At 43.3% G+C, this 71,361-nt stretch overlaps 5 protein-coding genes and 1 long non-coding RNA gene across 6 annotated transcripts in view; all 6 read left to right on the top strand.

Annotated features, from left to right (window-relative positions):
• Window positions 1-12,040: 12,040 nt before the first annotated feature.
• On the top strand, window positions 12,041-18,651 carry LOC149978731 (uncharacterized). The gene is made up of 13 exons (XM_090195505.1): window positions 12,041-12,095; window positions 12,373-12,720; window positions 15,013-15,231; window positions 15,346-15,720; window positions 15,828-16,046; window positions 16,272-16,598; window positions 16,759-17,010; window positions 17,219-17,482; window positions 17,759-17,858; window positions 17,953-17,992; window positions 18,115-18,195; window positions 18,391-18,473; window positions 18,574-18,651. Exons 1-12 carry the CDS (start codon window positions 12,041-12,043, stop codon window positions 18,457-18,459), a joined length of 2,349 nt encoding a protein of 782 aa, XP_090051631.1. The 3' UTR covers window positions 18,460-18,473; window positions 18,574-18,651.
• A 14,347-nt stretch (window positions 18,652-32,998) lies between these two features.
• Window positions 32,999-41,466, top strand: LOC118938177 (B-cell receptor CD22). Its single transcript, XM_090195506.1, has 10 exons — window positions 32,999-33,053; window positions 33,331-33,675; window positions 35,694-35,906; window positions 38,159-38,485; window positions 38,811-39,065; window positions 39,676-39,939; window positions 40,149-40,245; window positions 40,338-40,392; window positions 40,507-40,742; window positions 41,311-41,466. The coding sequence occupies exons 1-10, from the start codon at window positions 32,999-33,001 to the stop codon at window positions 41,390-41,392; spliced, it is 1,929 nt and encodes a 642-aa protein (XP_090051632.1). The 3' UTR covers window positions 41,393-41,466.
• Window positions 41,467-46,159: 4,693 nt separating this feature from the next.
• LOC149978730 (uncharacterized) lies at window positions 46,160-50,546 on the top strand. Its single transcript, XM_090195509.1, has 5 exons — window positions 46,160-46,483; window positions 48,970-49,047; window positions 49,286-49,630; window positions 49,794-50,012; window positions 50,140-50,546. The coding sequence occupies exons 2-5, from the start codon at window positions 48,993-48,995 to the stop codon at window positions 50,544-50,546; spliced, it is 1,026 nt and encodes a 341-aa protein (XP_090051635.1). The 5' UTR covers window positions 46,160-46,483; window positions 48,970-48,992.
• A 2,427-nt stretch (window positions 50,547-52,973) lies between these two features.
• LOC149978729 (sialic acid-binding Ig-like lectin 7) lies at window positions 52,974-57,912 on the top strand. Its single transcript, XM_090195513.1, has 8 exons — window positions 52,974-53,345; window positions 53,446-53,666; window positions 53,875-53,896; window positions 54,864-55,127; window positions 55,329-55,419; window positions 55,533-55,584; window positions 55,680-55,915; window positions 56,223-57,912. Coding segments are annotated over exons 1-8 (1,209 nt in total). The 5' UTR covers window positions 52,974-53,023; the 3' UTR covers window positions 56,224-57,912.
• A 696-nt stretch (window positions 57,913-58,608) lies between these two features.
• On the top strand, window positions 58,609-63,023 carry LOC149978728 (uncharacterized). The gene is made up of 4 exons (XR_016485710.1): window positions 58,609-59,248; window positions 59,505-59,851; window positions 60,148-60,216; window positions 60,423-63,023. It is a non-coding gene; the product is annotated as an uncharacterized LOC149978728 (long non-coding RNA).
• Window positions 63,024-67,613: 4,590 nt separating this feature from the next.
• The window catches only part of LOC149978727 (sialoadhesin-like), a 9,100-nt gene continuing 5,352 nt past the window's right edge, over window positions 67,614-71,361 (top strand). The window contains exons 1-4 of the mRNA XM_090194599.1: window positions 67,614-67,821; window positions 67,969-68,187; window positions 68,315-68,659; window positions 68,771-68,992. Coding sequence (XP_090050725.1) covers window positions 67,614-67,821; window positions 67,969-68,187; window positions 68,315-68,659; window positions 68,771-68,992 — 994 coding nt within the window. The remainder of the gene's footprint in view (window positions 67,822-67,968; window positions 68,188-68,314; window positions 68,660-68,770; window positions 68,993-71,361) is intronic.

The raw sequence follows: 71,361 nt of genomic DNA, 5'->3' as shown, positions 1-71,361 counted from the left end.
TGTTCATTATTTAACCCTCTGTCCCCCATGTTTGTTAGTGAGTGATTGTTTGTTGTATTTACGGTCTGTATTGTAGGTATTATTGACTATTTTTAAGTCTTGAGTAAAATGACGTGTATTATTTATCTCTGCTGTCCTGCGCCTGACTCCTCTGCACCAGCTACACCCAGACCTATTACAACATGATGGCAGAGACATTAAGAACAAAAAAAATGTTAAGATCAGCATAAAAAACACAAATTAGCATCCACTGCAGCACCATCTCCTTCTATCACCAGCCTCCTCTGCTGTACATAAGGGCCAACAGTGTAGTGGCTTATACTACTATAGACATCAGTGTTTGTGACTTGGTCAAGTACTAGCCAGTGTTGTGTTTCATTAGTTTATTATGTTGTTATTGACCCAACATTATTCAGGATATTATTATTAGGTACCAGTACTAAACACAACGACCAATGGTGGTTGTGTGTGTGTGTGTGTGTGTGTGTGTGTGTGTGTGTGTGTGTTTGTGTGTGTGCGGTTTTACTATCCTTGGACCAGAAGTCCTCACAAGGACAGAAAAACAAGGAAAAGTTGGACAAGTGGGTACATTTCACAGGTCCACACAAGGAAAAAGGCTATTTTTGTTTGAGGTTTAATTATGAGTTAGACTTAGGTTTAGGGGTTAGGATTAAGATTAGGGTTAGTGGTTAGGAAAAACATTTTGAATGGGAATAGATGTTTTGGTCCCCACCAGCATTTTGTCTGTGTTGTTTATGATTAGTTTACTCCAATTAGAGGAGAGGAGGTAGGGTTAGGGTAAAATAATAAAGATTCAGATTGTTTAATAGTCACATGCACAGGGTTGCAGGTGTAATTGCAGGGTACAGTGAAAATCTTAGGCTTCGAGCTCCAACATGCAGGACTAGTGAAATAAAATGATGAAAAATGGTAATGAAAACAACAGAAATAGAACTAGCACTATATAGATAATAACTCTGGCAGTGATGAATAATGACCATTGGGGTGGAGGCTGTAGAGGGGGTGGGGTGGAATGACCATAGGGGGAGCAGCAGCATGATCATTGAGTGGAAAATATATTTACAAAAAATACATATAAAAACTGAAACGGCCTCTCACTGTCAACTGCGATTATTTTCAGCAAACTTAACATGTGTCAATATTTCTATGATAACAAGATTGAACAACTGAGACATAGACTGACCAAGTTCCACAGATATGTGACGAACAGAAAGGGCATAATGTCACCCTGAACAAACGGGGGGGTCAAAATCAAAAGTAACTCTCAGTATCTGGTGTGGCCACCAGCTGCATTAAGTACTGCAGTGCATCTCCTCCACATGGACTGCACCAGATTGGCCAGATCTTGCTGTGAGATTTTACCTCACTCTACCACCAAGGCACCTGCAAGTTCCCAGACATTTCTGGTGGGAATGGCCCTAGCCCTCACCCGCCGATCCAACAGGTCCCAGACGTGCTCATTGGGATTGAGATCCGGGCTCTTCGCTGGCCATGGCAGAACACTGACATTCCTGTCTTGCAGGAAATCACACAAAGAAAGAGCAGTATGGCTGGTGGCATTGTCATGCTGGAGGGTCATATCAGGACGAGCCTGCAGGAAGGGTACCACATGAGGGAGGAGGATGTCTTCCCTGTAACGCACAGCTTTGAGATTGCCTGCATTGACAACAAGCTCAGTCCAATGATGCTGTGACACACCACCCCAGACCATGACGGACCCTCCACCTCCAAATCGATCCCGCTCCAGAGTACAGGCCTCGGTGTAAAGCTCAGTCCTTTGACGATGAAAGCGAATCCAACCATCACCCTGGTGATACAATTCGTGACTCATCAGTGAAGATATCTTTTTGCCAGTCCTGTCTGGTCCAGCGACGGTGGGTTTGTGCCCATAGGCGACGCTGTTGCCGGTGATGTCTGGTTAGGACCTGCCTTACAACAGGCCTACAAGTCCTCAGTCCAGCCTCTCTCAGCCTACTGTTGTACCGATCCTGTGCAGGTGTTGTTACGCGTGGTCTGCCACTGCGAGGATGATCAGAATTGGAAATGATTCAGACAATTACATTGATTGAAGCCACAATCTATCTGCAATATTGAATCTGAACAACCCCCTTAAAAAAAGTGTGTGTGTGCCACTTGCTGTTTATCCTCACAGCTTGGTGATAGCAGCTATCATTCAACCTGGTGGTCAGTCTTTAGGCTGCTGTACAGCTTGGTAATAGCAGCTATCATTCAACCTGGTGGTCAGTCTTTAGGCTGCTGTACAGCTTGGTGATAGCAGCTATCATTCAACCTGTTGGTCAGTCTTTAGGCTGCTGTACAGCTTGGTGATAGCAGCTATCATTCAACCTGGTGGTCAGTCTTTAGGCTGCTGTACAGCTTGGTGATAACAGCTATCATTCAACCTGGTGGTCAGTCTTTAGGCTGCTGTACAGCTTGGTGATAGCAGCTATCATTCAACCTGGTGGTCAGTCTTTAGGCTGCTGTACAGCTTGGTGATAACAGCTATCATTCAACCTGGTGGTCAGTCTTTAGGCTGCTGTACAGCTTGGTGATAGCAGCTATCATTCAACCTGGTGGTCAGTCTTTAGGCTGCTGTACAGCTTGGTGATAGCAGCTATCATTCAACCTGGTTGTCAGTCTTTAGGCTGCTGTACAGCTTGGTGATAGCAGCTATCATTCAACCTGTTGGTCAGTCTTTAGGCTGCTGTACAGCTTGGTGATAGCAGCTATCATTCAACCTGGTGGTCAGTCTTTAGGCTGCTGTACAGCTTGGTGATAGCAGCTATCATTCAACCTGGTGGTCAGTCTTTAGGCTGCTGTACAGCTTGGTGATAGCAGCTATCATTCAACCTGGTGGTCAGACTTTAGGCTGCTGTACAGCTTGGTGATAGCAGCTATCATTCAACCTGGTGGTCAGTCTTTAGGCTGCTGTACAGCTTGGTGATAGCAGCTAACATTCAACCTGTTGGTCAGTCTTTAGGCTGCTGTACAGCTTGGTGGAAGCAGCTATCATTCAACCTAGTGGTCAGTCTTTAGGCTGCTGTTCAGCTTGGTAATGGCAGCTATCATTCAACCTAGTGGTCAGTCTTTAGGCTGCTGTTCAGCTTGGTGATGGCAGCTATCATTCAACCTGGTGGTCAGTCTTTAGGCTGCTGTATAGCTTGGTGATAACAGCTATCATTCAACCTGGTGGTCAGTCTTTAGGCTGCTGTACAGCTTGGTGATAGCAGCTATCATTCAACCTGGTGGTCAGTCTTTAGGCTGCTGTACAGCTTGTGATAACAGCTATCATTCAACCTGGTGGTCAGTCTTTAGGCTGCTGTACAGCTTGGTGATAGCAGCTATCATTCAACCTGGTGGTCAGTCTTTAGGCTGCTGTACAGCTTGGTGATAGCATCTATCATTCAACCTGGTTGTCAGTCTTTAGGCTGCTGTACAGCTTGGTGATAGCAGCTATCATTCAACCTGTTGGTCAGTCTTTAGGCTGCTGTACAGCTTGGTGATAGCAGCTATCATTCAACCTGGTGGTCAGTCTTTAGGCTGCTGTAAAGCTTGGTGATAGCAGCTATCATTCAACCTGTTGGTCAGTCTTTAGGCTGCTGTACAGCTTGGTGATAGCAGCTATCATTGAACCTGTTGGTCAGTCTTTTGGCTGCTGTACAGCTTGGTGATAGCAGCTATCATTCAACCTGTTGGCCAGTCTTTAGGCTGCTGTACAGCTTGGTGATAGCAGCTATCATTCAACCTGGTGGTCAGTCTTTAGGCTGCTGTACAGCTTGGTGATAGCAGCTATCATTCAACCTGGTGGTCAGTCTTTAGGCTGCTGTACAGCTTGGTGATAGCAGCTATCATTCAACCTGGTGGTCAGTCTTTAGGCTGCTGTACAGCTTGGTGATAGCAGCTATCATTCAACCTGGTGGTCAGACTTTAGGCTGCTGTACAGCTTGGTGATAGCAGCTATCATTCAACCTGGTGGTCAGTCTTTAGGCTGCTGTACAGCTTGGTGATAGCAGCTAACATTCAACCTGTTGGTCAGTCTTTAGGCTGCTGTACAGCTTGGTGAAAGCAGCTATCATTCAACCTAGTGGTCAGTCTTTAGGCTGCTGTTCAGCTTGGTAATGGCAGCTATCATTCAACCTAGTGGTCAGTCTTTAGGCTGCTGTTCAGCTTGGTGATGGCAGCTATCATTCAACCTGGTGGTCAGTCTTTAGGCTGCTGTACAGCTTGGTGATAGCAGCTATCATTCAACCTAGTGGTCAGTCTTTAGGCTGCTGTTCAGCTTGGTGATAGCAGCTTTCATTCAACCTGGTGGTCAGTCTTTAGGCTGCTGTACAGCTTGGTGATAGCAGCTATCATTCAACCTGGTGGTCAGTCTTTAGGCTGCTGTAAAGCTTGGTGATAGCAGCTATCATTCAACCTGGTGGTCAGTCTTTAGGCTGCTGTACAGCTTGGTGATAGCAGCTATCATTGAACCTGTTGGTCAGTCTTTAGGCTGCTGTACAGCTTGGTGATAGCAGCTATCATTCAACCTGGTGGTCAGTCTTTAGGCTGCTGTAAAGCTTGGTGATAGCAGCTATCATTCAACCTGTTGGTCAGTCTTTAGGCTGCTGTACAGCTTGGTGATAGCAGCTATCATTGAACCTGTTGGTCAGTCGTTTGGCTGCTGTACAGCTTGGTGATAGCAGCTATCATTCAACCTGTTGGTCAGTCTTTAGGCTGCTGTACAGCTTGGTGATAGCAGCTATCATTCAACCTGGTGGTCAGTCTTTAGGCTGCTGTACAGCTTGGTGATAGCAGCTATCATTCAACCTGGTGGTCAGTCTTTAGGCTGCTGTACAGCTTGGTGATAGCAGCTATCATTCAACCTGGTGGTCAGTCTTTAGGCTGCTGTACAGCTTGGTGATAGCAGCTATCATTCAACCTGGTGGTCAGACTTTAGGCTGCTGTACAGCTTGGTGATAGCAGCTATCATTCAACCTGGTGGTCAGTCTTTAGGCTGCTGTACAGCTTGGTGATAGCAGCTAACATTCAACCTGTTGGTCAGTCTTTAGGCTGCTGTACAGCTTGGTGAAAGCAGCTATCATTCAACCTAGTGGTCAGTCTTTAGGCTGCTGTTCAGCTTGGTAATGGCAGCTATCATTCAACCTAGTGGTCAGTCTTTAGGCTGCTGTTCAGCTTGGTGATGGCAGCTATCATTCAACCTGGTGGTCAGTCTTTAGGCTGCTGTACAGCTTGGTGATAGCAGCTATCATTCAACCTAGTGGTCAGTCTTTAGGCTGCTGTTCAGCTTGGTGATAGCAGCTATCATTCAACCTGGTGGTCAGTCTTTAGGCTGCTGTACAGCTTGGTGATAGCAGCTATCATTCAACCTGGTGGTCAGTATTTAGGCTGCTGTAAAGCTTGGTGATAGCAGCTATCATTCAACCTGGTGGTCAGTCTTTAGGCTGCTGTACAGCTTGGTGATAGCAGCTATCATTGAACCTGTTGGTCAGTCTTTAGGCTGCTGTACAGCTTGGTGATAGCAGGTATCATTCAACCTGGTGGTCAGTCTTTAGGCTGCTGTACAGCTTGGTGATAACAGCTATCATTCAACCTGGTGGTCAGTCTTTAGGCTGCTGTACAGCTTGGTGATAGCAGCTATCATTCAACCTGGTGGTCAGTCTTTAGGCTGCTGTACAGCTTGGTGATAACAGCTATCATTCAACCTGGTGGTCAGTCTTTAGGCTGCTGTACAGCTTGGTGATAGCAGCTATCATTGAACCTGTTGGTCAGTCTTTAGGCTGCTGTACAGCTTGGTGATAGCAGCTATCATTCAACCTGGTGGTCAGTCTTTAGGCTGCTGTACAGCTTGGTGATAACAGCTATCATTCAACCTGGTGGTCAGTCTTTAGGCTGCTGTACAGCTTGGTGATAGCAGCTATCATTCAACCTGGTGGTCAGTCTTTAGGCTGCTGTACAGCTTGGTGATAACAGCTATCATTCAACCTGGTGGTCAGTCTTTAGGCTGCTGTACAGCTTGGTGATAGCAGCTATCATTCAACCTGGTGGTCAGTCTTTAGGCTGCTGTACAGCTTGGTGATAGCAGCTATCATTCAACCTGGTGGCCAGTCTTTAGGCTGCTGTACAGCTTGGTGATAGCAGCTATCATTCAACCTGTTGGTCAGTCTTTAGGCTGCTGTACAGCTTGGTGATAGCAGCTATCATTCAACCTGGTGGTCAGTCTTTAGGCTGCTGTACAGCTTGGTGATAGCAGCTATCATTCAACCTGGTGGTCAGAATTTAGGCTGCTGTACAGCTTGGTGATAGCAGCTATCATTCAACCTGGTGGTCAGTCTTTAGGCTGCTGTACAGCTTGGTGATAGCAGCTATCATTCAACCTGGTGGTCAGTCTTTAGGCTGCTGTACAGCTTGGTGATAGCAGCTATCATTCAACCTGTTGGTCAGTCTTTAGGCTGCTGTACAGCTTGGTGATAGCAGCTATCATTCAACCTGTTGGTCAGTCTTTTGGCTGCTGTACAGCTTGGTGATAGCAGCTATCATTCAACCTGTTGGTCAGTCTTTAGGCTGCTGTACAGCTTGGTGATAGCAGCTATCATTCAACCTGGTGGTCAGTCTTTAGGCTGCTGTACAGCTTGGTGATAGCAGCTGTCATTCAACCTGTTGGTCAGTCTTTAGGCTGCTGTACAGCTTGGTGATAGCAGCTATCATTCAACCTGGTGGTCAGTCTTTAGGCTGCTGTACAGCTTGGTGATAACAGCTATCATTCAACCTGGTGGTCAGTCTTTAGGCTGCTGTACAGCTTGGTGATAGCAGCTATCATTCAACCTGGTGGTCAGTCTTTAGGCTGCTGTACAGCTTGGTGATAACAGCTATCATTCAACCTGGTGGTCAGTCTTTAGGCTGCTGTACAGCTTGGTGATAGCAGCTATCATTCAACCTGGTGGTCAGTCTTTAGGCTGCTGTACAGCTTGGTGATAGCAGCTATCATTCAACCTGGTGGTCAGTCTTTAGGCTGCTGTACAGCTTGGTGATAGCAGCTATCATTCAACCTGTTGGTCAGTCTTTAGGCTGCTGTACAGCTTGGTGATAGCAGCTATCATTCAACCTGGTGGTCAGTCTTTAGGCTGCTGTACAGCTTGGTGATAGCAGCTATCATTCAACCTGGTGGTCAGAATTTAGGCTGCTGTACAGCTTGGTGATAGCAGCTATCATTCAACCTGGTGGTCAGTCTTTAGGCTGCTGTACAGCTTGGTGATAGCAGCTATCATTCAACCTGGTGGTCAGTCTTTAGGCTGCTGTACAGCTTGGTGATAGCAGCTATCATTCAATCTGTTGGTCAGTCTTTAGGCTGCTGTACAGCTTGGTGATAGCAGCTATCATTCAACCTGTTGGTCAGTCTTTTGGCTGCTGTACAGCTTGGTGATAGCAGCTATCATTCAACCTGTTGGTCAGTCTTTAGGCTGCTGTACAGCTTGGTGATAGCAGCTATCATTCAACCTGGTGGTCAGTCTTTAGGCTGCTGTACAGCTTGGTGATAGCAGCTATCATTCAACCTGTTGGTCAGTCTTTAGGCTGCTGTACAGCTTGGTGATAGCAGCTATCATTCAACCTGGTGGTCAGTCTTTAGGCTGCTGTACAGCTTGGTGATAACAGCTATCATTCAACCTGGTGGTCAGTCTTTAGGCTGCTGTACAGCTTGGTGATAGCAGCTATCATTCAACCTGGTGGTCAGTCTTTAGGCTGCTGTACAGCTTGGTGATAACAGCTATCATTCAACCTGGTGTCAGTCTTTAGGCTGCTGTACAGCTTGGTGATAGCAGCTATCATTCAACCTGGTGGTCAGTCTTTAGGCTGCTGTACAGCTTGGTGATAGCAGCTATCATTCAACCTGGTGGTCAGTCTTTAGGCTGCTGTACAGCTTGGTGATAGCAGCTATCATTCAACCTGTTGGTCAGTCTTTAGGCTGCTGTACAGCTTGGTGATAGCAGCTATCATTCAACCTGGTGGTCAGTCTTTAGGCTGCTGTACAGCTTGGTGATAGCAGCTATCATTCAACCTGGTGGTCAGAATTTAGGCTGCTGTACAGCTTGGTGATAGCAGCTATCATTCAACCTGGTGGTCAGTCTTTAGGCTGCTGTACAGCTTGGTGATAGCAGCTATCATTCAACCTGGTGGTCAGTCTTTAGGCTGCTGTACAGCTTGGTGATAGCAGCTATCATTCAACCTGGTGGTCAGACTTTAGGCTGCTGTACAGCTTGGTGATAGCAGCTATCATTCAACCTGGTGGTCAGTCTTTAGGCTGCTGTACAGCTTGGTGATAGCAGCTATCATTCAACCTGTTGGTCAGTCTTTTGGCTGCTGTACAGCTTGGTGATAGCAGCTATCATTCAACCTGTTGGTCAGTCTTTAGGCTGCTGTACAGCTTGGTGATAGCAGCTATCATTCAACCTGGTGGTCAGTCTTTAGGCTGCTGTACAGCTTGGTGATAGCAGCTGTCATTCAACCTGTTGGTCAGTCTTTAGGCTGCTGTACAGCTTGGTGATAGCAGCTATCATTCAACCTGGTGGTCAGTCTTTAGGCTGCTGTACAGCTTGGTGATAACAGCTATCATTCAACCTGGTGGTCAGTCTTTAGGCTGCTGTACAGCTTGGTGATAGCAGCTATCATTCAACCTGGTGGTCAGTCTTTAGGCTGCTGTACAGCTTGGTGATAACAGCTATCATTCAACCTGGTGGTCAGTCTTTAGGCTGCTGTACAGCTTGGTGATAGCAGCTATCATTCAACCTGGTGGTCAGTCTTTAGGCTGCTGTACAGCTTGGTGATAGCAGCTATCATTCAACCTGGTGGTCAGTCTTTAGGCTGCTGTACAGCTTGGTGATAGCAGCTATCATTCAACCTGTTGGTCAGTCTTTAGGCTGCTGTACAGCTTGGTGATAGCAGCTATCATTCAACCTGGTGGTCAGTCTTTAGGCTGCTGTACAGCTTGGTGATAGCAGCTATCATTCAACCTGGTGGTCAGAATTTAGGCTGCTGTACAGCTTGGTGATAGCAGCTATCATTCAACCTGGTGGTCAGTCTTTAGGCTGCTGTACAGCTTGGTGATAGCAGCTATCATTCAACCTGGTGGTCAGTCTTTAGGCTGCTGTACAGCTTGGTGATAGCAGCTATCATTCAACCTGTTGGTCAGTCTTTAGGCTGCTGTACAGCTTGGTGATAGCAGCTATCATTCAACCTGTTGGTCAGTCTTTTGGCTGCTGTACAGCTTGGTGATAGCAGCTATCATTCAACCTGTTGGTCAGTCTTTAGGCTGCTGTACAGCTTGGTGATAGCAGCTATCATTCAACCTGGTGGTCAGTCTTTAGGCTGCTGTACAGCTTGGTGATAGCAGCTATCATTCAACCTGTTGGTCAGTCTTTAGGCTGCTGTACAGCTTGGTGATAGCAGCTATCATTCAACCTGGTGGTCAGTCTTTAGGCTGCTGTACAGCTTGGTGATAACAGCTATCATTCAACCTGGTGGTCAGTCTTTAGGCTGCTGTACAGCTTGGTGATAGCAGCTATCATTCAACCTGGTGGTCAGTCTTTAGGCTGCTGTACAGCTTGGTGATAACAGCTATCATTCAACCTGGTGTCAGTCTTTAGGCTGCTGTACAGCTTGGTGATAGCAGCTATCATTCAACCTGGTGGTCAGTCTTTAGGCTGCTGTACAGCTTGGTGATAGCAGCTATCATTCAACCTGGTGGTCAGTCTTTAGGCTGCTGTACAGCTTGGTGATAGCAGCTATCATTCAACCTGTTGGTCAGTCTTTAGGCTGCTGTACAGCTTGGTGATAGCAGCTATCATTCAACCTGGTGGTCAGTCTTTAGGCTGCTGTACAGCTTGGTGATAGCAGCTATCATTCAACCTGGTGGTCAGAATTTAGGCTGCTGTACAGCTTGGTGATAGCAGCTATCATTCAACCTGGTGGTCAGTCTTTAGGCTGCTGTACAGCTTGGTGATAGCAGCTATCATTCAACCTGGTGGTCAGTCTTTAGGCTGCTGTACAGCTTGGTGATAGCAGCTATCATTCAACCTGGTGGTCAGACTTTAGGCTGCTGTACAGCTTGGTGATAGCAGCTATCATTCAACCTGGTGGTCAGTCTTTAGGCTGCTGTACAGCTTGGTGATAGCAGCTAACATTCAACCTGTTGGTCAGTCTTTAGGCTGCTGTACAGCTTGGTGATAGCAGCTATCATTCAACCTAGTGGTCAGTCTTTAGGCTGCTGTTCAGCTTGGTGATGGCAGCTATCATTCAACCTAGTGGTCAGTCTTTAGGCTGCTGTTCAGCTTGGTGATGGCAGCTATCATTCAACCTGGTAGTCAGTCTTTAGGCTGCTGTACAGCTTGGTGATAGCAGCTATCATTCAACCTAGTGGTCAGTCTTTAGGCTGCTGTTCAGCTTGGTGATAGCAGCTATCATTCAACCTGGTGGTCAGTCTTTAGGCTGCTGTACAGCTTGGTGATAGCAGCTATCATTCAACCTGGTGGTCAGTCTTTAGGCTGCTGTACAGCTTGGTGATAGCAGCTATCATTCAACCTGGTGGTCAGTCTTTAGGCTGCTGTACAGCTTGGTGATAGCAGCTATCATTGAACCTGTTGGTCAGTCTTTAGGCTGCTGTACAGCTTGGTGATAGCAGCTATCATTCAACCTGGTGGTCAGTCTTTAGGCTGCTGTACAGCTTGGTGATAACAGCTATCATTCAACCTGGTGGTCAGTCTTTAGGCTGCTGTACAGCTTGGTGATAGCAGCTATCATTCAACCTGGTGGTCAGTCTTTAGGCTGCTGTACAGCTTGGTGATAGCAGCTATCATTGAACGTGGTGGTCAGACTTTAGGCTGCTGTACAGCTTGGTGATAACAGCTATCATTCAACCTGGTGGTCAGTCTTTAGGCTGCTGTACAGCTTGGTGATAGCAGCTATCATTCAACCTGGTGGTCAGTCTTTAGGCTGCTGTACAGCTTGGTGATAGCAGCTATCATTGAACCTGTTGGTCAGTCTTTAGGCTGCTGTACAGCTTGGTGATAGCAGCTATCATTCAACCTGGTGGTCAGTCTTTAGGCTGCTGTACAGCTTGGTGATAACAGCTATCATTCAACCTGGTGGTGTCTTTAGGCTGCTGTACAGCTTGGTGATAGCAGCTATCATTCAACCTGGTGGTCAGTCTTTAGGCTGCTGTACAGCTTGGTGATAACAGCTATCATTCAACCTGGTGGTCAGTCTTTAGGCTGCTGTACAGCTTGGTGATAGCAGCTACCATTCAACCTGGTGGTCAGTCTTTATGCTGCTGTACAGCTTGGTGATAGCAGCTATCATTCAACCTGGTGGTCAGTCTTTAGGCTGCTGTACAGCTTGGTGATAGCAGCTATCATTCAACCTGGTGGTCAGTCTTTAGGCTGCTGTACAGCTTGGTGATAGCAGCTATCATTGAACCTGTTGGTCAGTCTTTAGGCTGCTGTTCAGCTTGGTGATAGCAGCTATCATTCAACCTGGTGGTCAGTCTTTAGGCTGCTGTACAGCTTGGCGTACCATAAAGGATGGAACATTTATCCTCCTATATTTGGGTTTCTGAGACGAAAACAGCTTCTGAATAATCAAAATATGTGTTTACAGTAATACAGATCTGTTCAATAAGAGATTGTTGTTGTTGTTGATGATGATGATGATGATGATTACTTTACTGTATCCATTAGGAAATAGATTTTACATCATACAGCATGTCATCTGAAATAGACAGATGTAGACAGACATGCAACACATCACACACATTACATACATAGTGCAATAGACTTACAGACAGACAGTATTCACATAGACTACCATATAGCACAATAAAACACAATATGAGCCTGGTTCATCTTCAGTAATGAGGCCCTGTACCCCATTTACAGTTTAAACTTCAATGTATCAGCTGGAGTTATTCACCAGCTATAGAGTGAGTTGTTGTTTATGTTTCTAAGACTGCAGGGTGGGAGATGCAACAATGTCCTTGAGAACAGCAGGAAGTGTGTTGGTGGTCTTTCTCTGGTCTGTAGCAGGTATGGTCTCATTCTTATCTTTTAGTTGCTCTGTTTATCAATCTACAGACATTTCTAAAATGATAAGAATCATAATGTTATTCTGGTGTGTTCTGTTAGGTGTCTCCACTTCACTTTAAATAGTTATCTTTCACACCTCACTGAGTGATGCTTTTCTACAGTTTCCATTCACACTCAGCAACTACAGCAACAAAGTGTGAACAAACCCTACTTTCAGTGTGAGCCAATTGGCCTTGGCTTAATTCTGATACCATTGTGTTGTGTGACTGTGTTTCAGTGGTACTGGGTCAGGATGGCTGGAGTGTTACATACACCACTCAGAGTATCTGTACCTTGAAGGGGTCAACAGTGGAGATGTCCTGTTCTTACACATATCCCAGTGGTTATACAGTCAGACCAACCTTCTGGTTCACTAAAATATATGCTGAGGAGAATTATGTGAGTCTGAGTGATGACCCAGACTACAAAGGACGTGTGATGTACCGTGAGGATGAAGAGAATGGTCACACCCTGACAATCACAGACCTGAGAGAGAGTGACTCAGCTACGTACAAATTCAGATTTACAGATCAGACTGGAACATGGAGGTATACTGGTGATCCTGGAGTCACTCTGTCTGTTACAGGTACAGTTACATTCAATATACTGGCGATCCTGGAGTCACTCTGTCTTTTACAGGTACAGTTACATTCAATATACTGGCGATCCTGTAGTCACTCTGTCTGTTACAGGTACAGTTACATTCAATATACTGGCGATCCTGGAGTCACTCTGTCTGTTACAGGTACAGTTACATTCAATATACTGGTGATCCTGGTGTCACTCTGTCTGTCTCAGGTACAGTAACATTCTATATACTGGTGATCCTGGAGTCACTCTGTCTGTTACAGGTACAGTAACATTATATATACTGGTGACCCTGGAGTCACTCTGTCTGTTACAGGTACAGTTACATTCTATATACTGGTGACCCTGGAGTCACTCTGTCTGTTACAGGTACAGTTACATTCTATATACTGGTGATCCTGGAGTCACTCTGTCTGTAACAGGTACAGTTACATTCTATATACTGGTGACCCTGGAGTCACTCTGTCTGTTACAGGTACAGTAACATTCTATATACTGGCGATCCTGGAGTCACTCTGTCTGTTACAGGTACAGTAACATTCTATATACTGGTGACCCTGGAGTCACTCTGTCTGTTACAGGTACAGTAACATTCTATATACTGGTGACCCTGGAGTCACTCTGTCTGTTACAGGTACAGTAACATTCTATATACTGGTGACCCTGGAGTCACTCTGTCTGTTACAGGTACAGTTACATTCTATATACTGGTGATCCTGGAGTCACTCTGTCTGTTACAGGTACAGTTACATTCTATATACTGGCGATCCTGGAGTCACTCTGTCTTTTACAGGTACAGTTACATTCTATATACTGGTGATCCTGGAGTCACTCTGTCTGTTACAGGTACAGTAACATTCTATATACTGGTGATCCTGTAGTCACTCTGTCTGTAACAGGTACAGTTACATTCTATATACTGGTGACCCTGGAGTCACTCTGTCTGTTACAGGTACAGTAACATTCTATATACTGGTGATCCTGTAGTCACTCTGTCTGTAACAGGTACAGTAACATTCTATATACTGGTGACCCTGTAGTCACTCTGTCTGTAACAGGTACAGTTACATTCTATATACTGGTGACCCTGGAGTCACTCTGTCTGTAACAGGTACAGTTACATTCTATATACTGGTGACCCTGTAGTCACTCTGTCTGTAACAGGTACAGTTACATTCTATATACTGGTGACCCTGGAGTCACTCTGTCTGTTACAGGTACAGTAACATTCTATATACTGGTGATCCTGGAGTCACTCTGTCTTTTACAGGTACAGTTACATTCTATATACTGGTGACCCTGGAGTCACTCTGTCTGTCTCAGGTACAGTAACATTCTATATACTGGTGATCCTGGAGTCACTCTGTCTATCTCAGGTACAGTAACATTCTATATACTGGTGATCCTGGAGTCACTCTGTCTATCTCAGGTACAGTAACATTCTATATACTGGTGATCCTGGAGTCACTCTGTCTGTAACAGGTACAGTTACATTAAATATACTGGTGATCCTGGAGTCACTCTGTCTGTTACAGGTACAGTTACATTAAATATACTGGTGACCCTGGAGTCACTCTGTCTGTTACAGGTACAGTTACATTCTATATACTGGTGACCCTGGAGTCACTCTGTCTGTAACAGGTACAGTTACATTCTATATACTGGTGACCCTGGAGTCACTCTGTCTGTTACAGGTACAGTTACATTCTATATACTGGTGACCCTGGAGTCACTCTGTCTGTCTCAGGTACAGTAACATTCTATATACTGGTGATCCTGGAGTCACTCTGTCTATCTCAGGTACAGTAACATTCTATATACTGGTGATCCTGGAGTCACTCTGTCTATCACAGGTACAGTTACATTCTATATACTGGCGATCCTGGAGTCACTCTGTCTGTTACAGGTACAGTAACATTCTATATACTGGTGATCCTGGAGTCACTCTGTCTGTTACAGGTACAGTTACATTCAATATACTGGCGATCCTGGAGTCACTCTGTCTGTTACAGGTACAGTTACATTCAATATACTGGCGATCCTGGAGTCACTCTGTCTTTTACAGGTACAGTAACATTCTATATACTGGCGATCCTGGAGTCACTCTGACTGTCACAGGTACAGTTACATTCAATATAGTTAAACTGTTGAATTCCATTTAGTTAAATTCCGTTCAGTTAAATGTCTTGGTTTGTGTTTATGTCTGTATAACATAGGATTTCTTCCATCTTTGTATTAGAGTGATAAGTCAGTGATAAAGTGATTCACAGTGATATTGTTTTTTCTCCAGGTCTTCAGGTGAAGGTGACTGGTGGACATCAGGATAAGACACTGACCTGTAGCACCACCTGTACTCTGACTGACAACCCCACCTACATCTGGTACATGAACGGACAACATCTAGATGAGAGCACCTCCCCCCAGTACAAAGACCCAGTCTCCAGTAACCATGAAGACAGTTATTCCTGTGCTGTAAAAGGCCACGAGAATCTCCACTCTCCTGCAGTGTGTGAGTGTGAATCTAATATGGAATCTCATACAGCATGTATACAGAATTTTATTCATTTCTGAAAATAACTGAACATACTGTATAATGTACTCATGTGATTCCATTATATTTCAGGTGTCCAGGGTCAGGACTGCAACAGAGTGACTTACACCAAGAGGACAATCTGTGCCTTGAAGGGGTCAACAGTGGACATTTCCTGTACTTATGGCAGTGGTTATGATACTGTCACATCATCACTCTGGTTTAGTCCTAAACAGAGTGACAGGTGGAGGGATAAGTCGACACCTGAGGACCTAACCACAGACCCAGGGTATGCAGGTCGTGTGGAGTATGTTGGAGAGAAGGAGAGAGGTCGCTCCACCCTGAGAATCACAGATCTGAGAATCACAGATCTGAGAGAGGAGGACTCTGCTGAGTACAAGTTCATATTCAACACACAGACATCAAGATGGGGATACAGTTTCCCTGGAACAACTCTGACTGTCACAGGTAACACTGAACATATTATCATACTCATAGATGTATATTCACTGTTGGTTTCTTTATATGTTATACTCAATACTTAATGATGTTATTGTCATTGACTCTGTATTCAGACCTGCAGGTGAAGGTGACTCCTGCCAAAAAGGCAGGGAAGAGGACACTGATGTGTATCACCACCTGTACTCTGACTGACAACCCCACCTACATCTGGTACAAGAACGGACACAAAGTAAAGGAGGACACTTCCAGCCTGAACTCAGACTCCTTTAGTGATGCAGACAGTTACTCCTGTGCTGTAAAAGGCCATGAGAATATCTTCTCTCCTGCAGTGTGTGAGTGTGTTTTTGAAAATAAACATCTCATACATGTTTGTTTCAGGTTGTGAGACTTATGCCAATGAATCAATTAATATGGATCATTATTCAAATTATGGTTGTCACGAATGTATACTGTTAAACTTGTTTGATTTTCTACTTTATAAACAACATCAGTGTATATCGGTAGATACTGTAATGAAAGATTTATAAAAGGTGTTATATTGTCTTCTTGTCTTTCAGGTCAGAAGTGTTGGAGTGTGACTTACACCCATCATAGTATCTGTGCCTTGAAGGGGTCAACAGTGGACATATCCTGCTCCTACACATATCCCAGTTATCATGAGATCAAAACAGCTTTCTGGTTTACTAAATGGTCTGATAAGGATGCTGAAGATCTGAGCTCAGCGCCAGGGTATGAGGGTCATATAGAGTACCTTGGGGATAAGAAGAGTGACTGTACCCTGAGAATCACAGACCTGAGATTGAATGACTCTGCTGGGTTCAGGTTCAGATTCATAACATCTGGAGAAAAGTTTTCTAGCTCACCTGTCTCCCTGACTGTCACAGGTAATCTGTCACACATCTCATATCTATTAGTGTAATGACCTTATCAAGGGCAGTCATACAGACACAGTAGTGTTATGTGATGGAAAAATACCAAATGTTACATTTCACATAAGAGGACATATACAGGAGGAGAATAATGATGTGGTTTCCTTTACTCTAGATGTTGTGTTGGAGATGGATCCTACATCTGTGTCAGAGAGGGAGAGAGTCACACTGAGATGTAGAACCAACTGTACACTGGACCCCATCACAGTCTACAGTTGGTATAAGAATGGACAGTCTATACCAAACAGCAACATCTACTCTCCTGTCTATATCCTATTCTCAGTCAGCAGTGAGGATGCAGGCAGATACTCCTGTTCTGTAGGACATGAGGATCTCCCATCTGCTGAAGAGACTCTCACTGTCACATGTAAGTACATTGGGTTTAAACCTTTAGTTAACTATAATAACATTGTAGTGACAGAATTTAGCTCCATATGATACTGGAATTGATCATCTTCAGTAGGAAGGTGAATCTACAAATAATTGTGTGAAAAACTACAATTGTGGAAAATGTATATCACATTTTTAACTGACCTAATTAGTTATATTTTTAAATCCACTGTCTTTTACATCAGATGGACCAAAGGTCACCTCAGTATCAGTCAGTCCCTCTGGTGACATAGTGGAGGGCAGTTCAGTGACTCTGACCTGCAGCAGTGATGCCAACCCACCTGTGGACAAATACACCTGGTACAAGAAGAACGTAACCTCACCAAAAGCATCAGGACAGAGTTACAGCATCACTAACATCAGCTCTGAGGACAGAGGAGAATACTACTGTGAAGCTAGAAACATTAAAGGGACAGAGACTTCCATCCCTGTCCATATTAATGTCATGTGTAAGTATGTCATGTTCTGTCTATTTCTGGTGCTCTGTGAGATGACAGATTTGACAGGTATGAAATATAAACACATGTACACATGGATTGTGTATTGTATATCTGTGGCAGTAGAGTAGGGGCCTGAGGTCACACACTTAAAGTGTTGTGAAATCTATTGTGAGTGTATTGTAATGTTTTAAAATTGTAGAACTGGCTTAATTTTGCTGGACCTAAAGGGGATCCATAATAAATACAAACAGATATATGTTCTAACCTCTTGACACTTAAACCCAGTAAATCCTGCAGCAGTGTTTCCCTGGGTTCCTGTGGTCTGGGTGGGGGCTGTCCTGACTGCTGGAGCTCTGCTCCTCACCATCTACTGCACTCTGAAGAGGTGAGGATTTTTGAGCCAGGGTTAAATATGAAATGTATATTATCCTCCACTAGAGGTCAGAAAAGAGCATAACTCACTCTGTTCCTCTTTACAGGAGATACACAGGAGGAAGTGATGCCACAGCAGACACACAGGTGATTAATCAGTTACACCTCCACCTTCACACCTGGTGACATTAATCTACTGTATCACGACAGTCTCTTTCACACTATTTTTGCTGTTAGCATGTTCTCTCTCTCTCTCTCTCTCTCTACAGAGTGTCCATCCTGACTGTAACAGTGACACTTACACAGGTCTGAAGATGAGGACCATGTCCCCTGACTACGACTCTCTGGCAGTAAGTCTCTTATTATGTGTTTGTGTTTAGAGAAAATGATAGAGGTGTCTCAAAGTGCTCATGCATTTCCCCTCCCTCCCTCCCTCCCTCCCTCCCTCCCTCCCTCCCTCCCTCCCTCCCTCCCTCCCTCCCTCCCTCCCTCCCTCCCTCCCTCCCTCCCTCTCTCCCTCTCTCACTCTCTCTTTCTCTCTACAGAGTGTCCATTCTGACCCTAACAGTAACAAGTGCACATCTCTGAAGAAGAATACCAGGTCACCAGAGTGACATCCAGGCAGTAGGTGTGTGTGTTTGTGTCATTTTATGAAGTGGTTTATAAAGTGCTCATTCAGTGTGTTTGTTCAGAATGTGAGAGACTCACCCAGTGACACATCCCCTCAGAGAGATAGTGAACCACCACAGAGCCTGGACTGAATAGAACCACCACAGAACGTGGACTGAAGAAAAGTACCTCAGAACATCAACTGAAGAGAACCACCACAGATCCTAGACTGAAGAGAATCACCACAGAAGCTGGACTGAAGAGAACCACCACAGAAGCTGGACTGAAGAGCTACGGTTCCAATCCAAAGCCAGGCCTCACTCCTCTATTCTCTTGCAACCATATCTAAGTGGTTTTCCAGACCATGAACTTTAGCTTTTGAGTAAATGCTGGAATATATTTTTTATTTTCTTATTATGATAATTATGTATATTGATGATAAATGGGATGGGTTATGCTTCTGCTTTTTTTCAATGGGATTTTCCCATTTCCATATTTTTTCTTGTGTCCCAATCTGTTTCCTATCTATAGTTTAAGATTATATTCCTGATATTTTTCTAAGTGGATTTTGCCGTATAAAATGTTTTATAACATCAATAGTACTACTTTCCTCAGCAACTAATGTGGATCATATTGATAACAGCTTTCTATTATTTTTTTAGCTTTTGGGCCAAGTTTCTCCTGATGTGTTTAATGATTTACTTTGTATTGCTGTCAGAAAAGTATTAATTATTTTTATGTTTTATATTACATAATCATATATTGTTTTCTTTCATTTAAAAAAATGTAATCAGTACATTACATATATTTAGCATTTGCAGTTGTTTACATGTTATATTAATTATAATTGTATATTAAAATTGTATATTAAAAACATGTGTCTGTGTGTCTCTCTGTCTCCCCGCCATAGTATAGACAGGCTGCACTACCAGACCCCACCACAGGGAGCATAGTATATACAGACTGCACTACCAGACCCCACCACAAGGAGCATAGTATATACAGACTGCACTACCAGACCCCACCACAGGGGGCATAGTATAGACAGACTGCACTACCAGACCCCACCACAAGGAGCATAGTATATACAGACTGCACTACCAGACCCCACCACAAGGAGCATAGCCATTATTAGAGGAGTTTGATTTCTGATTTAACCAAAACACTTCAACAATAAAGAAATACATGATATATCTATATAGCTACAATGTTTCCTGAGGGGATGATCTCCCCTCGTGACTCCAGTGTTGGACCTCTCCTCTCCTCAGGATTCCAGTGATGGACCTCTCCTCCCCTCAGGACTCCAGTGATGGACCTCTCCTCCCCTCAGGACTCCAGTGATGGACCTCTCCTCCCCTCAGGATTCCAGTGATGGACCTCTCCTCCCCTCAGGATTCCAGTCATGGACCTCTCCTCCCCTCAGGATTCCAGTGATGGACCTCTCCTCCCCTCAGGATTACAGTCATGGACCTCTCCTCCCCTCAGGATTCCAGTGTTGTACCTCTCCTCCCCTCAGGACTCCAGTGTTGGACCTCTCCTCCCCTCAGGATTCCAGTGATGGACCTCTCCTCCCCTCAGGACTCCAGTGATGGACCTCTCCTCCCCTCAGGATTCCAGTGATGGACCTCTCCTCCCCTCAGGATTCCAGTCATGGACCTCTCCTCCCCTCAGGATTCCAGTGTTGTACCTCTCCTCCCCTCAGGATTCCAGTGTTGGACCTTTCCTCTCCTCAGGATTCCAGTGTTGGACCTTTCCTCTCCTCAGGATTCCAGTGTTGGACCTTTCCTCCCCTCAGGATTCCAGTGGTGGACCTCTCCTCTCCTCAGGACTCCAGTGGGTGAGTATGTTTATTTCTGGTTATTCCACAGTATACATTTCTACAGTTATAGGTTCTATAGGCCGTCTCAAATAGCACCCTGTTCCTACATTCCTTGTATTTTGACTGTGGTCACCTCCCTCCCTTCCTCTCCTCCTTCTACATTGTGTGCTGTAGGTGAGGGGAGATATAATTAGAATGTAGAACTCTGATACTCTCTATGTTCTGTACTGTAGGTGTGAGGAGATATAATTAGAATGTAGAACTCTGATACTCTCTATGTTCTGTACTGTAGGTGTGGGGAGATATAATTAGAATGTAGAACTCTGATACTCTATGTTCTGTACTGTAGGTGAGGGGAGATATAATTAGAATGTAGAACTCTGATACTCTCCATGTTCTGTACTGTAGTTGAGGGGAGATATAATTAGAATGTAGAACTCTGATACTCTCTATGTTCTGTACTGTAGGTGTGGGGAGATAGAATTAGAATGTAGAACTCTGATACTCTCTATGTTCTGTACTGTAGGTGTGGGGAGATAGAATTAGAATGTAGAACTCTGATACTCTCTATGTTCTGTACTGTAGGTGTGGGGAGATAGAGAGTATCAGAGTTCTACATTCTAATACTATGTTCTCTACTGTAAATGTAAATCTCCCTCGGCCTGAGCTGTGAAACATGGAAATGAAATCATCCTTAGAACTTGAAGGGATCTTTGCCCAGTGAACCTCCTCTATGATGACCATGTTGTAGACACTAAGGGGGATAACATCTGTTGTTATCATGTGTTTTACTGTGTATGTATGGTCATGTGACTGGACATGTGACCCATTGTGATGTCATTGTGAGACTCACTGCCAGCCTGATGCCATAGGGTGCCTAGTAATTGCCCCTACAGGGGATAAATAAATGTTATTTTTTAATTGAATTACAGTTGAATATGGGGCATGTTCCCGGCAGACTATATTGCAGTCCCCTGCCTGCTCTCACAAACATTAGTCCTTATCCTTTTTTACCTAAAGGGGTACTATAATTCAAAATCAAATAGCTAAATGATCCATGGTATGACAACATTAAAACAATTCCATATGTCAACTAGTAGAATAACCCTCCCGTCCCCGTCCACTGACGGCTCAGACTTCTAGATATTCAGAATCCCAGTGTCAGAGGGAGTCCAGCGCCTAAACACACGAATCAAATTGTATTTGAAACATGCGCCGATTACAACAGGTAGACCTTACTGTGAAATGGTTATTAAAGGCTTATTAAGCAACAATGCAGTTTTTTATGTAAGGAATTTTCCTTTTTTTAAATTATAAAAATTGTAAATAAAACTAAAACTAAATCACAATAAAATAACAATAAACAATTTCATGAAATATTATTCAATGTAAAAAAAACAAAAAAAACACGCATCACTCAGACACAATAAGACATAATAAGACACAATAATCCCAGACAGACAGACAGACAGACTTAGTTATATGGATGTCAGGGTTCACTTTGGGTCCGTTGTTCTGAAGATCAGAGAGCTGAAGACATCTCTTTCACACAAGAACACAGTGGATATACAGAGCAGCTTGCCTTGGCCTTGGCATAATGACAGCTCACTGTTGTCTGTTGTTTCTAGCTAGTTAATGTTGATAGCTAAAAGTAGGCTCACTAACTAGTTCACTAGTTAACTATGGGGTCTTGCTGTAATTCAGTGGCAGCACATCATATTGTTCACAATCCAGTCCATTCAGAATAGCTGTGTGATGCAGAGAAATGCTTGTTTATTTAGGAAAAATCTTCATGTAGCTAACAAGCTAGCTGAGCTCACTTGTTCGCTCAATTCAAATGTCAGTTCAACATAAGTCCCAATATCACAGTATTTTTATGTTTGCGCCTGGTTAGTTCTCTATACATTTTACATTTTCAAATGTTATTTTACCTTCTATTTTGTATATTTCCATCAGACTACTAGGGACATATGAAGCCTGGAGTCTGCAGTAATGATGAGATGTCAGTAGGGAGAGCTCTAGTCTAGAACACTGGTACCAAAGATACTCCCCTTTCATCTGTTCTGGAACCTTCAGTACCAGCTGATGAGGAGTGATGGGAATGGGTCACATTTTGCCTCTTGTAAAACATGTAGGTCCACTCCTCATATAAAGAAATGTAACTACAGTATTCTGACTTTAGACCATTTTCTATTTAGATACAGTAACATCCCTTATGTGACATGCTGTTCCTGCATGTTAATGACCTGACTAGGCTACTTTAAAATGTGTCAACCACAGAACTCACACATAGGCTATGTCTGCTTCTACTAACACTTACAGTAGACTACTTCTTGTTTCCACGCAGTGACAGTAAGTTGACTGACTGTTCAAGACCTCTCCTCTCCCCTTCACTTCACTCTGTAAGTACACTTGACGGAATCTTGAAATATGGTTTACTTTTGTCGTTTTTAGCCAATCATCACATGACTTCCTGTATCTTTGTACTTGTTGGTTTATATTGAACTGTGTTTTGGTTGTTACATCAGGGCCTGTATTCATAAAGTGTCTCAGATGGTCCATATAATTATGATCTAAAAGGCTAAACTGATCCCAGATCAGCTCTCCTACTCTGATACACTTTGTGAATACTGACCCTGGACTGTGGTTTCATGTGTTTAGTTTAGATCAGTTTATTCATTTACATGTTTAAAACATGATCAGTAGAGTTTTCCAGTAATATCCAGATCTCCATTCAATGTTCACTGTTTAACAGTTTAACAGTGTACGTTTAACAGGGTCAAGTATAACTGTGTGTGCGTGTGTGTGTGTGTGTGCGTGTGTGTGTGTGTGTGCGTGTGTTTGAGTGAGTGAGTGTAAATTTATTTTTTACATATTAATCAGATTGTTGGATACAGAGTCATGACCAAAATTATTTGCACCCTTGACAAATACAGAGATATATTGTATGCTATAAAAAGATGGGATGTACATTGTACATGTGGTTTCACATAAAGACTTGTGCATGCTGTTTTAAGAGCTCTGAGAGCAATACATTTTGGAAATGGCCTAAAGCGTGACAGTAAGAGTGATTAAGTGGATTCTTCATAAGAGCTTTAGTAGTAGTATAAACCTGAGACACAGTGATGGTGGGTTGTGTTTAGGAGTAGTATTAACATGAGACACAGTGATGGTGGGTTGTGTTTAGGAGTAGTATTAACATGAGACACAGTGATGGTGGGTTGTTTTTAGGAGTAGTATTAACATGAGACACAGTGATGGTGGGTTGTGTTTAGGAGTAGTATTAACATGAGACACAGTGATGGTGGGTTGTGTTTAGGAGTAGTATTAACATGAGACAGTGATGGTGGGTTGTGTTTAGGAGTAGTATTAACATGAGACAGTGATGGTGGGTTGTGTTTAGGAGTAGTATTAACATGAGACACAGTGATGGTGGGTTGTGTTTAGGAGTAGTATAAACCTGAGACACAGTGATGGTGGGTTGTGTTTAGGAGTAGTATTAACATGAGACAGTGATGGTGGTTGTGTTTAGGAGTAGTATTGACATGAGACACAGTGATGGTGGGTTGTGTTTAGGAGTAGTATTAACATGAGACACAGTGATGGTGGGTTGTGTTTAGGAGGAGTATTAACATGAGACACAGTGATGGTGGGTTGTGTTTAGGAGTAGTATTAACATGAGACACAGTGATGGTGGGTTGTGTTTAGGAGTAGTATTAACATGAGACACAGTGATGGTGGGTTGTGTTTAGGAGTAGTATTAACATGAGACACAGTGGTGGTGGGTTGTGTTTAGGAGTAGTATTAACATGAGACACAGTGATGGTGGGTTGTGTTTAGGAGTAGTACTAACATGAGACACAGTGATGGTGGGTTGTGTTTAGGAGTAGTATTAACAGGAGACACAGTGATGGTGGATTGAAATGGGTCCTTTCCAACAATGCAGAGTTAAAGATAAAAATAGAGTGCATTCGGAAAGTATTCAGACCCCTTGACTTTTTCCATATTTTGTTACGTTACAGCCTTATTCTAAAATGGATTAAATTGTTCCCCCTCATCAATCTCCACACAATACTCCATAATAATAAATACAAAAACAGTATGTTATACAATTTTGAAAATGTATTAAAAATGTAAACTGAAATATCACATTTCAAGGTACTTTGTTGAAGTACCTTGTCAGCGATAACAGCCTTGAGTCTTATTGGGTATGATGCTACAAGCTTAGCAAACTTGAATTTGGGGAGTTTCTCCCATTCTTCTCTGCAGATCCTCTCAAGCTCAGTCAGGTTGGATGGGGAGCATCGCTGCACAGCTATTTCAGGTCTCTCCAGAGATGTTCGATCGGGTTTGTAGTATTGTAGTATTGACATGAGACACAGTGATGGTGGGTTGTGTTTAGGAGGAGTATTAACATGAGACACAGTGATGGTGGGTTGTGTTTAGGAGTAGTATTAACATGACACACAGTGATGGTGGGTTGTGTTTAGGAGTAGTCTCAACATGAGACACAGTGATGGTGGATTGAAATGGGTCCTTTCCAACAATGCAGAGTTAAAGATAAAAATACAGAGCATTCGGAAAGTATTCAGACCCCTTGACTTTTTCCATATTTTGTTACGTTACAGCCTTCTTCTAAAATGGATTCAATTGTTTTTCGCCCTCAACAATCTACACACAATTCTCCATAATAATAAATACAAAAACATTTTTTTATAAATTTTTGTAAAAAAAAATTAAACTGAAATATCACATTTCCATAAGTATTAAGACCTTTTACTCAGTACTTTGTTGAAGCACCTTGTCAGCGATAACAGCCTTGAGTCCTCTTGGGTATGATGCTACAAGCTTAGCAAACTTGAATTTGGGGAGTTTCTCCCATTCTTCTCTGCAGATCCTCTCAAGCTCTGTCAGGTTGGATGGGGAGCATCGCTGCACAGCTATTTTCAGGTCTCTCCAGAGATGTTCGATCGGGTTTGTCCTGCCTTTGGCTGGGCCACTGAAGGACATTCAGAGACTTGTCCCGAAGCCACTCCTGCGTTGTCTTGGCTGTGTGCTTAGGGTCGTTGTCCTGTTGGGAGGTCCTGAGCGCTCTGGAGCAGGTTTTCATCAAGGATCTCTCTCTACTTTTCTCATCTTTCCCTCAATCCTGACTAGTCTCCCAGTCCCTGCAGCTGAAAAACATCCCCACACCATTATGCTGCCACCACCATGCTTCATCGTAGGGATGTGCCAGGTAACCTCCAGACGTGACACTTGGCTTTTGAGGCCAAAGAGTTCCATCTTGGTTTCATCAGACCAGAGAATCTCATTTAGGTGCCTTTTGGCGAAGTTCAAGCTGGCTTTCATGTGCCTTTTACTGAGGAGTGGCTTCCATCTGGCCACTCTACAATAAAGGCCTGATTGGTGGAGTGCTGCAGAGATGGTTATCCATCCTGACCAAGGCCCTTCTCCTCCGATTGCTCCGTTCTTCCATTTAAGAATGATGGAGGCCACTGTGTTCTTGGGGACCTTCAATGCTGCAGACATGTTTTGTACCCTTCCCCAAATCTTTGCCTAGACCCAATCCTGTCTCGGAGCTCTACAGACAATTCCTTTGACGTCATGGCTTGTTTTTTTCTCTGACATGCATAGTCAACTGTGGGACCTTATATAGACAGGAATTTACCACAGGTGGACTCCAATCACATTTTAAGGACGATCAATGGAAATATGACACACCTGAGCTCAATTCCGAATCTCATAACAAAGGTTATGAATACTTGTGTAACAAAAAAAACACTTTTTGCTTTGTCTTTATGGTGTATCCTGTGTAGAATGATGAAGGAAATAGTTTATTTATTCCATTTTAGAATAAATCAAATCAAATCAAATTTTATTTGTCACATACACATGGTTAGCAGATGTTAATGCGAGTGTAGCGAAATGCTTGTGCTTCTAGTTCCGACAATGCAGTAATAACCAACAAGTAATCTAACTAACAATTCCAAAACTACTGTCTTGTGCACAGTGTGAGGGGATAAAGAATATGTACATAAGGATATATGAATGAGTGATGGTACAGAGCAGCATAGTCAAGATACAGTAGATGGTATCGAGTACAGTATATACATATGAGATGAGTATGTAAACAAAGTGGCATAGTTAAAGTGGCTAGTGATACATGTATTACATAAGGATACAGTTGATGATATGGAGTACAGTATATACGTATGCATATGAGATGAATAATGTAGGGTAAGTAACATTATATAAGGTAGCATTGTTTAAAGTGGCTAGTGATATATTTACATCATTTCCCATCAATTCCCATTATTAAAGTGGCTGGAGTTGAGTCAGTGTCAGTGTGTTGGCAGCAGCCACTCAATGTTAGTGGTGGCTGTTTAACAGTCTGATGGCCTTGAGATAGAAGCTGTTTTTCAGTCTCTCGGTCCCAGCTTTGATGCACCTGTACTGACCTCGCCTTCTGGATGATAGCGGGGTGAACAGGCAGTGGCTCGGGTGGTTGATGTCCTTGATGATCTTTATGGCCTTCCTGTGACATCGGGTGGTGTAGGTGTCCTGGAGGGCAGGTAGTTTGCCCCCGGTGATGCGTTGTGCAGACCTCACTACCCTCTGGAGAGCCTTACGGTTGAGGGCGGAGCAGTTGCCGTACCAGGCGGTGATACAGCCCGCCAGGATGCTCTCGATTGTGCATCTGTAGAAGTTTGTGAGTGCTTTTGGTGACAAGCCGAATTTCTTCAGCCTCCTGAGGTTGAAGAGGCGCTGCTGCGCCTTCTTCACAATGCTGTCTGTGTGAGTGGACCAATTCAGTTTGTCTGTGATGTGTATGCCGGGGAACTTAAAACTTTCTACCCTCTCCACTACTGTTCCATCGATGTGGATAGGGGGGTGTTCCCTCTGCTGTTTCCTGAAGTCCACAATCATCTCCTTAGTTTTGTTGACGTTGAGTGTGAGGTTATTTTCCTGACACCACACTCCGAGGGCCCTCACCTCCTCCCTGTAGGCCATCTCGTCGTTGTCGGTATTCAAGCCTACCACTGTTGTGTCGTCCGCAAACTTGATGATTGAGTTGGAGGCGTGCGTGGCCACGCAGTCGTGGGTGAACAGGGAGTACAGGAGAGGGCTCAGAACGCACCCTTGTGGGGCCCCAGTGTTGAGGATCAGCGGGGAGGAGATATAAGGCTGTAATGTAACAAAATGTCAAAATAGGTAAAGGGGTCTGAATACTTACACTGTATAAATGTTTTGAGGGAAGGAATAAATACAGAGAGAATAACGAATATCAATAACGAGTAAAAATAACATCTGTTTCATAGTACCGAGTCGATGTGCAGGGGTATGAGGTAATTGAGGTGTTTGTGTACATACATATAAGGGAAAGGGGGATACCTAGTCAGTTGCACAACTGAATGCATTCAACTGAAATGTGTCTTCTACATTTAATTCAAGCCCTCTGAATCAGAGAGGCGCGTGGGGCTGTATTAATGGCCTTAATCGATGCCCTGGAGCAGTTGTTGTTGTGGGTTAACTGCCTTGATCAAGGGCAGAACTGCAGAATTTACTGCTTTTGCCAGTTCAGGAAGTCAAAACAGCAACCTTTACTGGCCCAACGCTCTTAACCGCTAGGCTACCTGCTGCCCCATAGGTAGAGGTAAAGTGACTAGGCATCAGAATAGATAATAGACTAAGTGAGCATAGAAGTAATTTACTGTAGCTCGTCTGGTGGACTTGTGTCACTGGGCAGCTCGCGGCTGTATTTCCCTTTGTAATCCATGATAGTTTGCAAGCCCAGCCACATGCTTCTCGCTTCAGAGCCAGCATAGTAGGATTCAGCCTTAGTCCTGTATTGACGCGTTTCCGGTTTGATTGCTCTTCGGAGGTCGTAGCAGAATTTCTTTAACCATCCGGATTAGTGTCCCGTTGCTTGAAAGCGGAAGCTCTAGCCTTTAGCTCTGTGCAGATGTTTTCTGTAATCCATGGCTTCTGGTTGGTACGTCTGTAGGTCACTGTGGTGACAATGTCGGCGATGCACTTATTAATGAAACGGTGAACGACGTGGTCAGTTCCTCAATGTTATTGGATGAATCCCGGAACTTATTCCAGTCTGTGCTAGTGAACAGTACTGTAGCTGAGCATCCACTTGATCGGGCCACTTCTGTATTCAGCGTGTCTCTGGTACGTCCTGTTTGAGTATTTGCTTGTAGGCAGGAAGCAGGAGGACAAAGGTATGGTCTGATTTGCCAAAGAGAGGGCAAGGGAGGGCCTTTTATTCATGTGTAGAGTATAGGTGAACTAGAGTTTTGTTCCTCCTAGTTGGACAGGTGAGGATCCAAAAGTGTTCTTCGGCTGTCCCCATAGGAGCACCCTTTTTGGTTCTATGTAGAATTATTTTTGGTTCCTGGTAGAACCTTTTTGTGTTCCATGGAATACCCTCTGTGGAAAGGGTTCTACATGGAACCCAAAAGTGTTCTACCTGGAAACAAAAACAGTTCTTCAAAGTGTTCTCCTATGGGGAGAACCAAATAACCCTTTTAGGTTCTAGATAGCACCATTTGTTTTCTAAGAGTGTAGACAAATCAGCAAGATGTAAATCCACGTTCAGCCACGACTCTGAGAAACATATATTACAGTTATTCAGGTCCCGTTGAGAGGATAGCCTCGAGCTCATCCAGTTTGTTGGTCTATTTGTTGGTCTATTTGATCACCGACGTAATCTCGTCAGGATGCCTGCTCGCTTGACTCTCGGCTGCCGGGGATCAGGGTTGCCGGGTATCAGGGTCTGGTTCGGAGTAAGTTGCAGACTCGTTGAAGTTGAAATTTTAGTCCAAATCAAGATTAGTGTTGTGATGTTTAGAAGCTGTAGGCCAAAGGAAATGTGTCACTACTTCCACCGAAGTCGGTCTCTCTCCTTGTTCGGGCGGCGTTCGGTGGTCGACGTCACCAGCCTTCTAGCCATCACCTATACACTTTTCATTTTCCGTTACTTTTGTCCTTGTCTTACACACCTGGTTTCACTCCCTCAATTACTCATTATTTAACCCTCTGTCCCCCATGTTTGTTAGTGAGTGATTGTTTGTTGTATTTACGGTCCGTATTGTGGGCTAGGTATTATTGACTATTTTTAAGTCTTGAGTAAAATGACGTGTATTATTTATCTCTGCTGTCCTGCGCCTGACTCCTCTGCACCAGCTACACCCAGACCTATTACAACATGATGGCAGAGACATTAAGAACAAAAAAAAGATAAGACCAGCATAAAAAACACAAATTAGCATCCACTGCAGCACCATCTCCTTCTATCACCAGCCTCCTCTGCTGTACATAAGGGCCAACATTGTAACAGAATATGATAGTGGCTTATACTACTATAGACATCAGTGTTTGTGACTTGGTCAAGTACCAGCCAGTGTTGTGTTTCATTAGTTTATTATGTTGTTATTGACCCAACATTATTGAGGACATTATTATTAGGTACCAGTACTAAACACAACGACCAACGGTGGTTGTGTGTGTGTGTGTGTGTGTGTGTGTGTGTGTGTGTGTGTGTGTGTGTGTGTGTGTGTGTGTGTGTGTGTGTGTGTGTGTGTGTGTGTGTGCGGTTTTACTATCCTTGGACCAGAAGTCCTCACAAGGACAGAAATAGAAGGAAAAGTTGGACAAGTGGGTACATTTCACAGGTCCACACAAGGAAAAAGGCTATTTTTGTTTGAGGGTTATTTTTCGACTTAGATTTAGGTTTAGGGGTTAGGATTAAGATTAGGGTTAGTGGTTAAGATTAGGGTTAGGGTTAGTGGTTAGGGTTAGGGTTAGGATTAAGATTAGGGTTAGTGGTTAGGGTTAGGGTTAGTGGTTAGGGTTAGGGTTAGTGGTTAGGGTTAGGGTTAGTGGTTAGGGTTAGGATTAAGATTAGGGTTAGTGGTTAGGGTTAGGGTTAGGGTTAGGGTTAGGGTTAGGGTTAGGGTTAGGGTTAGGGTTAGTGGTTAGAGTTAGGGTTAGGGTTAGAGTTAGTGGTTAGGGTTAGGGTTAGTGGTTAGGGTTAGTGGTTAGGGTTAGGATTAGGGTTAGGATTAAGATTAGGTTTAGTGGTTAGGGTTAGGGTTAGTGGTTAGGGTTAGGGTTAGTGGTTAGGGTTAGATTTAGGTTTAGGGGTTAGGATTAAGATTAGGGTTAGTGGTTAGGGTTAGGGTTAGGGTTAGGGTTAGGGTTAGTGGTTAGGGTTAGACTTAGGTTTAGGGGTTAGGATTAAGATTAGGGTTAGTGGTTAGGGTTAGGGTTAGGGTTAGGGTTAGGGTTAGTGGTTAGGGTTAGACTTAGGTTTAGGGGTTAGGATTAAGATTAGGGTTAGTGGTTAGGAAAAACATTTTGAATGGGAATAGCTGTTTTTGTCCAGGAATGAACACAACATTTTGTCTGTGTTGTTTATCATTAGTTTACTCCAATTAGAGGAGGGGGGGTAGGGTTAGGGGAAAATAATAAAGAGTCAGATTGTTTATAGTCACATGCACAGGGTTGCAGGTGCAATTGCAGGGTACAGTGAACATCTTAGGCTTTGAGCTCCAACATGCAGGACTAGTGAAATAAAATTCAGAAAAATGGTAGTGAAAACAACAGAAATAGAACTAGCACTATATAGATAATAACTCTGGCAGTGATGAATAATGACCATTGGGGTGGAGGCAGAGTAAAGACTGTAGAGGGGGTGGGGTGGAATGACCATAGGGGGAGCAGCAGCATGATCATTGAGTGGAAAATATATTTACAAAAAATATATATAAAAACTGAAACGGCCTCTCACTGTCAACTGCGTTTATTTTCAGCAAACTTAACATGTGTAAATATTTCTATGATAACAAGATTGAACAACTGAGACATAGGCTGACCAAGTTCCACAGATATGTGACGAACAGAAAGGGCATAATGTCACCCTGAACAAACGGGGGGGGGGGGGGGGGGGGGGGGGATCAAAATCAAAAGTAACTCTCAGTATCTGGTGTGGCCACCAGCTGCATTAAGTACTGCAGTGCATCTCCTCCACATGGACTGCACCAGATTGGCCAGATCTTGCTGTGAGATTTTACCTCACTCTACCACCAAGGCACCTGCAAGTTCCCAGACATTTCTGGTGGGAATGGCCCTAGCCCTCACCCGCCGATCCAACAGGTCCCAGACGTGCTCATTGGGATTGGAATCCGGGCTCTTCGCTGGCCATGGCAGAACACTGACATTCCTGTCTTGCAGGAAATCACACAAAGAAAGAGCAGTATGGCTGGTGGCATTGTCATGCTGGAGGGTCATGTCAGGACGAGCCTGCAGGAAGGGTACCACATGAGGGAGGAGGATGTCTTCCCTGTAACGCACAGCTTTGAGATTGCCTGCAATGACAACAAGCTCAGTCCAATGACCACACCACCCCAGACCATGACGGACCCTCCACCTCCAAATCGATCCCGCTCCAGAGTACAGGCCTCGGTGTAAAGCTCAGTCCTTTGACGATGAAAGCGAATCCAACCATCACCCCTGGTGATACAAAACCGTGACTCATCAGTGAAGATATCTTTTTGCCAGTCCTGTCTGGTCCAGCGACGGTGGGTTTGTGCCCATAGGCGACGCTGTTGCTGGTGATGTCTGGTTAGGACCTGCCTTACAACAGGCCAACAAGTCCTCAGTCCAGCCTCTCTCAGCCTACTGTTGTACCGATCCTGTGCAGGTGTTGTTACACGTGGTCTGCCACTGCGAGGATGATCTCTGTGGAGATGGGAGAATGTTCCAGATGGACAATTACATTGATTGAAGCCACAATCTATCTGCAATATTGAATCTGAACCACCCCCTTAAAAAAGTGTGTGTGTGTGTCACTTGCTGTTTATCCTCACAGCTTGGTGATAGCAGCTATCATTCAACCTGGTGGTCAGTCTTTACGCTGCTGTTCAGCTTGGTGATAGCAGCTATCATTGAACCTGTTGGTCAGTCTTTAGGCTGCTGTACAGCTTGGTGATAGCAGCTATCATTCAACCTGGTGGTCAGTCTTTAGGCTGCTGTACAGCTTGGTGATAGCAGCTATCATTCAACCTGGTGGTCAGTCTTTAGGCTGCTGTACAGCTTGGTGATAGCAGCTATCATTCAACCTGGTGGTCAGTCTTTAGGCTGCTGTTCAGCTTGGTGATAGCAGCTATCATTCAACCTGGTGGTCAGACTTTAGGCTGCTGTACAGCTTGGTGATAGCAGCTATCATTTAACCTGTTGGTCAGTCTTTAGGCTGCTGTACAGCTTGGCCGGACCGTAAAGGATGGAACATTTATCCTCCTATATTTGGGTTTCTGAGACGAAAACAGCTTCTGAATAATCAAAATATGTGTTTACAGTAATACAGATCTGTTCAATAAGAGATTGTTGTTGTTGATGATGATGATGATGATTACTTTACTGTATCCATTAGGAAATAGATTTTGCATCATACAGCATGTCATCTGAAATAGACAGATGTAGACAGACATGCAACACATCACACACATTACATACATAGTGCAATAGACTTACAAACAGACAGTATTCACATAGACAACCATATAGCACAATACAACACAATATGAGCCTGGTTCATTTTCAGTAATGAGGCCCTGTACCCTATTTACAGTTTAAACTTCTATGTATCAGGTGGAGTTATTCACCAGCTATAGAGTTGCTGTTTATGTTTCTAGGACTGCAGGGTGGGAGATGCAACAATGTCCTTGAGAACAGCAGGAAGTGTGTTGGTGGTCTTTCTCTGGTCTGTAGCAGGTATGGTCTCATTCTTATCTTTTAGTTGCTCTGTATAACAATCTACAGACATTTCTAAAAGGATAAGAATCATAATGTTATTCTGGTGTGTTCTGTTAGGAGTTTCCACTTCACTTTAAATAGTTATCTTTCACACCTCACTGAGTGATGCTTTTCTACAGTTTCCATTCACACTCAGCAACTACAGCAACAAAGTGTGAACAAACCCTACTTTCAGTGTGAGCCAAATGACCTTGGCTTAATTCTGATACCATTGTGTTGTGTGACTGTGTTTCAGTGGTACTGGGTCAGGATGGCTGGAGTGTGACATACACCACTCAGAGTATCTGTACCTTGAAGGGGTCAACAGTGGAGCTGTCCTGCTCTTACACATATCCCAGAGGTCATACAATCACAACAACCTTCTGGTTCAACAAATATGATGCTGTTTGTCCTGTTAGTCTGAGTGATGACCCAGACTACAAAGGACTTGTGACGTACCGTAAGGATAAAGAGAATGGTCACACCCTGACAATCACAGACCTGAGAGAGAGTGACTCAGCTACGTACACATTCAGATTTACAGATCAGACTGGAACATGGAGATATACTGGTGATCCTGGAGTCACTCTGTCTGTCACAGGTACAGTTACATTCTATATACTGGTGATCCTGGAGTCACTCTGTCTGTTACAGGTACAGTAACATTCTATATACTGGTGATCCTGGAGTCACTCTGTCTGTAACAGGTACAGTTACATTCTATATACTGGTAATCCTGGAGTCACTCTGTCTGTCACAGGTACAGTTACATTCTATATACTGGTAATCCTGGAGTCACTCTGTCTGTTACAGGTACAGTAACATTCTATATACTGGTGATCCTGGAGTCACTCTGTCTGTCACAGGTACAGTTACATTCTATATACTGGTGATCCTGGAGTCACTCTGTCTGTTACAGGTACAGTAACATTCTATATAATGGTGATCCTGGAGTCACTCTGTCTGTCACAGGTACAGTTACATTCTATATACTGGTGATCCTGGAGTCACTCTGTCTGTTACAGGTACAGTAACATTCTATATACTGGTGACCCTGGAGTCACTCTGTCTGTTACAGGTACAGTAACATTCTATATACTGGTAATCCTGGAGTCACTCTGTCTGTCACAGGTACAGTTACATTCTATATACTGGTAATCCTGGAGTCACTCTGTCTGTTACAGGTACAGTAACATTCTATATACTGGTAATCCTGGAGTCACTCTGTCTGTCACAGGTACAGTTACATTCTATATACTGGTAATCCTGGAGTCACTCTGTCTGTCACAGGTACAGTTACATTCTATATACTGGTAATCCTGGAGTCACTCTGTCTGTCACAGGTACAGTTACATTCTATATACTGGTAATCCTGGAGTCACTCTGTCTGTTACAGGTACAGTTACATTCTATATACTGGTGATCCTGGAGTCACTCTGTCTGTCACAGGTACAGTTACATTCTATATACTGGTGACCCTGGAGTCACTCTGTCTGTTACAGGTACAGTAACATTCTATATACTGGTGATCCTGGAGTCACTCTGTCTGTTACAGGTACAGTTACATTCTATATACTGGTGATCCTGGAGTCACTCTGTCTGTTACAGGTACAGTTACATTCTATATACTGGTGATCCTGGAGTCACTCTGTCTGTTACAGGTACAGTTACATTCTATATACTGGTGATCCTGGAGTCACTCTGTCTGTTACAGGTACAGTTACATTCTATATACTGGTAATCCTGGAGTCACTCTGTCTGTCACAGGTACAGTTACATTCTATATACTGGTGACCCTGGAGTCACTCTGTCTGTTACAGGTACAGTTACATTCTATATACTGGTGATCCTGGAGTCACTCTGTCTGTCACAGGTACAGTAACATTCTATATACTGGTGACCCTTGAGTCACTCTGTCTGTTACAGGTACAGTAACATTCTATATACTGGTGATCCTGGAGTCACTCTGTCTGTTACAGGTACAGTAACATTCTATATACTGGTGACCCTGGAGTCACTCTGTCTGTTACAGGTACAGTAACATTCTATATACTGGTGATCCTGGAGTCACTCTGTCTGTTACAGGTACAGTAACATTCTATATACTGGTGATCCTGGAGTCACTCTGACTGTTACAGGTACAGTTACATTCTATATACTGGTGATCCTGGAGTCACTCTGTCTGTCACAGGTACAGTAACATTCTATATACTGGTAATCCTGGAGTCACTCTGTCTGTTACAGGTACAGTAACATTCTATATACTGGTGACCCTGGAGTCACTCTGTCTGTTACAGGTACAGTTACATTCTATATACTGGTGATCCTGGAGTCACTCTGTCTGTTAAAGGTACAGTTACATTCTATATACTGGTGATCCTGGAGTCACTCTGTCTGTCACAGGTACAGTTACATTCTATATACTGGTGATCCTGGAGTCACTCTGTCTGTTACAGGTACAGTTACATTCAATATAGTTAAACTGTTGAATTCCATTTAGTTCAGGAAAATTATCTTGGTTTGTGTTTATGTCTGTATAACATAGGATTTCTTCCATCTTTGTATTAGAGTGATAAGTCAGTGATAAAGGGATTTACAGTGATATTGTTTTTTCTCCAGGTCTTCAGCTGAAGGTGACTGGTGGACATCAGGATAAGACACTGACCTGTAGCACCACCTGTACTCTGACTGACAACCCCACCTACATCTGGTACAAGAACGGACACAAAGTAAAGGAGGACACTTCCAGCCTGTACTCAGACTCCTTTAGTGATGCAGACAGTTACTCCTGTGCTGTAAAAGGCCATGAGGATCTCCTCTCTCCTGCAGTGTGTAAGTGTAGACTTTCACATACAACATTTGTTTCAGGTTGTCAGACAATCATTATTTAATTTGCTGTGAATGTGAAGTCCACTTCTGCTTTAGTTCTGTATGCTTTGCCACGCAGTGTTGAATGGGCTTCAAGATATACACTGCTCAAAAAAATAAAGGGAACACTTAAACACAATGTAACTCCAAGTCAATCACACTTCTGTGAAATCAAACTGTCCACTTAGGAAGCAACACTGATTGACAATACATTTCACATGCTGTTGTGCAAATGGAATAGACAACAGGTGGAAATTATAGGCAATTAGCAAGACACCCCCAATAAAGGAGTGGTTCTGCAGGGGGTGACCACAGACCACTTCTCAGTTCCTATGCTTCCTGGCTGATGTTTTGGTCACTTTTGAATGCTGGCGGTGCTTTCACTCTAGTGGTAGCATGAGACGGAGTCTACAACCCACACAAGTGGCTCAGGTAGTGCAGCTCATCCAGGATGGCACATCAATGCAAGCTGTGGCAAGAAGGTTTGCTGTGTCTGTCAGCGTAGTGTCCAGAGCCTGGAGGCGCTACCAGGAGACAGGCCAGTACATCAGGAGACGTGGAGGAGGCCGTAGAAGGGCAACAACCCAGCAGCAGGACCGCTACCTCCGCCTTTGTGCAAGGAGGAGCAGGAGGATCAATGCCAGAGCCCTGCAAAATTACCTCCAGCAGGCCACAAATGTGCATGTGTCTGCTCAAACGGTCAGAAACAGACTCCATGAGGGTGGTATGAGGGCCCGACGTCCACAGGTGGGGGTTGTGCTTACAGTCCAACACCGTGCAGGACGTTTGGCATTTGCCAGAGAACACCAAGATTGGCAAATTTGCCACTGGCGCCCTGTGCTCTTTACAGATGAAAGCAGGTTCACACTGAGCACGTGACAGACGTGACAGAATCTGGAGACACCGTGGAGAATGTTCTGCTTCCTGCAACATCCTCCAGCATGACTGGTTTGGCGGTGGGTCAGTCATGGTGTGGGGTGGCATTTCTTTGGGGGGCCGCACAGCCCTCCATGTGCTCGCCAGAGGTAGCCTGACTGCCATTAGGTACCGAGATGAGATACTCAGACCCCTTGTGAAACCATATGCTGGTGCGGTTGGCCCTGGGTTCCTCCTAATGCAAGACAATGCTAGACCTCATGTGGCTGGAGTGTGTCAGCAGTTCCTGCAAGAGGAAGGCAGTGATGCTATGGACTGGCCCGCCCGTTCCCCAGACCCGAATCTAATTGGGCACATCTCGGACATCATGTCTCGCTCCATCCACCAACGCGACGTTGCACCACAGACTGTCCAGGAGTTGGCAGATGCTTTAGTCCAGGTCTGGGAGGAGATCCCTCAGGAGACCATCCGCCACCTCATCAGGAGAATGCCCAGGTCATACAGGCACATGGAGGCCACACACACTACTGAGCCTCATTTTGACTTGTTTTAAGGACATTACATCAAAGTTGGATCAGCCTGTAGTGTGGTTTTCCACTTTCATTTTGAGTGTGACTCCAAATCCAGACCTCCATGGGTTGATACATTTGATTTCCATTCATAATTTGTGTGATTTTGTTGTCAGATCATTCAACTATGTAAAGAGAAAAGTATTTAATAAGAATATTTCATTCATTCAGATCTAGGATGTGTTATTTTAGTGTTCCCTTTATTTTTTTGAGCAGTGTATAATCAAATTCATGAAAATGCAGTCAATGGATGAATTTACTTCTACCAAATACCTTTCATTATGTTTTTGTGCCTGTACACCATTGCACTTCTTTTTTTGAGCACTGAAGACCCATGAAAAATAACTACTAAAGTTTATAAACTACAAAGCTGATGGTCACTTCCTGGTTACTTTCACAGCATATGATTTAAACATTGTTGATTTATTTTTTTATTTTTTAATATTTGGAGGTGAGGTGCCCTGATTGGTGTCACTCGTTAGTCAGAATGTGTTACAACTGGGGTTTTATTTTGTTTGCCTCTTCTTGGGTAAATGTTGTGGTGCTCATGTCTTTTTGGTTCCAGTTGTTGTTGATAGTCCATTTTCAATGGACTCCCCCATGAGTGTCTTTCAGAGCCCACTGGTCTCATTTTTGTCTTTGTCAGTGACTCTTTTCTTAATTCCCATTTTTGTTTTGTTTAAATTTGAGGTTTTCTTGCTGGGGAACGTAACAGCATAAGTGTATACAGTAGATATTGTAATTAAGGTGTTATATTGTCTTGTATTTCAGGTCAGAAGTGTTGGAGTGTGACTTACACCCATCAGAGTATCTGTGCCTTGAAGGGGTCAACAGTGGACATATCCTGCTCTTACACATATCCCAGTTATCATGAGATCAAACAAGCTTTCTGGTTTACTAAATGGTCTGGTCTGGAGGCTGAAGATCTGAGCTCAGTGCCAGGATATGAGGGTCATATAGAGTACCTTGGGGATAAGAAGAGTGACTGTACCCTGAGAATCACAGACCTGAGATTGAGTGACTCTGCTGGGTTCAGGTTCAGATTCATAACATCTGGAGGAATGTTTTCTGGCTCACCTGTCTCCCTGACTGTCACAGGTAATCTGTCACTCATCTCACATCTATGACACATATCAAGATAGCTGTAATGTGAGTGTTGTTTTGTATGTATGCTAATGAGAATGTTGTGTTTTAATCTGTTTTATTGATTCTATGGAACTCAGGACTTCCTGGAAAACAGTGGAAATTATTACAGAGTTGACTGTCCTGTCTAAATATATAAAACTAATGACCGTAATTACCTTATTTAAGGGCAGTCATGCAGACACTGCAGTGTTATGTAACAGGGAAAAAAAATATATCATATTTCACATAAGAGGACATATATAAGAGGAGAATAATGATTTGGTTCCTTTTACTCTAGATGTTGTGTTGGAGATGGATCCTACATCTGTGTCAGAGGGGGAGAAAGTCACACTGAGATGTAGAACCAACTGTACACTGGACCCCATCACAGCCTACAGTTGGTATAAGAATGGACAGCCTATACCAAACAGCAACACCTACTCTCCTGTCTACATCCTATTCTCAGTCAGCAGTGAGGATACAGGCAGATTCTCCTGTGCTGTAGAAGGCCATGAGGATCTCCCCTCTGCTGAAGAGACTCTCACTGTCACATGTAAGTACATTTGGGATTTGAATGTCCAGTTTGATATACTGACAATGTTGATACTTGAATTTAGAATAGATTATTTCACACATAAATATATCTATCAATACATATTTTAGTGGGTAACATCCTGTCACTCCCTGACCATAGAGAGCCCTCGGTTCTCTATGGTGTTTAGGTCAGAGCGTGACTAGGGGGGTGTTCTAGTCATTTATTTTCTATGTGGCTGGTTTGTGTGGTTCCCAATTAGAGGCAGCTGGTAATTGTTGCCTCTAATTGGGGATCATTTTTAGGAAGCCCTTTCTCCCACCTGCATTGTGGGATATTGTTTTTGAGTGAGTTCATGTTGCACCTCAGTACTGTCGGGCGTTGTTAGTTTCTTGGTTTATTTTAAGTTTCACTAAAAATAAAGATGTAGAACTCCAATCATGCTGTGCCTTGGTCCGTCTCTCCACACGATCGTGACTCATCCATTTCCCTGAATGTGCATTACCACAATGTCATCATTATTTTTAGAGATTCTGTTTCACATTTTCTTTTGCTCTGAATTAATAATTTATAAATTATTTCAACTAAACACAAATGTTGCTATAAATAAATACAATGTATTTTACACCAGATGGTCCAAGGAACACCTCAGTGTCAGTCAGTCCCTCTGGTGAAATAGTGGAGGGCAGTTCAGTGACTCTGACCTGCAGCAGTGATGCCAACCCACCTGTGGACAAATACACCTGGTACAAGAAGAACGTAACCTCACCAAAAGCATCAGGACAGAGTTACAGCATCACTAACATCATCTCTGAGGACAGAGGAGAATATTACTGTGAGGCCCAGAATGGAAGAGGATCTATGAACTCTACAGCTCAGATGATCATTGTAGCAGGTAAAGTTACATCTTCAATACTTCAATACAAAATGATGTTCAATAAGAAATGATGTTTCAAGGTATATTCTTCTAGTTTGCCTCATTACACTTTGGTTTATATATACATAGGCTTCTATATACAAGTATTGCATTAATGTCCTGTATTGCTGTATATTCATTTTCACTTCATAATAACCTGTACTCATATCATCTTTATTATCTTTTAGAGAAACAAACCTCAGTTCTAACTGCAGCTGTAGGAATCATAGTGGTTGTTCTGGGTGTCATACTGGCTTCATGTCTCTCTGGACTCATGTGGTTCAGGTGAGTGAAAATGCATATTTTAAAGATTATTTCACTTTATTATCTTCATTACTTTATTAATGTATTCATTCACTCACTAATTTACAAAACAGGAAGAAGGTCTCCAAAACCACCTCTGACACAAGACACACGGCAGGCAATGGACAGGTGAGTCTGTTGAAACAGATGTAGGATTGTTTTTATTGCTTTGTGGGACATTTCCACTCTTCATGCTGTCTGTCCCCAGGTCTATTTATATTGTCTGTTCTCTCTCTCCATCAGGGAGACTCTAGTCCAGTGTATGACAACATCTCAGGCATGGCCTTCACCCCTACTGCAGCACAGACAGCGGCCACCGTCGACCAAGATGACATTCACTTCGCCAGCGTCCACGTCTCTCACTCCAAAAACCAGGAAGTGCCTCTGTACTCCACCGTCCAACTGCTTCAACCCCAGAAAGAGGATGAGGATGTCCAGTACGCTGCTGTGAATTTCAACCTCCCCAGTGCTGCCACCTGGTGAGCATATTCTGCCATTACAACAACATAGAATCTATACTATGTAGAACATGTGAACACACAGACAGCATCAAGGCCATTCATATGCTGCTGCTTATTGGAGGAGAGGACAATGATGTCATTAAAATAAGCAAAACAGTTGACCCCTAGTGACCCCTCATTGCTCCCTGATAACTCCATCACTATCTGAGGGTTGAAGGAGAAATCTTCATGTCAAGTGACATTTCATTGAACTCTATGGTGAACTATAAGGGCATACTATGGTGTGACAGTGAACACTTTGAAAAGTCGCAGTTTTAATGTCTAAAAGGTTCCAGGGCCATTCTTCAGGCCAAATGGCATTTCCTGAAACTACAAACTCAACAATTTACATCTCAAGACAGTTACTATGACATGTCTACAATGAAGGAGTGATGTGATGATGGTTTTGAGTAACTGTTCTGCTTGCATTCCAAATGGCACCCTATTCCCTATTTAGTTCACTACTGGTCTAAAGTAGTGCATGCAAAAAGGGAGTAGGGTGCCATTTGGGACTCATATTCAGTTTAACGTCTGTTTCTTTCTCCAGGTCCACGGTGGAACAAGCAGCTGAGGAGGATCCCTCTGTTCTCTACAGTACAGTCAACAAACCCAGAACCAAGAAGACCTGAACACAATAAACCCAGAACCAAGAAGACCTGATAAACCCAGAACCAAGAACTGAACACAACAAACCCAGAACCAAGAAGACCTGACAAACCCAGAACCAAGAAGAACTGAACACAACAAACCCAGAACCAAGAAGACCTGATAAACCCAGAACCAAGAACTGAAAACAACAAACCCAGAACCAAGAAGACCTTGTATATCTGGACCCGTATATTATAAATAAGTGGTATAATTAAGCAATAAGGTCAGATGGAAGTATCACATTACGTAAGTATACAGACCCTTTACTCAGTACTTTGTTAAAGCACCATTGGCAGCGAGTCTTTCCAGGGTATCATGCTACCAGCTTCATTTTTTTTTAACAGCAAGTACATTTGGTTGTCTGTTAACCAAATAAATTAAATTAGTTTCTATACACTTTATATATACTTTGCTTGATTAAAAAAAAATTGTTTAAAGTTTTTATGACAGTTATAGCACCATTTTGCCTCAAAATTCAGGACGTAGTTCTGCTTGATGCAATGTTTCTTGTTACTTTTATCAAAACATTACTAATGTGTGAAGAGTAAACAAATCATAAAAGTGCTGCTGTAATTCAGCGTCAACGCACCGTATAGTTCACAATCCACTTTGTCCAGAGCAGCTGTGTGATGCACAAAAATGTCAGTTTATGGAAGTCACTTCACTTGAATGTCAGAGGTAACAGAGTTAACTTCTAGCTGGCTAGCTAGCTTTCGGTATCACTGAACAACATCTGCTTCATGTAGCTAACAAGCCAGCTGAGAGAGCTAGTTCACTGAATTCATATGCCAGTCCAACGTCATCTCTTAATAACACAGTATCTTTACATGGTTGGTTTATTCTGTCTACATTTCTTTACATTTTCAAATGTTATTTGACAATTTATTTGGTGTATTTTCATTTGTATCTTTATGCTGCCATCTTTTGTTTGAATCCTCCCCTGACTCCGCCCACTTCTTCCCGAAGTAGACATGACTCCGCCCACGTCTTCCCCGAAGTAGACCTGACTCCGCCCACTTCTTCCCTGAAGTAGACCTGACCCGCCCACTTCTTCCACGGAGTAGACATGACTCCGCCCACCTCCCCCCAAAGTAGACCTGACTCCGCCCACTTCTTCGCTGAATTAGACCTGACTCCGTCCACTTCTTCCCCGAAGTAGACCTGACTCCACCCACTTCTCACCGAAGTAGACCTGACTCTGCCCACTCCCTCCCGAAGTAGACCTGACTCCGGCAACTTCTCCCCGAAGTAGACCGGACTCCGCCCACTTCTTCCCCGAAGTAGACCTGACTCCGCCCACTTCCCCCGAAGTAGACCTGACTCCGCCCACTTCTCCCTGAAGTAGACCCGACTCCGCCCACTTCCCCCCGAAGTAGACCTGACTCCACCCACTTCTTCCCCAAAGTGGACCTGACTCCGCCCACTTCTTCCCCGGAGTAGACATGACTCCGCCCACCTCCCCCGAAGTAGACCTGACTCCGCCCACTTCCCCCCCGAAGTAGACCGGACTCCGCCCACTTCCCCCCCGAAGTAGACCTGACTCCCCCCCCCCCCCCCCCGAAGTAGACCTGACTCCGCCCACTTCTCCCCCGAAGTAGACCTGACTCCGCCCACTTCTCCCCCGAAGTAGACCTGACTCCGCCCACTTCCCCCCAAAGTAGACCTGACTCCGCCCACTTCTCCCCGAAGTAGACCTGACTCCGCCCACTTCTGACCCGAAGTAGACCTGCCTCTGCCCACTTCCCCCCGAAGTAGACCTGACTCCGCCCACTTCCCCCGGAAGTAGACCTGGCTCCGCCCACTTCCCCCCGAAGTAGACCTGACTCCGCCCACTTCTCCCCCAAAGCAGACCTTGTGAGCATCGTAGATTTGCATGTTCGCTCTCTGATCGGAATGTCTGAATTCACTAGTTGAGTGTCAATCACAACATTGATGAAAATAAATGTTGAGAAAATGTGAATCCCTCGTCCGTTTCCCTGACCCCTGCCAAAGACAGAATGTGTATAGGGCAAAGATTTCAGCTTTGCCTGTTCCACTGATATGGATTCAGCTAACAAATATGGAAACTCCAATGTTCACACCAGTCTCATACTTTTAAATCCATGACGGGAAGAGTGAACTTGCACACTTGGGAAAGGGTTGGGAATCGGGACCTCAGTCTCAGGCACCTTATTACCAGTTTGATATTTTGTTATTGATCCAAGTGGATGAGGACATGATTGGGATATATGAAGAGAGACTGGAGACTGCAGTAATGTTGAGATACCAGTAGGGGGAGCTCTAGTCTAGAACACTGGAACCTTCAGTAGCACTTTGATGGAGATGATGAGGAGTGATGGGTCACATTATGCGAGGAAACACATTCAGAAACCATATAGAACAGTCAACACTTGTTATGGATCTGTATTTAAAGAAAAGACTACATTGAAAATGGACTGCATTTAGGCAAAATCTAAGCCCAACCCTCAAATGAAGAAATGTAAATAGCTATGCTGTCTTTAGCAGTGCATCCAGTACATCCCTTTCTGACATGCTGTTGATGCATGTGATTGTCTTAAATCCCTGACTAGGCTACTTTCACAATGTGTCAGTCACTAAAATCACACTTCTTCTTTCTATACACAGCTACGACGATAAGTTGACTCACTGTCAAAGATCTTTCCCCCTTCACTCTGTAAGTACGATTGACGAGATCATTAAATATATATAGATATATTTTTTTTTTTTGACACTTTGTGAATATGGAACCTGGACTGTTTTAATGTATCAGGTGGAGTTATTCACCAGCTATAGAGTGAGTTGTTGTTTATGTTTCTAAGAATGCAGGGTGGGAGATGCAACAATGTCCTTGAGAACAGCAGGAAGTGTGTTGGGGGTCTTTCTCTGGTCTGTAGCAGGTATGGTCTCATTCATAATGTTTTAGTAATGTTATCTTAATGTTATTCTGTGTGTTCAGTGACATCGTCTGTTAGGGGCTTCTTCTTTTCTGGAATAGTTGTCTTTTACACCTCACTGAGTAACACTTAGGTCCTTTCTGTGGTTTCCATTCACACTCAGCAAGTAGAGTACGGCAACACAGTGTGGACAAATGCTGTTAGTGTGAGGAAATGGGTCTGTAATGTATAATCACTATAATGTGTGATTGTGATTCAGTGTTACTTGGTCAGGATGGCTGGAGTGTGAAGTACATCACTCAGAGTATCTGTACCTTGAAGGGGTCAACAGTGGAGATGTCCTGCTCTTACACATATCCCAGTGGCTATACAATCACAACAACCTTCTGGTTCACTAAAATGATGCTGAGGGGAATCCTGTGACTCTGAGTGATGACCCAGACTACACAGGTCATGTGACGTACTGTAGCAACAAGAAGAATGGCCACACCCTGACAATCAGAGATCTGAGAGAGTGTGACTCAGCTATGTACAAGTTCAGCTTTATAACAGATCAGACCGTAAGGAAATATAGTGGTGATCCTGGAGTCACTCTGTCTGTCACAGGTACAGTTACATTCAATATAGTTAAACTGTTGAATTCCATTTTAGTTCAGTTAAATGTCTTGGTTTGTGTTTACATCTGTATATAATAGGATTTCTTCCATCTGTGTATTAGAGGGAAAACTCAGTAATAAAGGGATTTACAGTGATATAGTTTTTTAGTCCCACTTTATTTGGATAGTCTGGATAGATGCTCTACAGATGGTCATTCTATCAACACACTTCCTGTTGATAAGTTACTGCTTTTATTTTTTACTGTGTCACAATAGTCTCTTTCTACTATTTTCCCTGTACCTTGACACAGCTCTCTCTCCACAGAGTGTCCATCCTGACCCTAACTGGGACACACACACCACTGAAAATGAGGACCAGACACTCTGGCTGTAGGTATGTTATAACACATTCATATAGGTGTTTATTTTGTATACAGTTTTTGTGTTTGTTTGTGTGAGTGGGTAATTGGGTGAGTGAGAGAGATGAACACAGAAAGTAGAAGTGAGCGAGAATGCTATAGAGCAGTGTGTAAAGTGCTCATGCTGTGTTTCCTGTGTCGCTGTCTCTCTCTCAGAGTGTGAGGGACTCGCCCAGTGACACATTGAAGAGAACCACCACAGAACATGGACTGAAGAGCTATGGCTCCAAATCAAAGCTAGTACTTACACCTCTATTCTCTTGCTAATATATTGTTATAATATCTTGAAGGTTCAACCAAATTACAAAATGACACATTGGTTTCCCTTCCCTTTCAGCAGTCTATGAACATGGTGTGACATCAGTCCCTGCTTTGGTTTAGTTTCCCCTGACACTGTTTCCACTTGCTAACGTTTTAGCATTCGTGGCACAAATCCCATTCGTCATGTGACTGATAAGAGGCATTTCTCGCACATCATTTAAAAATCAATCAAAAGTTTAAAAAAAATGTGTTGTGAAGCTCAACAAAGTCACTTACAGATGATTTGAACATGATGTGAGAATGTTAATATGTGAAATCTTAATATCAGTCCTGTGACTTGAATGGGATTTTTGTAAATGTGGGAGTGTTCGACATTGTAGCCAACTTTATAGGCGAGTCGAGATCTACAAATCACCTTGCATGATGAATAACTACTCAATATTATCTATAGATCATTCAGTCAGTCACAATTTACCCATGATACATCAGTTTTGATGTTCTCGAACACTGTCTGTGTGACTGCTGAAGGAAGCCCTCTCTGCATAAGCTTCTTGGTCCCTGACATAGAGTTGGATAGAAGGTACATCTTGACATCTTTGTCATGATGTCTTCTGTGACAGAATGAGCAGCACCATTGAGGGCTATTTCCATATTAAAGTAGTTAATATCTTCAACTTCCATAAGTTTAATAACAGTCTTTATACCAACTGAAATGGTGTATTCAATGGCTTTAGTCATGCTAAAACAGGCTTTGAAGCAAGTACGCCCTCTACTCAACTCTATTGTCCCTGACTGCTTCAAAGTTGTGTCAACCACAGACTTCAAACCTCCAACCTCACACTCAGTGTCTATTTATATAGACTTCCAGTAAGCTAACTTGCAACACATCTCCCCTTCACTCTGTAAGTATGCTTGACTATATCTTAAAATATGTTTATTTTATCATTTGTTTGTTTCCATGAACTTCTGTATCCTGTTATGTGCATGGTGATGCTATTGTAATGTATGTTTTGTTTTTCTGTTATTTACAGTATACTCTGTAGATGTATTTCTGTGTATATTAATCTAATACAGTATTGTACATGGGGTTACACATATAATACTTTAGTATGGTATTTTAAGGACTCTCAAAGCAAGAGATTGTTGTGGAGACTTGTTTGAAAATGACCTAAAGTAAGACTGAGAGTAACAGTGATTAGGTATGCTTCGTAAGAGCTTTAGGAGTAATATTAACATGAGACACAGTGATGGTGGGTTGTGTTTAGGAGTAGTATTAACATGAGACACAGTGATGGTGGGTTGTGTTTAGGAGTAGTATTAACATGAGACACAGTGATGGTGGGTTGTGTTTAGGAGTAGTACTAACATGAGAGACAGTGATGGTGGGTTGTGTTTAGGAGTAGTATTTACATGAGACACAGTAATGATGGGTTGTGTTTAGGAGTAGTATTAACATGAGACACAGTGATGGTGGGTTGTGTTTAGGAGTAGTATTAACATGAGACACAGTGATTGTGGGTTGTGTTTAGGAGTAGTATTAACATGAGACACAGTGATGGTGGGTTGTGTTTAGGAGTAGTATTAACATGAGACACAGTGATGGTGGGTTGTGTTTAGGGGTAGTATTAACATGAGAGACAGTGATGGTGGGTTGTGTTTAGGGGTAGTATTAACATGAGACACAGTGATGGTGGGTTGTGTTTAGGAGTAGTATTAACATGAGACACAGTGATGGTGGGTTGTGTTTAGGATTAGTATAAAGTATTGTGTTTGTTTAAATGGACACACTCAGTATCACTTCCCTCTTCTCCTTTCCTGTCTGTCCTCTCACAGTCCTCCTGAATCATATCAGAAATCTGTATATACACATTAGACTTTACAGAACATGTTCCTCTGTAACTCAGTTGGTAGAACATCCTGCAACGTTATGGGTTTGGTTCCCAGGACCCCTTAGGTGCTCTAGTCTTTAACATGTCTACATCAAAACATCCAAATCGTCAAAGAGACATGGGCAGGGCTCAATATCTTGGAATGACAGGAACATCATTCATTTTATTCCCATTACTTCCCAATTGAATGAGGACATCATGAGGACTGGAGGCTGCAGTAATGTTGAGACGCCAGTAAGTGGAGCTCTAGTCTAGATCACTGAACCTTCAGTACCACTTCGATGCAGCTGATGAGGAGTGATGGTCATGGGTGTTTAAATTGAATGGGTTCTAATTGAATAACATCATGGAACTTTGACCTGTATATACAGAACTCAGAAGGGGAAGGTAGGTCATTAAAATGTTAATGTTATAAATAGTTTAGTCAACACATTGTTTACATGGTTCTGTATGTAGTATAAAAGACCACAGTGAAAATTGACACATTTTTTTAAATATAATAAATATATGCCCAGACTTGTCTTTTACACAATTTCTGTTCTATTACAGTAACAGCCCTTTTCTGGTGTGTTGGTCTGGTTGTCGTGGATGTTAATGTCTTTACTAAACAGGAAGGACAGTTCTGCATCCACTACTTGTGTTCTGACTGCTTTTATAAGGTTTCAACACTTCTTGTTTTCACTCACTACCAGACAGTTGACTCACTGTCAAGTCCTCTCTTCTTCACTTCACTCTGGAACTACTCTTGACAATATCTTGAAATATAGTTTTTGGTTATTTGTTTTTAGTCATAAGTCAAATACTTGAGGGTAATGTATAATTTGTGTGTGTGTGTGTGTGTGTGTGTGTGTGTGTGTGTGTGTGTGTGTGTGTGTGTGTGTGTGTGTGTGTGTGTGTGTGTGTGTGTGTGTGTGTGTGTGTGTGTGTGTGTGTGAGAGGGAGAGAAAGAGAGTAAGAGAGAGTGAGAGAGAGAGTGAAAGTCACTGGCTGTTTAGCCTCACAGCTTGAGGATTGGTGCTGTCATTGAACCTGGTGGTCAGTCTTTAGGCTGCTGTACAGCTTGACGGACCGTAGAGGATGGAACATTTATCCTCCTATATTTGGAGTTCTGAGACGAAAACAGCTTCAGAAAAATCTATGCAGAAATATGTGTTTACAGTTCTACAGATCTGTTCAATAAGTGATTGTTGTTGTTGTTGTTTATAATGAAGATGATGACTACTGTATATATTAGGAATTTATTTTTGCATCATGTCAGTTTAAGTAGACAGACGTAGACAGACATGCAACACATCACACACATTACATACATAGTGCAGTAGACTTACAGACAGACAGTATTCACATAGACAACCATATAGCACAATACAACACAACACAATATGAGCCTGGTTCATTTTCAGTAATGAGACCCTGGACCCCATTTACAGTTTCTACTTCAATGTATCAGGTGGAGTTATTCACCAGCTATAGAGTGAGTTGTTGTTTATGTTTCTAAGACTGCAGGGTGGGAGATGCAACAATGGCCTTGAGAACAGCAGGAAGTGTGTTGGTGGTCTTTCTCTGGTCTGTGACAGGTATGGTCTCATTCATAACTTATATGTTTGTCAATCTACAGACATGTGTATTACATTTGCTTGTGTTCTGTTAGGCATCTCCACTTCACTTTAAATAGTTATGTTTCACACCTCACTGAGTGATGATTATCTGTGGTGTCTAATATGGCAACAAAGTGTGGACAAACCCTACCTTCAGTGTGAGCCAGAATATCTTGTCCTAATTCTGATACCATTGTGATGTCTAACTGTGTTTCAGTGGTACTGGGTCCGGATGGCTGGAGTGTTACATACACCACTCAGAGTATCTGTACCTTGAAGGGGTCAACAGTGGAGCTGACCTGTTCTTATACATATCCCAGAGGTAAAGTCACAACAACCTTCTGGTTCACTAAAATGGAGGCTGGTATAGAACCTGAAGATCTACGTCAGAACCCAGAGTATGCAGGTCGTCTGGAGTATCATGGGATTAAGAAGAAAGACTGTACCCTGAGAATCACAGACCTGAGAGAGAGAGACTCAGCTACGTACAGGTTCAGATTATTAACAGATCAGGAAGGAGGGAAATATTCTGGAAGTCCTGGAGTCACTCTGTCTGTCACAGGTACAGTTACATTCAATATAGTTAAACTGTTGAATTCCATTTAGTTCAGGAAAATTATCTTGGTTTGTATTTATGCCTGTATAACATAGGATTTCTTCCATCTTTGTATTAGAGTGATAAGTCAGTGATAAAGGGATTTACAGTGATATTGTTTTTTCTCCAGGTCTTCAGGTGAAGGTGACTGGTGGACATCAGGATAAGACACTGACCTGTAGCACCACCTGTACTCTGACTGACAACCCCACCTACATCTGGTACAAGAACGGACAACATCGAGATGAGAGCACCTCCCCCCAGTACAAATACTCAGTCTCCAATGACTATGATGCCAGTTATTCCTGTGCTATAAAAGGCCATGAGGACCTCCACTCTCCTGCAGTGTGTGAGTGTTCATTTAATACATTATACTGTGTGTTGGTTTCACTATGAGAACTTGAGAGCTTTGAGCATCTCTAGAAAGAACTGAGAACACAATCCAATTGACCTCTTGTTATGTCACTGTGTTTCAGGTGTTCAGGGTCAGAGCTGCAACAGAGTGACTTACACCAAGAGGAGAATCTGTGTCTTGAAGGGGTCAACAGTGGACATATCCTGTACTTATGTTGGTTATGATTACATCACATCAACATTCTGGTTTAGAAGTGATAAGTCGACCCCTGAAGACCTAACCACAGACCTAGGGTATGCAGGTCGTGTGAAGTACCCTGACAAAGAGACAAGGAGAAACGAAGGTCCCTTCACCCTGAGAATCACAGATCTGAGAGAGGAGGACTCAGCTGAGTATCGCTTCACTTTTAAAACAAACAACTTTGAATGGGGTCATAGTTTCCCAGGAACAACTCTGTCTGTCACAGGTAATACTACCCTGTATGATACAACTGTAAATCATAATGAATTACAGGAGAAAATATATTAACCATCCTGTTAACACAGAGGTGTATGTGGTTTTATACATATTGTTTCAGGTCTGCAGGTGAAGGTGACTCCTGCTGCAGAGGGACAGAAGAAACTGACCTGTCTCACCACCTGTACTCTGACTGACAACCCCACCTACATCTGGTACAAGAACGGACAACATCTAGATGAGAGCACCTCCCCCCAGTACAAATACTCAGTCTCCAATGACTATGAAGACAGTTACTCCTGTGCTGTAAAAGGCCATGAGGATCTCCACTCTCCTGCAGTGTGTGAGTGTTTATTTATTAAGGGACAGATTGAAATTTACTGGGGGACGGGACAGGACTGGTCTTCAAAGTTTAAAATATTTTCACATGACCCTCCCCTTGTACTGTAAAATAAATTGAACACCCTCCCCCTCATAGAATTAACTCAAAATAATGTTTACGACCACAAATAAGAATAACTGTAGCGACCTGCATTTATAAACGTGAATACCGACTTTGCCACTTCAGCCTGCTTTTGTGGCCTGATCGATGCCACGCAGGGCTACGGGCCAGAAGTTTGAGGGTTCCCGACCACCACAGACAAGCTCACCCTGCCTGTTCTATTACACTGCCATCATATACAAAATATATGCAACACATTTTCCACCAACAGGTTTCTGTGCCAATGCAGCACACAACCAATAAACAAAGCATACTGACTTCAGACACTTCAATGTCATGGTTTGTGTTTTCAACACCACAATACATAGACAATGTAAATCTGGACAAACAGAGAATACATCCCTCCCTACCTTGTAGTCTGACCCAGTATTGAAGGCTTGACAATCTCTGAATGTCATTCAACTTTTTGGTGTTTTGTAACAAATGTCTCTTTCTGTTCATCAAATGGCTGCTGCTCAGTTTGGATTGACTGATTGATTTTATTTGTCAGTTAAAAGAATACATATATAAACAATATTATTTTAAGTAAACAGGATTGTTGTTTTAAAGGATTGCACAATAAAGCTGGTGACTTATTTTCATTGTGGTCCCTATGTTTTACATAAATACATTTACAATTATACTGAACAAAAATATAAACGCAACGTGCAACAATTTCAACCATTTTACTGAGTTACAGTTCATATAAGGTAATCAGTCAGATGAAATACTGTATATTCATTAGGTCCTAATCTATGGATTTCACATGACTGGGCAGGGTCACAACCATGGGTGGGCTTTGGAGGGCATAGGCCCACCCACTGGGGAGCCAGGCCCAGCCAATCAGACTGAGGTTTTCCCAACAAAAGGGCTTTATCACAGACAGAATTACTCCCCAGTTTCATCAGCTGTCTGGGTGGCTGTTCTCAGATGATCCCGCAGGTGAAGAAGCCGGATGTGGAAATCCTGGGCTGAATGTAAAAAAACACACAATCCTCCCCAAAACAAAAGCTAAATAGATCCCTAATACATCACTGTAAAACTGTATACAATGTATATCAGTGTTGGTTTCATTTTATAATATGAGAACTGTTAGCATTTCTAGATAGAACTGAGAATACAATCTGTTGACCTCTTGTTATGTCACTGTGTTTCAGGTGTTCAGGGTCAGAGCTGCTACAGAGTGACTTACACCAAGAGGAGAATATGTGTCTTGAAGGGGTCAACAGTGGACATATCCTGTACTGTTGGTTATTATTCCACCACATCATCATTCTGGTTTAGAAGTGATAAGTCGACCCCTGAAGACCTAACCACAGACCCAGGGTATGCAGGTCGTGTGGAGTACACTGGAACATACAGAGGTCCCTTCACCCTGAGAATCACAGATCTGAGAGAGGACGACTCAGCTGAGTATCGCTTCACTTTTAAAGCAAACAACTTTGTATGGGGTCATAGTTTCCCAGGAACAACTCTGTCTGTCACAGGTAATACTACACTATATGATACAACTGTATATCATATTGAATTACAGGAGAAAATATATGAACCATCCTGTTAACACAGATGTGTATGTGGTTTTATACATATTGTTTCAGGTCTGCAGGTGAAGGTGACTCCTGCTGCAGAGGGACAGAAGACACTGACCTGTATCACCACCTGTACTCTGACTGACAACCCCACCTACATCTGGTACAAGAACGGACAACGTCTAGATGAGAGCACCTCCCCCCAGTACAAAGACCCAGTCTCCAATGACTATGAAGACAGTTACTCCTGTGCTGTAAAAGGCCATGAGAATCTCCACTCTCCTGCAGTGTGTGAGTTTGAATGAAACTAGTATTTTATGTGGTATCATTTGGAACAAATAAGAATGGTTTTACTTTCTCTGTCAATATTCTTAACTAGATATATTGGAATGATAAACAGTTTTATAGATCTATGTCAATATATATATTGTTTATTATTCAAAATGAACCTGTCCAACACATCTATAACATTGAGTCTCATTATGGTTTCAGGAATTGATCAGTTCCATTTTGTTTCAGGTGTTGTGGGTGAGAGCTGTATGAATGTGACTTACACCCATCAGAGTATCTGTGCTTTGAAAGGGTCAACAGTGGACATATCCTGCTTTTACACACATCCCAGTTGGCATAACGTTACAGAAGTGTCCTGGTTCAGCAAATGGGAGTCTGGTGTCACTACAGACCTGAGCCTGAACCCAGAGTATGCAGATCGTGTGGAATATCATCGACAAACAGAAAAGGACTCCACCCTGAGAATCACAGACCTGAGAGAGAGTGACTCAACTGAGTACAAGTTCAGATTTACATCTGATGAGGCAAGATGGGGGTACAGCTTCCCTGGAACAACTCTGACTGTCACAGGTAACATAGCACATTATAACGTTTTGAAGAGTCATGATGCTAATAATTAACTCAAACCAATTCTGAACCATATACTCTTTATTGCTCTCCTTTAATTCAGGTTCCCAGGTGGAGGTGACTCCTAAATGGAGTTCAGAGTCAAAGACACTGTCCTGTATCACCACCTGTACTCTGAGTAACCCCAACCCCATCTATATCTGGTACAAGAACGGACAACATCTAGATGAGAGCACCTCCCCCCAGTACAAAGACCCAGTCTCCAGTAACTATGAAGACAGCTACTCCTGTGCTGTAAAAGTTCATGAGGATCTCCTCTCTCCTGCAGTGTGTGAGTGTTTCTTTATTAACAATACTGTTTAACCTCTCTGTGTGTTGGTTTCACTTTGAAAACTTGAGAACTTTTAGCATTTCTAGAAAGAACTGAGAATATAATCTAGTTGACCTCTTGTTATGTCACTGTGTTTCAGGTGTTCAGGGTCAGAGATGCAACAGAGTGACTTACACCAAGAGGAGAATCTGTGTCTTGAAGGAGTCAACAGTGGACATTTCCTGTACTTATGTTGGTTATTATTCCACCACATCATCATTCTGGTTTAGAAGTGATAAGTCGACCCCTGAAGACCTAACCACAGACCCAGGGTATGCAGGTCGTGTGGAGTACACTGGAACATACAGAAGTCCCTCCTACCTGAGAATCACAGATCTGAGAGAGGAGGACTCAGCTGAGTATCGCTTCACTTTTAAAACAGACAACTTTGAATGGGGTCATAGTTTCCCAGGAACAACTCTGTCTGTCACAGGTAATACTACCCTGTATGATACAACTTTAAATCATTGAATTTCAGGAGAAATATATTAACCATCCTGTTAACACAGTGGTGTATGTGGTTTTATACATATTGTTTCAGGTCTGCAGGTGAAGGTGACTCCTGCTGCAGAGGGACAGAAGACACTGACCTGTATCACCACCTGTACTCTGACTGACAACCCCACCTACATCTGGTACAAGAACGGACAACGTCTAGATGAGCCCACTTCCCAACAACACTCTAGTAATACCCTAGTAGTGTTGGGTCATTCTGTGGACAGTTACTCCTGTACTGTAGAACACCATGAGGACCTCCACTCTTCTGCAGTGTGTAAGTATAAATTAAACTACTATTCTACTTAGAAAGCATCAAAAACGTTATATCAATGAGAAGAGTATTACTGATTTATCTATACATATTCATCATTACATAGAAATTACAGACAATGTCATAGATGTATGCATGTCTATAGTTAGAATGTTCAGTACCTCAGACACTTGAAGAATAGTTTAGTATACACTAAAGTCCTAAAGTTTATTATTATTGTTCATGTTTTGTGTAAGTGATAGTTTTAGATAAGTGAGTGATAGTTTTAGTAAGTGATAGTTTTAGATAGTTCTCTGACTTTAGATATGATTTATTTTTGACATGATGTCATTTGAGGTAGTATACTACAATCCTGACCCTCTGACATATTCTCCTTTACTAGATGCTCCATGGAACACCTCAGTGTCAGTCAGTCCCTCTGGTGAAATAGTGGAGGGCAGTTCAGTGACTCTGACCTGCATCAGTGAATCCAACCCACCTGTGGACAAATACACCTGGTACAAGAAGAACGTAACCTCACCAAAATCATCAGGACAGAGTTACAGCATCACTAACATCATCTCTGAGGACAGAGGAGAATATTACTGTGAGGCTGAGAATATTATAGGATCTATGAACTCTACAACTCTGATGATCATTGTAGCAGGTAAAGTTTCATCTTCAATACAAAACTACAAGTTACAAGCTAATATTAATCATGATGTTTTGGCTTATTACACCTTAGGTTATAACTATACATTGGGTTATAAGATCCCTTAACAAGTATTGCATTACTGTCCTGTATTATAGTTTATTTTTAGTTTATTATATAATGCCATGTACTCATATCATCCATATTTCATTATAGGGAAACAAACCTCAGTTCTGACTGCAGCTGTAGGAATCATAGTGGTTGTTCTGGTTCTCATCCTCTGTCTCTCTGGACTCATGTGGTTCAGGTGAGTTAAAATGCATAGTATCATGTTGTTCATTATTTAAATGTAGCAATCTAAATTGTTGTTAACTTCATTAATTTATTAATGTATTTATTCATAATTAATGTGCAAAACAGGAAGAAGGCCTCCAAACCCACCAACACAAGAGACACAGCAGACGTTGGACAGGTGAGTCTGTTGGAATCAGAAGGAGACTGTGATGACTGTGTATTCTTTGTGGAACATTTCCACTCCTCATGTTGTCTGTCCTCTCTCTCCATCAGGGAGACTCTAGTCCAGTGTATGACAACATCTCAAGCGTGGCCATGACCTCTACTGCAGCACAGACAGCAGCCACAGACGACCAGGATGATGTTCACTACGCCAGCGTCCACTTCTCTCGCTCCAAAAACCAGGAAGTGCCTCTGTACTCCACCGTCCAAGTGCCTCAGCCCCAGAAAGAGGATGAGGATGTCCAATACGCTGCTGTGCACTTCAACCTCCCCAGTGCTGCCACCTGGTGAGCATATTCTGTATTAGGGTCATTCATATGCTGCAGTTTATTGTAGGTGATGTCATCAATAAGCAAAACAGTTGACCCTTAGTGAAAACTATGAAGACAAACTATGAAGCCAACAATGGACATCTCAGGACAATTACTATGACATGCCTATAATGAGGGATTGACGTGATGATGGTTTTGAGGAACTGTTATTCTGCTCCAAATGGCACCCTATTCCCTATTTAGTGCACTACTTTAGACAGAACCCTATAGGGTGCCACCATTTGGAACGCTGTCTTTGTTTCCTTTTTGTTTCTCTCTTCAGACCCGCAGCAGCACAAGCAGCTGAGGACTCCTCTGTTCTCTACAGTACAGTCAATAAACCCTGAATCAAGAAGATCCGAACACAACAAACCCAGAACCAAGAAGACCTGAACACAACAAACCCAGAACCAAGAACTGAAAACAACAAACCCAGAACCAAGAAGACCTGACAAACCCAGAACCAAGAACTGAAAACAACAAACCCAGAACCAAGAATACCTGAAAACAACAAACCCAGAACCAAGAACTAAAAACAACAAACCCAGAACCAAGAAGAACTGAAAACAACAAACCCAGAACCAAGAACTAAAAACAACAAACCCAGAACCAAGAAGACCTTGTATATCTGGACCCGTATGTTATAACTAAGTGGTATAATTAAGCAATAAGGTCCGAGGGGGTGTGGTATATTGGCCTATATACTGTACCACGACTAAAGACTGTTGTTCTGCACAACGCAGAGTGCCTTGATACAGCCCGTAGCCATTGTATATTGACCATATACTACAAGCCCAAGGGGCGTATTGCTATTATAAACTGGTTACCAACATAAATAGAAAGTAAACAAATATTTTGGTGTCATACCAGTGTTCTATTGTCTGAAATACTGTATGTGAAATGAAATGCTTATTCAGCCAATCAGCATCCAGGACCTAAACTACCTGGTTTATAATAGTATCTAGTAATATACAGTGCATTCAGAAAGTATTCAGACCCCTTGACTTCTTCCACATTTTGTTATGTTACAGCCTTATTCTAAAATTGAATAAAGAGTTTTTTTCCCCTCATCAATCTACACACAATACCCCATAATGACAAAGCAAAAACTGTTTTTTAGGAAGGTTTGCAAATGGATTAAAAATGCAAAATGGAAGTATCACATTACGTAAGTATACAGACCCTTTACTCAGTACTTTGTTAAAGCAACATTGGCAGCGAGTCTTTCTAGGGTATCATGCTACCAGCTTAATTTTTTTTTTTTTACAGCAAGTAAATTTGGTTATTAAGGTTTTTATGACAGTTATAGCACAATTTTGCCTCACAATTCAGGAAGTAGTTCTGCTTGATGCAATAATTCTTATTACTTTTATCACAACATTACTAAAGTGTGAAGTGTAAACAAATCATAAAAATGCTGCTGTAATTCACAATCCACTTTGTCCACAGCAGCTGTGTGATGCACACAAATGCCAGTTTATGGAAGTCACTTCACTTGAATGTCAGAGGTAACAGAGTTAACTTCTAGCTGGCTAGCTAGCTTTCTGTATCACTGAACAACGTCTGCTTCATGTAGCTAACAAGCCAGCTGAGAGATCTAGTTCACTGAATTCATATGCCAGTCCAACGTCATCTCTTAATAACACAGTATCTTTACATGGTTGGTTTATTCTGTCTACATTTCTTTACATTTTAAATGTTATTTGACAATTTATTTTGTGTATTTTCATTTGTATCTTTATGCTGCCATCTTTTGTTTGAATCCGCCCCTGACTCCGCCCACTTCTTCCCCGAAGTAGACCTGACTCCACCCACGTCTTCCCCGAAGTAGACATGACTCCGCCCACTTCTTCCCCGAAGTAGACATGACTCCGCCCACTTCTTCCCCGAAGTAGACCTTGTGAGCATCGTAGATTTGCATGTTTCGCTCTCTGATCGGATTGTCTGAATTCACTAGTTGAGTGTCAATCACAACATTGATGAAAATCAATGTTGAGAAAATGTGAATCCCTCGTCCGTTTCCCTGACCCCTGGCAAAGACATAGAATGTGTATAGGGCAAAGATTTCAGCTTTGCCTGTTCCACTGATATGGATTCAGCTAACAAATATGGAAACTCCAATGTTCACACCAGTCTCATACTTTTAAATCCATGACGGGAAGAGTGAACTTGCACACTTGGGAAAGGGTTGGGAATCGGGACCTCAGTCTCAGGCACCTTATTACCAGTTTGATATTTTGTTATTGATCCAAGTGGATGAGGACATGATTGGGGCATATGAAGAGAGACTGGAGGCTGCAGTAATGTTGAGATGCCAGTAGGAGGAGCTCTAGTCTAGAACACTGGAACCTTCAGTAGCACTTTGATGGAGATGATGAGGAGTGATGGGTCACATCTTGTGAGGAAACACATTAAGAAACCATATAGAACAGTCAACACTTTGTTGTGGATCTGTATTTAAAGAAAAGACTATGTTGAAAATGGGCTGCATTTAGCCCCTTTAAAACATGTAGGCTCATCTCCTCAAATGAAGAAATGTAAATAGCTATGCTGTCTTTAGCAGTACATCCAGTACATCCCTTTCTGACATGCTGTTGATGCATGTGATTGTCTTAAATCCCTGACTAGGCTACTTTCACAATGTGTCAGTCACTAAAATCACACTTCTTGTTTCTATGCACGGCTACGACGATAAGTTGACTCACTCTATCATTTTACTTTTACTTACATTTTTGACACTGTCTCGCCCTGACCTGAGTATTCTTTGTTTTCTTTGTTATTTTGGTTAGGTCAGGGTGTGACTTGGGTGATGTATGTGTTTTTGTACTGTCTAGGGGTTTTGTAGGTTTATGGGGTTGTTTACTATCAAGGTGTCTATGGTTGCCTAGATTGGTTCTCAATTAGAGGCAGCTGTTTATCGCTGTCTCTGATTGGGAACCATATTTAGGCAGCCATCTTCTTTGGGTATTTTGTGGGTTATCATCGATGTCTATGTGATGTTGCATGTTAGCACTCAGTTTCTTTAGAGGTCGTCTTGTTAGTTTGTTTAGTGTACTACGTGTTTTTTTTTGTCCGTTCATTAAAGTATGCATTCACACCACGCTGCACTTTGGTCTCCTCAATACGACGATCGTGACAGACACTTTGTGAATATGGACCCTGGACTGTTTTTAATGTATCAGGTGGAGTTATTCACCAGCTATAGAGTGAGTTGTTGTTTATGTTTCTAAGACTGCAGGGTGGGAGATGCAACAATGGTCTTGAGAACAGCAGGAAGTGTGTTGGGGGTCTTTCTCTGGTCTGTAGCAGGTATGGTCTCATTCATAATGTTTTAGTAATGTTATCTTAATGTTATTCTGTGTGTTCAGTGACATCGTCTGTTAGGGGCTTCTTATTTTCTGGAATAGTTGTCTTTCACACCTCACTGAGTAACACTTAGGTCCTTTCTGTGGTTTCCATTCACACTCAGCAAGTAGAGTACGGCAACACAGTGTGGACAAATGCTGTTAGTGTGAGGAAATGGGTCTGTAATGTATAATCACTATAATGTGTGATTGTGTTTCAGTGTTACTGGGTCAGGATAGCAGGAGTGTGACATGCATCACTCAGAGTATCTGTACCTTGAAGGGGTCAACAGTGGAGATGTCCTGCTCTTACACATATCCCAGAGGCTATACAATCACAACAACCTTCTGGTTCACTAAAATGATGCTGAGGGGAATCCTGTGACTCTGAGTGATGAACCAGACTACACAGGTCATGTGACGTACTGTAGCAACAAGAAGAATGGCCACACCCTGACAATCAGAGATCTGAGAGACAGTGACTCAGCTATGTACAAGTTCAGCTTTATAACAGATCAGACCGTAAGGAAATATAGTGGTGATCCTGGAGTCACTCTGACTGTCACAGGTACAGTTACATTCAATATAGTTAAACTGTTGAATTCCATTTTAGTTCAGTTTGTATTTGTCTGTATAACAGGATTTCTTCCATCTGTGCATTAGAGTGAATACTAAGTGATAAAGGGATTTACAGTGATATAGTTTTTTAGTCACTTTATTTGGATAGTCTGGATAGATGCTCTACAGATGGTCATTCTATCAACACACTTCCTGTTGATAAGTTACTGCTTTTATTTTTTACTGTGTCACAATAGTCTCTTTCTACTATTTTCCCTGTACCTTGACACAGCTCTCTCTCCACAGAGTGTCCATCCTGACCCTAACTGGGACACACACACCACTGAAAATGAGGACCAGACACTCTGGCAGTAAGTATGTTATAACATATTCATTAATGTGTTTATTTTGTATATAGTATTTGTGTTTGTTTGTGTGAGTGGGTAAGTGGGTGAGTGAGAGAAAGACAGACACAGAGGAGAGAGATGAACACAGAAAGTAGAAGTGAGAGAGAATACTATAGAGCAGTGTGTAAAGTGCTCATACTGTGTTTCCTTTGTCGCTGTCTCTCTCTCTCGGAGTGTGAAAATCTCCCACATTGACACGTTCACATCTCTTCAGAGAGATGCTCAGCACTCCGTGTATCAGACCATCCAGGGAAGAGAACCACCACAGAACCTGGAGGGAAGAGAACCACCACAGAACCTGGAGAGAAGAGAACCACCACAAAACATGGACTGAGAGAACCATCACAAAACACGGACTGAAGAGAACCACCACAAAACATGGACTGAGAGAACCACCACAGAACATGGACTGAAGAGAATCACCACAAAACATGGACTGAGAGAACCATCACAAAACACGGACTGAAGAGAACCACCACAAAACATGGACTGAGAGAACCATCACAAAACATGGACTGAGAGAAGCACCACAAAACATGGACTGAGAGAACCACCACAAAACATGGACTGAGAGAACCACCACAAAACATGGACTGAGAGAACCATCACAAAACATGGACTGAGAGAACCACCACAAAACACGGACTGAGAGAACCACCACAAAACATGGACTGAGAGAACCACCACAAAACACAGACTGAGAGAACCACCACAAAACACGGACTGAGAGAACCACCACAAAACATGGACTGAGAGAACCATCACAAAACACGGACTGAAGAGAACCACCACAAAACATGGACTGAAGAGAACCACCACAAAACATGGACTGAGAGAACCATCACAAAACACGGACTGAAGAGAACCACCACAAAACATGGACTGAAGAGAACCACCACAAAACATGGACTGAGAGAACCATCACAAAACACGGACTGAAGAGAACCACCACAAAACATGGACTGAGAGAACCATCACAAAACACGGACTGAAGAGAACCACCACAAAACACGAACTGAAGAGAACCACCACAAAACATGGACTGAGAGAACCACCACAAAACATGGACTGAGAGAACCATCACAAAACATGGACTGAAGAGAACCATCACAAAACATGGACTGAAGAGAACCATCACAAAACATGGACTGAAGAGAACCACCACAGAACATGGACTGAAGAGAATCACCACAAAACACAGACTGAGAGAACCACCACAAAACACGGACTGAGAGAACCACCACAAAACATGGACTGAAGAGAACCATCACAAAACATGGACTGAGAGAACCACCACAAAACATGGACTGAGAGAACCACCACAAAACATGGACTGAGAGAAGCACCGCAAAACATGGACTGAGAGAACCACCACAAAACATGGACTGAGAGAACCACCACAAAACATGGACTGAGAGAACCATCACAAAACATGGACTGAGAGAACCACCACAAAACATGGACTGAAGAGAACCACCACAAAACATGGACTGAGAGAACCACCACAAAACATGGACTGAGAGAACCATCACAAAACACGGACTGAAGAGAACCATCACAAAACATGGACTGAAGAGAACCATCACAAAACATGGACTGAGAGAACCATCACAAAACATGGACTGAAGAGAACCATCACATAACATGGACTGAAGAGAACCACCACAGAACATGGACTAAAGAGCTATGGCACCAAACCAAAGCCAGACCTTACACCTCTAGTCTCTTGCTAATATATTGTTATCATATCTTGAAGGTTCAACCAAATTACCAAATGACACATTGGTTTCCCTTCCCTTTTAGCAGTCTATGAACATGGTGTGACATCAGTCCCTGCTTTGGTTTAGTTTCCCCTGACACTGTTTCCACTTGCTAACGTTTTAGCATTCGTGGCACAAATCCCATTCGTCATGTGACTGATAAGAGGTATTTCTCGCACATCATTTCAAAATCAATCAAAAGTTTAAAAAAAATGTGTTGTGAAGCTCAACAAAGTCACTTCCAGATGATTTGAACATGATGTGAGAATGTTAATATGTGAAATCTTAATATCAGTCCCGTGACTTGAATGGGATTTTTGTAAATGTGGGAGTGTTCGACATTGTAGCCAACTTTATAGGCGAGTCGAGATCTACAAATCACCTTGCATGATGAATAACTACTCAATATTATTTTTAGATCATTCAGTCAGTCACAATTTACCCATGATACATCAGTTTTGATGTTCTCGAACACTGTCTGTGTGACTGCTGAAGGAAGCCCTCTCTGCATAAGCTTCTTGGTCCCTGACATAGAGTTGGATAGAAGATACATCTTGACATCTTTGTCATGATGTCTTCTGTGACAGAATGAGCAGCACCATTGAGGGCTATTTCCATATTAAAGTAGTTAATATCTTCAACTTCCATAAGTTTAATAACAGTCTTCATACCAACTGAAATGGGGTATTCAATGGCTTTAGTCATGCTAAAACAGGCTTTGAAGCAAGTACGCCCTCTACTCAACTCTATTGTCCCTGACTGCTTCAAAGTTGTGTCAACCACAGACTTCAAACCTCCAACCTCACACTCATTGTCTATTTATATAGACTTCCAGTAAGCTAACTTGCAACACATCTCCCCTTCACTCTGTAAGTATACTTGACTATATCTTAAAATATGTTTATTTTATCATTTGTTTGTATCCATGAACTTCTGTATCCTGTTATGAGCATGGCAATGCTATTGTAATGAATGTTTTGTTTTTCTGTTATGTACAGTATACTCTGTAGATGTATTTCTGCGTATATTAATCTGATACAGTATTGTACATGGGGTTACACATATAATACTTTAGCATGGTATTTTAAGGACTCTCAAAGCAAGAGATTGTTGTGGAGACTTGTTTGAAAATGACCTAAAGTAAGACTGAGAGTAACAGTGATTAGGTGTATGCTTCGAAAGAGCTTTAGGAGTAATATTAACATGAGACAGTGATGGTGGGTTGTGTTTAGGAGTAGTATTAACATGAGACACAGTGATGGTGGGTTGTGTTTAGGAGTAGTATTAACATGAGACACAGTGATGGTGGGATTTGTTTAGGAGTAGTATTAACATGAGACACAGTGATGGTGGGTTGTGTTTAGGAGTAGTATTAACATGAGACACAGTGATGGTGGGATTTGTTTAGGAGTAGTATTAACATGAGACACAGTGATGGTGGGTTGTGTTTAGGAGTAGTATTAACATGAGACACAGTGATTGTGGGTTGTGTTTGGGAGTAGTATTAACATGAGACACAGTGATGGTGGGTTGTGTTTAGGAGTAGTATTAACATGAGACAGTGATGGTGGATTTGTTTAGGAGTAGTATTAACATGAGACACAGTGATGGTGGGTTGTGTTTAGGAGTAGTATTAACATGAGACACAGTGATGGTGGGTTGTGTTTAGGAGTAGTATTAACATGAGACACAGTGATGGTGGGTTGTGTTTAGGAGTAGTATTAACATGAGACACAGTGATGGTGGGTTGTGTTTAGGAGTAGTATTAACATGAGACACAGTGATGGTGGGTTGTGTTTAGGATTAGTATTAACATGAGACACAGTGATGGTGGGTTGTGTTTAGGAGTAGTATTAACATGAGACACAGTGATGGTGGGTTGTGTTTAGGAGTAGTATTAACATGAGACACAGTGATGGTGGGTTGTGTTTAGGAGTAGTATTAACATGAGACAGTGATGGTGGGTTGTGTTTAGGAGTAGTATTAACATGAGACACAGTGATGGTGGGATGTGTTTAGGAGTAGTATTAACATGAGACACAGTGATGGTGGGTTGTGTTTAGGAGTAGTGTTAACATGAGACACAGTGATGGTGGGTTGTGTTTAGGAGTAGTACAGATGGTGGGTTGTGTTTAGGAGTAGTATTAACATGAGACACAGTGATGGTGGGTTGTGTTTAGGAGTAGTATTAACATGAGACACAGTGATGGTGGGTTGCGTTTAGGAGTAGTATTAACATGAGACAGTGATGGTGGGTTGTGTTTAGGAGTAGTATTAACATGAGACAGTGATGGTGGGTTGTGTTTAGGAGTAGTATTAACATGAGACACAGTGATGGTGGGTTGTGTTTAGGAGTAGTATTAACATGAGACACAGTGATGGTGGGTTGTGTTTAGGAGTAGTATTAACATGAGACACAGTGATGGTGGGTTGTGTTTAGGAGTAGTAACAACATGAGACACAGTGATGGTTGGTTGTGTTTAGGAGTAGTATTAACATGAGACAGTGATGGTGGGTTGTGTTTAGGAGTTGTATTAACATGAGACACAGTGATGGTGGGATGTGTTTAGGAGTAGTATTAACATGAGACACAGTGATGGTGGGTTGTGTATAGGAGTAGTATTAACATGAGACACAGTGATGGTGGGTTGTGTTTAGGAGTAGTATTAACATGAGACACAGTGATGGTGGGTTGTGTTTAGGAGTAGTATTAACATGAGACACAGTGATGGTGGGTTGTGTTTAGGAGTAGTACAGATGGTGGGTTGTGTTTAGGAGTAGTATTCACATGAGACAGTGATGGTGGGTTGTGTTTTGGAGTAGTATTAACATGAGACAATGATGGTGGGTTGTGTTTAGGAGTAGTATTAACATGAAACACAGTGATGGTGGGTTGTGTTTAGGAGTAGTATTAACATGAGACACAGTGATGGTGGGTTGTGTTTAGGAGTAGTATTAACATGAAACACAGTGATGGTGGGTTGTGTTTAGGAGTAGTATTAACATGAGACACAGTGATGGTGGGTTGTGTTTAGGAGTTGTATTAACATGAGACAGTGTTGTTGGGTTGTGTTTTGGAGTAGTATCAACATGAGACACAGTGATGGTGGGTTGTGTTTAGGAGTAGTATTAACATGAGACACAGTGATGGTGGGTTGTGTTTAGGAGTAGTATTAACATGAGACACAGTGATGGTGGGTTGTGTTTAGGAGTAGTATTAACATGAGACACAGTGATGGTGGGTTGTGTTTAGGAGTAGTATTAACATGAGACACAGTGATGGTGGGTTGTGTTTAGGAGTAGTATTAACATGAGACACAGTGATGGTGGGTTGTGTTTAGGAGTAGTATTAACATGAGACACAGTGATGGTGGGTTGTGTTTAGGAGTAGTGTTAACATGAGACACAGTGATGGTGGGTTGTATTTAGGAGTAGTATTAACATGAGACAGTGATGGTGGGTTGTGGTTTTGTTGGTTTAGATGCACACACTCAGTGTCACTTCCCTGTTCTCCTTTCCTGTCTGTCCTCTCACAGTCCTCCTGAATCATATCAGAAATCTATATATACACATTAGACTATTCAGAATATGTTCCTCTGTAGCTCAGTTGGTAGAACATCCTGCAACGTTATGGGTTTGGTTCCCTGGACCCCCCATAGGTAAAAATATATGCACACAGACTGTACATTGCTTTTGATAACTAAATGGCAATATGTATGGGCAGCAGACTACAATAGACCACACAGTCAGTACAGCAGGCTGTGGTGATGTTCAATCATTCCTCTCCTAGATACAGCTTCTACCAGTACTGTACAACAGAGGAGGCTGGTATACAGGAGGATGGGCTCATTATAATGGCTGGAATGACAGGAACATCATTCATTTTATTCCCATTACTTCCCAATTGAATGAGGACATCATGAGGTCTGGAGGCTGCAGTAATGTTGAGATGCCAGTAGGTGGAGCTCTAGTCTAGAACACTGGAACCTTCAGTACCACTTTGATGCAGCTGATGAGGAGTGATGGTCATGGGTGTTTAAATTGAATGTGTTCTAATTGAATAACATCATGGAACTTTGACCTGTATATACAGAACTCAGGAGGGCAAGGTAGGTCATTAAAATGTTAATGTTATAAATAGTTTTGTCAACACATTGTTTACATGGTTCTGTATGTAGTATAAAAGACCACAGTGAAAATTGACATTAAAAAAAAATATATATATATATATATATATGCCCAGACTTGTCTTTTACACAATTTCTGTTCTATTACAGTAACAGCCCTTTTCTGGCGTGTTGGTCTGGTTGTCGTGGATGTTAATGTCTTTACTAAACAGGAAGGACAGTTCTGCATCCACTACTTGTGTTCTGACTGCTTTTATAAGGTTTCAACACTTGTTTTCACTCACTACCAGACAGTTGACTCACTGTACAAGACCTCTCCTCTTCACTTCACTCTGGAACTACTCTTGACAATATCTTGAAATATAGTTTTTGGTTATTTGTTTTTAGTCATAAGTCAAATACTTGAGGGTAATGTATAATTTGTGTGTGTGTGTGTGTGTGTGTGTGTGTGTGTGTGTGTGTGTGTGTGTGTGTGTGTGTGTGTGTGTGTGTGTGTGTGTGTGTGTGTGTGTGTGTGTGTGTGTGTGTGTGTGTGTGTGTGTGTGTGTGTGTGTGTGTGTGTGTGTGTGTGTGTGTGTGTGTGTGTGAAAGAGAGAGTGAAAGTCACTGGCTGTTTAGCCTCACAGGTTGAGGATAGGTGCTATCATTGAACCTGGTGGTCAGTCCTTAGGCTGCTGTACAGCTTGAAGGGCCGTAGAGGATTGAACATTTATCCTCCTATATTTGGTGTTCTGAGAATTATTATTTTATTATTATTTTTTGATTCATGTCAGTTTAAGTAGACAGACGTAGACAGACATGTAACACATCACATCACACACATTACATACATACACAGTGCAGTAGACTTACAGACAGACAGTATTCACATAGACAACTATATAGCACAATACAACACAACACAATATGAGCCTGGTTCATTTTCAGTAATGAGGCCCTGTACCCCATTTACAGTTTATACTTCTATGTATCAGGTGGAGTTATTCACCAGCTATAGAGTGAGTTGTTGTTGTTTATGTTTCTAAGACTGCAGGGTGGGAGATGCAACAATGTCCTTGAGAACAGCAGGAAGTGTGTTGGTGGTCTTTCTCTGGTCTGTGACAGGTATGGTCTCATTCATAACTTATATGTTTGTCAATCTACAGACATGTGTATTACATTTGCTTGTGTTCTGTTAGGCATCTCCACTTCACTTTAAAAAGTTGTGTTTCTCACCTCACTGAGTGATGATTATCTGTGGTTTCCAATATGGCAACAAAGTGTGGACAAACCCTACCTTCAGTGTGAGCCAAATACCGTGTCCTTATTCTGATACCATTGTGATGTCTAACTGTGTTTCAGTGGTGCTGGGTCAGGATGGCTGGAGTGTTACATACACCACTCAGAGTATCTGTACCTTGAAAGGGTCATCAGTGGATCTGTTCTGCTCTTACACATATCCCAGAGGTACAGTCACAACAACCTTCTGGTTCACTAAAATGGAGGCTGGTAAAGAACCTAAAGATCTAGGTCAGGACCCAGAGAATACAGGTCGTCTGGAGTATCATGGAGATAAGAAGAAAGACTGTACCCTGAGAATCACAGACCTGAGAGAGAGAGACTCAGCTACGTACAAGTTCAGATTATTAACAGATCAGGAAGGAGGGAGATATTCTGGAAGTCCTGGAGTCACTCTGTCTGTCACAGGTACAGTTACATTCTATATAGTTCAACTGTTGAATTTCATTTAGTGCAGGAAAAATGGTTTGTATTTATGTCTGTATAACATAGGATTTCGTCCATCTTTGTATTAGAGTGATGAAGGGATTTACAGTGATATTGTTTTTTCTCCAGGTCTTCAGTTGAAGGTGACTGGTGGACATCAGGATAAGACACTGACCTGTATCACCACCTGTACTCTGACTGACAACCCCACCTACATCTGGTACAAGAACGGACAACATCTAGATGAGAGCACCTCCCCCCAGTACAAATACTCAGTCTCCAATGACTATGATGCCAGTTATTCCTGTGCTGTAAAAGGCCATGAGGATCTCCACTCTCCTGCAGTGTGTGAGTGTTCATTTAATACATTATACTGTGTGTTGGTTTCACTATGAGAACTTGAGAGCTTTGAGCATCTCTAGAAAGAACTGAGAACACAATCCAATTGACCTCTTGTTATGTCACTGTGTTTCAGGTGTTCAGGGTCAGAGCTGCAGCAGAGTGAATTACACCAAGAGAATAATCTGTGTCTTGAAGGGGTCAACAGTGGACATATCCTGTACTTATGTTGGTTATTATTCCATCACATCATCATTCTGGTTTAGAAGTGATACGTTGACCCCTGAAGACCTAACCACAGACCCAGGGTATGCAGGTCGTGTGAAGTACACTGACAAAGAGACATGGAGAAACGAAGGTCCCTTCACCCTGAGAATCACAGATCTGAGAGACGAGGACTCAGCTGAGTATCGCTTCACTTTTAAAGCAAACAGCATTGAATGGGGTCAGAGTTTCCCAGGAACAACTCTGACTGTCACAGGTAATACTACACTGTATGATACAACTGTAAATCATAATGAATTACAGGAGAAAATATATTAACCATCCTGTTAACGCAGAGGTGTATGTGGTTTTATACATATTGTTTCAGGTCTGCAGGTGAAGGTGACTCCTGCTGCAGAGGGACAGAAGACACTGACCTGTATCACCACCTGTACTCTGACTGACAACCCCACCTACATCTGGTACAAGAACGGACAACATCTAGATGAGAGCACCTCCCCCCAGTACAAATACTCAGTCTCCAATGACTATGATGCCAGTTATTCCTGTGCTGTAAAAGGCCATGAGGACCTCCACTCTCCTGCAGTGTGTGAGTGTTCATTTAATACATTATACTGTGTGTTGGTTTCACTATGAGAACTTGAGAACTTTGACCACCACAGACAAGCTCACCCTGCCTGTTCTATTACACTGCCATCATATACAAAATATATGCAACACATTTTCCACCAACAGGTTTCTGTGCCAATGCAGCACACAACCAATAAACAAAGCATACTGACTTAAGACACTTCAATGTCATGGTTTGTGTTTTCAACACCACAATACATAGCCAATGTAAATCTGGACAAACAGAGAATACATCCCTCCCTACTGTAATGGTTTTCTTCATCTGAACGAGAGGCGGACCAAAGCGCAGCGTGGTTATTTTGACTCATGTTTTAATAAATCACTTCACATTAACAAACTAACAAAAACAAGAAACGTGAAAACCCAAAACAGCCCTATCTGGTGCAAAACACAGAGACAGGAACAATCACCCACAAACACACAGTGAAACCCAGGCTACCTAAGTATGATTCTCAATCAGAGACAACTAATGACACCTGCCTCTGATTGAGAACCATACTAGGCCGAAACATAGAAATACCCAAATCATAGAAAAACAAACACAGACTGCCCACCCCAACTCACGCCCTGACCATACTAAATAATGACAAAACAAAAGGAAATAAAGGTCAGAACGTGACAGTACCCCCCCCCCCCCCCCCCCCAAAGGTGCGGACTCCGGCTGCAAAACCTTGACCTATAGGGGAGGGTCTGGGTGGGCGTCTGTCCGCGGTGGTGGCTCTGGCGCGGGACGCGGACCCCACTTCATCATTGTCTTAGTCCGCCTTATTGTCCGCCTCCGTGGCTTTCTCACCATGGCCACCCTTCTCAATGACCCCACTGGACAGAGGGGCAGCTCGGGACAGAGGTGGGGCAGCTCGGGACAGAGGTGGGGCAGCTCGGGACAGAGGTGGGGCAGCTCGGGACAGAGGTGGGGCAGCTCGGGACAGAGGTGGGGCAGCTCGGGACAGAGATGGGGCAGCTCGGGACAGAGGTGGGGCAGCTCGGGACAGAGGTGGGGCAGCTCGGGACAGAGGTGGGGCAGCTCGGGACAGAGGTGGGACAGCTGCTCCGGACAGAGGTGGGACAGCTGCTCGGGACAGAGGTGGGACAGCTGCTCGGGACAGAGGGGCGGCTGCTCGGGACAGAGGGGCAGAAGCTCTGGACAGAGGGGCGGCAGCTCTGGACAGAGGGGCGGCAGCTCTGGACAGAGGGGCGGCAGCTCTGGACAGAGGGGCGGCGGCTCGGGACAGAGGGGCGGCGGCTCGGGACAGAGGGGCGGCGGCTCGGGACAGCGGGGCGGCTGCTCGGGACAGCGGGGCGGCGGCTCGGGACAGCGGGGCGGCTGCTCGGGACAGCGGGGCGGCGGCTCGGGACAGCGGGGCGGCTGCTCGGGACAGCGGGGCGGCTGCTCGGGACAGGGGGGCGGAAGCTCTGGACAGAGGGGCGGCAGCTCTGGAAAGAGGGGCGGCGGCTCGGGACACAGGGGCGGCGGCTCGGGACACAGGGGCGGCGGCTCGGGACAGAGGGGCGGCGGCTCGGGACAGAGGGGTGGCGGCTGTGGACAGAGGGGCGGCGGCTCGGGACAGAGGGGCTCTGGCGACCCTGGCTGACTGGCGGCACTGGTTGCCCCTGGCTGACTGGCGGCACTGGCGGCCCCTGGCTGACTGGCGGCACTGGCGGCCCCTGGCTGACTGGCGGCACTGGCGGCCCCTGGCTGACTGGCGGCACTGGCGGCCCATGGCTGACTGGCGGCACTGGCGGCGACGGGCGGCACTGGCGGCGCTGGGCAGACGGGCGGCACTGGGCAGACGGGCGGCACTGGCGGCGCTGGGCAGACGGGTGGCTCAGGCGGCGCTGGAGAGGAGGAAGGCTCTGGTAGCGCCGGAGAGGCGGGAGACTCCGGCAGCGCTGGAGAGGAGGGAGCCCCTGTAAGGATGGGCCGGAGAGACAGCCTGGTACGGGGGGCTGCCACCGGAGGGCTGGTGCGTGGAGGTGGTGACGGATAGACCGGGCCGTGCAGGCGCACTGGAGCTCTTGATCACCGAGCCTGCCCAACCTTACCCGGTTGAATGGTCCCGGTCGCCCTGCCAGTGCGGCGAGGTGGAATAGCCCGCACTGGGCTATGCAGGCGAACTGGGGACACCGTGCGCAAGGTTGGTGTCATGTAAGCCGGCCCAAGGAGACGCACTGGCGGCCAGATGCGTAGAGCCGGCTTCATGGCATTTGGCTCGACACTCAATCTAGCCCGGCCGATACGCGGAGCTGGAATATACCGCACCGGGCTATGCACCCGCACTTGGGACACCGTGCGCACCACTGCATAACACGGTGCCTGCCCGGTCTCTC

This window comes from Oncorhynchus mykiss, chromosome 13 (genome assembly GCF_057628025.1).
Source record: "Oncorhynchus mykiss isolate SJ-2025 chromosome 13, ASM5762802v1, whole genome shotgun sequence".
In the NCBI taxonomy this organism is placed as follows: domain Eukaryota; kingdom Metazoa; phylum Chordata; class Actinopteri; order Salmoniformes; family Salmonidae; genus Oncorhynchus; species Oncorhynchus mykiss.
This window is presented reverse-complemented; position numbering and strand designations above follow the sequence as displayed.

Coding starts and splice junctions, on each gene's coding strand:
- LOC149978731 (XM_090195505.1), top strand. CDS start 12,041: ATGTCCTTGAGAACAGCAGGAAGTGTGTTGGTGGTCTTTCTCTGGTCT. Junction 15,721..15,827: donor AACAACTCTGACTGTCACAG/GTAACACTGAAC, acceptor CTCTGTATTCAG/ACCTGCAGGTGAAGGTGACT. Junction 17,483..17,758: donor TGTCCATATTAATGTCATGT/GTAAGTATGTCA, acceptor ACTTAAACCCAG/TAAATCCTGCAGCAGTGTTT.
- LOC118938177 (XM_090195506.1), top strand. CDS start 32,999: ATGTCCTTGAGAACAGCAGGAAGTGTGTTGGTGGTCTTTCTCTGGTCT. Junction 38,486..38,810: donor TGTCTCCCTGACTGTCACAG/GTAATCTGTCAC, acceptor CTTTTACTCTAG/ATGTTGTGTTGGAGATGGAT. Junction 39,940..40,148: donor TCAGATGATCATTGTAGCAG/GTAAAGTTACAT, acceptor ATTATCTTTTAG/AGAAACAAACCTCAGTTCTA.
- LOC149978730 (XM_090195509.1), top strand. CDS start 48,993: ATGGCCTTGAGAACAGCAGGAAGTGTGTTGGTGGTCTTTCTCTGGTCT. Junction 49,048..49,285: donor CTTTCTCTGGTCTGTGACAG/GTATGGTCTCAT, acceptor ACTGTGTTTCAG/TGGTACTGGGTCCGGATGGC. Junction 49,631..49,793: donor AGTCACTCTGTCTGTCACAG/GTACAGTTACAT, acceptor TTTTTTCTCCAG/GTCTTCAGGTGAAGGTGACT.
- LOC149978729 (XM_090195513.1), top strand. CDS start 53,024: ATGAATGTGACTTACACCCATCAGAGTATCTGTGCTTTGAAAGGGTCA. Junction 53,346..53,445: donor AACAACTCTGACTGTCACAG/GTAACATAGCAC, acceptor CCTTTAATTCAG/GTTCCCAGGTGGAGGTGACT. Junction 53,897..54,863: donor GTCAACAGTGGACATTTCCT/GTACTTATGTTG, acceptor CTCCTTTACTAG/ATGCTCCATGGAACACCTCA.